The following is a 72,089-nucleotide window of genomic DNA, read 5'->3' on the forward strand; positions in this document are numbered from 1 at the left end:
GAAGACCGGTGGCGGCGGCGATGAGAGAAGAAGAAGAAGAAGAAGAAGAAGAAGAAGAAGAAGAAGAAGAAGAAGAAGAAGAAGAAAAAGCAGGGGCGGCGCGGGTTGGACGCAGGGGCGGCGGCAGTGGAGTGAGGGGGTGAGGGAGTGAAGGAGTAAGGGAGTGGGATCTGATGAAGAGAGTGAGGGAGTGAGGGAGGTTTGGGGTGAGGGGGTAAGGGAGTGAGGGAGAGACGAAGAGATATAGGTGTGGGTGTGGGTGGGGTTTTTTTTTTAATATTATTTTTATTAATAGTTAAGGGTAATTTGGTCCAAAAAAATAGAAAAGGACGATTTTATAACGTTTTATAACATTGAGGATGATTTTAATAACAAAAAAAGGTCGGAGACGATTTTGATTTTCATCCCAGACTTTAAGGACGATTTCAGTACTTAACCAAAAAAAAATCCAAAAATTCAAGTTGATAAAATTTAGTTTAATAGATGAAATAGTTCTCTTTGTTAAAGAAAACAAATTCTTTAGATTATGGAAATTATATAAAAAAAAAGAGTTGAGTAAAATGGCACCAACACTTGTTTACAAATTATTTGGAGAAATAATTTTTAGATTACAGTGAATCTGACCGATACAATCCTACTTGTTTATAAATATAATGACATATCAAAAATTAATTATTAAATTAATTATTATATATTTATGTATAAATATATATTATTTAAATTATTTTTAATATATATTTTATACCAATAATTTATTAAGCGGTTAAGTCGCTATTCATCACATAATTTTTGTGCTCCATATATACAAATGTGTGTATTCACTCCATCTTATATACCTCATCTTTTGAGTGCTGTTTGAAAATTGTTATTCTGCCTCTCAATTATCTAAAATAATATATAATGGAGTTAGGAAACATAGTGCACTTCCTTGAAGATAAGACCATCTTAGTCACTGGTGCTACTGGCTTCCTTGCAAAGAGTATATAGTTTCTTGTTCATATATATATACACGCCTAGAGTCTAATAACATTGATTTCATTTGATTTGGATGTGTTTAATATAATTAACTATTTGGTTTTACAGTCTTTGGGGAGAAAATAGTTGGAGTCCAACCAGATGTGAGAAAGCTTTATCTTCTTTTGAGAGCAACGGATAAATCAGCCAATTATCGCTTGCAGGATGAGATAAATAAATCAATTAAGAATGTCTTGTATGCACCACAAAATTAAGTATTATTTCTGTGACTAGTAACACAAAAATATTATTGTACACTAAAATCAATTACAAAATTTAATTATTATATATTATCGTTCTTTGTATGTCATATTCATATTTTTAAATGTTTAACTCTATTCATATCATAGAACTTTCCATTAGACAAACCTTAAAATTGGCTATGCAATAAAACAATTTGGATGGAGGACACTGCAAAATTAAAATTTGTAAGTATAATACCCACAACTTACTTAGCCCTAGAATTACTCACTCATATAAATGACGCTATCATATTTTTTTATCTCTCAAACTCACCAATACTCATATGAAATAATAGAACAAAAAAGGACTTCACATAATCATATCTTTTTTCATTACATGGAACATACAAAATACATAAGGCATATGTACCTTTATATAGGCAAAGTTTTATACTAAAAGTTCATGATTCTACTAGCTTCTTAATACACATACTTATCCAACTTTGCTTCTTACTTTGATTATTCAAATAAGTAACTTCTTGTAATTTCTAGCACATCTTGAAAATTCTTTATTAAGCTTAGTCATCAATCTTGAAGCTTCCAATGAACTTCATGATTCTTCTAGTATGGAGGTGATAAGTGCAACTTCCATTCAATTCCAATTCAATTTGATTTTGAACTTCTTCAATGTTCTAGTATATTGTAGTTGTACTACTTTCTTGAATATTCTTGATTTAATTTTCTAACATTGCCTCCCTTAAATCAAGTTTGTAGAGTTTATCATTCCAAGCATCTTCTTCAACTTGTAAAATAACTCAGTCTTCAATGGCTTTGTAAATATATCTGCAACTTGTTCTTCAGTTGGACAATACTCGATCACAACTTCTTTCTCATTTACCAACTCTCTGATTTTGTGAAATCGAATATTAATATGCTTCGATCTTCCATGGAATACTGGATTTTTGCAAAGTGCAATAGCTGACTTGTTATCACAAAATATTGTTGTTGGAATACTTTGTTTCTCGTTCAATTCCTCAAGAATTCTTCTTAGCTAAACTGCTTGTGTTGCACAACTTGCTGCTACTATATATTCTACTTCTGCTGTAGAGAGAGCAACTACTGGTTGTTTCTTTGATGACCATGAAATTACACCAGAACCAAGATGAAATACAAATCCTGAAGTACTTTTTCTTGTTTCTATATCTCCAACCCAATCACTATCAGTGTAACCGACAAGATTCACTTCAATAGTATTTTCATAATAAATACCATCATTTAAAGTACCTTTGATATATCGAAGAATTATTTTTGCCGCTTGTAAATGGTTGGAACAAGGTTCCTCCATGAATCTGCTAAGCAAACAAACTCCAAACATAATATCTGGTCTAGTCGCAGTCAAGTATCTTAGACTTCCAATCAAGCTTTTGTAATATGTAGGATTCACTGTTCTTCCTTTATCTTCTCTCGGCAACTTGAACTTCTCTTCGACTGGAGTAGGAATTGGTTTTGAATGTTCCATTGAAATTTCTTCAAAATATCATTTGCATATTTCTTCTGAGAAATAAAAATATCATCATCTCTTTGAACCACTTCAATACTAAGAAAGTAAGACATCAAGCCCATATCTGTCATTTCAAAGAGCTTTATCATTACCTCTCTAAATTCTGTAATTATCTTCAAATTATTGCCAATAAAGATTAAATCATCAACACAAAGACACACGATCAAGATATCTCCAGGTTCAACGAACTTGATATAAAGCGTATGTTCAAACGGACATCTTTTGAAACCATTCTGAGTAAAATAAGAATCAATCTTCTTGTACCATGCTCTTGGTGCTTGTTTTAACCCGTACAAGGCTTTCTTCAACTTATAAACTTTATCTTTTTTTCCAAGAATTTCATATCCTGCAGGTTGTTCAACATACACTTCTTCTTCTAAAGTGCCATTTAGAAATGCAGACTTAACATCCATTTGATGTATCTTCCACTTATTTTGAGCCGAGAGTGAAATAATCATACGAATAGTGTCTAATCTAGCAACAGGAGCAAATACTTCAAAGTAGTCGATACCTGGTTTTTGTTTGTATCCCTTTGCAACTAATCTTGCTTTGAAACGATCAACTTCACCACTAGGTTTGTACTTAGTCTTGTAAACCCACTTTACTCCAATCGTCTTCTTATCTGCTGGTAATCTGTCATCTCCCATGTGTCATTCTTCTCAATGGCATGAATCTCCTCATCCATTGCTTTCTTCCAATTGTTGCCTTTAGAGGCTTCTTCAAAGTTCAACGGCTCACAATCTGAAAATAGAGCAAAATTTATGATTTCTTCATTGGATGGATCGTTGTCATTGCCAACTTCACAATCTGCTAATCTAGCAGGCAGTCTCCGCTCTCTTTGCGATCTTCTAGATGATTCTGGTTGTTCAGTTGTGTCAGGTTGCTTTTCTTCTACTTTATCACATGTATTTGGAATGATAGTTAGCTGCTTTTCTATCTTTTTTGTTATAGTCCCACATGTCTTTCTCGTCGAATGTCACATCTCTGCTGATGATTACTTTCTTTGTTTCTGGATTGTACAACTTGTATGCTTTTGAGTCTGTGCTATAGCCAATAAAGATACACTTCTCGCCTTTGTCATATAACTTCTTCCCTAATTGATCTGGTACGTGGGTATAAGCAATATACCCAAAGACTCTGAAATGATGAATGGAATGCCGCTTTCCACTTCAAGCTTTCTCTGGAGTTTTATCATGAACACTTTTTTGTTGGACACTTGTTTAAAATATGAACTGCTGTTGCGACTGCTTCTGCCCAAAACTCTTTAGGCATTTGTTTTGACTTGAGCATGCATCTGACCATATATGATGGTTTTATTCTTTCTTTCAGCAACTCTATTTTGTTGAGGAGTATATCTAGTTGTTAGTTGGTGTTAAATTCCATGTTGCTTAAAGTATTCTGAACACGCAAGGTATTCTGTTTCTCTGTCTGTTATGAGAATTTTGATTTTATAGCCACTTTGTTTTTCAACAAACGCTTTGAATGTCTTAAAGACATCACATGCTTCTGATTTCTGCTTCAGAAAGTATACCCATGGATATCTACTAAAGTCGTCAATAAAAGTGATGAAGTACCTGCTACCACCATTACTTGAACTTCAACAGAACAGGGATCTGAATACACAATTTCAAGTAATCTTCTAGCTCTCCATGACTTTCCTATAGGGAATGGATCTCTGTGCTTCTTTCCCAGTTGACAAATCTCACAAACACAATTGGGAATATGAATCCGTGGTAGACCAGAAACAAGTCCTTTTCTTGACAAGTAATTTAGGCCAGAAAAATGGAAATGCCCAAACCGCAAATACCACAACCAATTATCAGCAAGTATCACAGAACTCATGCAAGAGGGATTAACATGTTGAATTTTTAATGGAAACATTCTATTTGAAGTCATCTTTGATTTATCTATGAACCTTCCGTTGTTGTCAAACACAGTGCAATATCCATGATAAGTTATCATCTTATATCCCTTCTCAGATAATTGCCCCATACTCAGTAAATTGTAATCAAGTTCAGGAGCATAGAAAACATCAGAAATATAACTCAGAGAACCATCCTTCAATCTAATTGGTATGTGCCCTTTTCCTTCAATAGGGATCTTTGTACTATTACCAAACTTCAATAATAGTTTAACTGAATCATCTAATGAAGAAAATAACTCCTTTCTACCAGACATATGATTACTGCAAGCATTATCCAAGTACCATATATTTTCATCTTCAGCACATGAATTACTTGTAAAAAATAAAGTTTGAGTACCCGGATTATCATCAGTATTTTGATGCTGATTTTCTGTAACGTATTCTTGATTGTTATTCACCATTTTGAATCTGCAATCTGCTGCTTTGTGTCCATACTTTTCACAATGAAAGTAGTTGAAATTGGTTCTTTCTTGATAAAAATTGCCTCGACCTCTTCCTCGGTTGACAGGCCTAAAATTCGTTCCACCTCTTCCTTGGTTAGGTGGTATAAACTTATTATAACTTCCTTGGTTGTAATTGTCACGACCTCTACCTCTGAAACTTCCTCTATCTCTACTTTGAAAATCAAAACCACGACCTCGTCCTTCTTGTGTATAACTTGATGCTGCAATATTGTTTAAATTCACTCGACTTTTTATGGCTTCCTCGGTTAACTTTCTCTATCTCTACTTTGAAAATCAAAACCACGACCTCGTCCTTCTTGTGTATAACTTGATGCTGCAACATTGTTTAAATTCACTCGGCTTTTTAGGGCTTCCTCGGTTGATTTTTCTGATTTCTCCAGTATTCTACTGATGTGGCTTTCCATGGTTCCTTGCAACTCTGCAATCGTCATGGTATCCATATCGTGGGACTCTAGTATCGTAGTCACCACATGGTCATACTTCATCGGCATGGTGCGAAGAATTTTCTCCACCACTTTGCTATCGGGTATATCTTCTCCATAGACTCTCATCTTATTGACAAGATCTGTAACACGAGTAAAATATTGCTCAACAGTTTCTGAGCTAGACATCTCGTACCTTTCGTATTCTCTTCTTAAAGACTGTAGCTTTGCTTTTTGAGCTTTATCTACGCCTTTATATGACAGCTTCAACGTGTTCCATGCTTCTTTTACACTTTGGCATTTGCTATTTTGCCAAATACCGTATAATCTACTCCTTGATGAATTTGAGATAACGCCAATTGATCTCTCCTCTGTTGGGCAGCATCTGTTTCTTCTTACAAACCTGGTTCAATGAAATTCCACAGGTTCTGGGCCTTCAAATGGGTAGACATCAAAGTCTTCCAATAACTATAATCAAGTTTCCCATCTAACTTGGGACCGGACCACACAATATTAAAAGTGTTTGCCATACCAACTCTATGAATCAACAACTATGTGAGAACTCTCCCACACCTCACAAACTCTCAAACACCAGGCGCTAGATTAACCAGCTCTGATACCAAATGTAAGTATAATACCCACAACTTACTTGGCCCTAGGATCACTCACTCATATAAATGACATTATCATATATTTTTTTACCTCTCAAACTCACCAATACTCATATAAAATAATAGAACAAAGAAGGACTTCACATAATCATATCTTTTTTCATTACATGGAATATACAAAATATATAAAGCATATGTGCCTTTATATAGGCAAAGTTTCATACTAAAAATTCATGATTCTAGCTACTAGCTTCTTAATACACATACTTATCCAACTTTGCTTCTTACTTTGACTATTCAAATAAGTAACTTCTTGTAATTTCTAGCACATTTTAAAAATTCTTTATTAAGCTTAGTCATCAATCTTAAAGCTTCCAATGTATTTCATGATTCTTCTAATATGGAGGTGATGAGTGCAACTTCCATTCAATTCCAATTCAATTTGATTTTGAACTTTTTTAATATTTTAGTATATTGTAATTATACTACTTTCTTAAATATTCTTGATTTAATTTTCTAACAAAATTATTTTCACACTTCTACATATTAATAAAATCCTAAAAAGTCTGCGTGGTTACAAATTTTTCATTTACAGCAACGCGTTAATAATCTCATTCTCCACTAACCAAAACAATAATAGAACACATGTCATCTTTTCATTTCCTAGTCAATTTTTAACCACCATAGCCATCTTAAAACCTAGCTATAGAGACACAATTTCTATACATATAAAATAAAGTGAATGTTATGGTGCTTAAAAGGTAGTATTTATTTATTAAAAAAATTAAAAAATAATATTTAATTTAAAAGATATAATAATAAATAATTTTTAAAAAATTAAAATTTATTATAAAAAATAAGTTAAACAAAATTTAGATACTAACTCATAAACATCATAAAATTAGCTATGAAATAAATTGTATAAGTTGATGTTACATGAATAGCTTCTCATACGCATTTATAGAGAAGTCACATACCTACTGTATGGCTAGCTAATTTGGTCTTGGTTAAGAAATATGACAACAAATAGATGATGTGCATTGATTATATCGACTTTTAACAAAGTATGTCCCCAAAATCCATACTCGTTATTAAATATAGACGGACTAGTGGATCTTACATTCGGGTTTAATTGATGTTCATCATAAACGCGGACTTGTGAAACAATAGTAAAATTAAGATTGTGCTGGGTCAATTTAGTTATCGAAAAACCAGATATTTTTAAATTAATCTATAAAAGATATAAAAGAAGAAAGCAAGAAAATTATACTTGCAGTAACTCTTCGAATTTTTTTAATATGATAAGTAAAGTGATTTAATTCAGATATATTATAATTTGAATGTACAATACCGAGTTATGAGATGTTATTATGGATATAATGAAATCGTAAGTAACGTTTTAAATCAAATCATTAGAAAAAATATAGGAAGATAATGAGAATATTAAATAATGTAAACAATGGATATGTTAAATGTTCAATTTAATAGGTATGCAGATTATTATATTAATTATTTTTAATTGGAATATTGGATGGTTATTTTTTTTATTTGATTTACTCATGCATAATTAATAATGACTGAATGTTCAATTTATTAGGTGTGCAGATGATTATTCTAATATTAAAGTTTAAAAAATAATTTGAGATGAAGTATTTTTTATTTTATTAGATCAATTTTAGAAATTATTATCTATATTTATTATCTATCTAACAAAACTATAGTAGTAATAAAAATAAGGGGATAAGTACTTTTTTCGACCCAAGGTCTGGGGTCAAAATCAAAATCGTTCCTGATCTTTTTTTCTTATTAAAATCATCATCAACGTTACAAAACGTTATAAAATCGTCCTTTTCTACTTCTATTTTTTTTTACCAAATTACCTTTTATTATTAAAAAATTATAAAATAAAATAATTATAAAATAAATAAATAAAAAAGAAGAAAAGGGGGTGGGGACTGAAGGGAGAAAGAAAGAGGGGGGAGGGAGTCTGCGAGAAAAAGGGAGGGGGGAGGAGGGGGAGAGAAGAAAATTGGAGGGGAAGGGGCCACGCTCCACGCCGTCCGGTCGCACCGCCGTCGCGCCGTGCTCAGCCCGATACGTGCCCCGCCGCGCCTCGCCGCCAGATCCGCGCCTCACGCCGTCACCCATGGAACCACGAGCTGCACCGGTCGCCGCCGCACCGCACCGCACCACCCCACCACCGCTTCTTCTTCTTTTTCTTCTTCTTCTTCTGTGAATTGAATTTGTTGTAGAGTATTGTTGTAAAATTTGTTGTGCATGTTGTTTGAATTTTCTAAATTTTCTATTGATGATGATGATGACCATGAAGAGAGGGGCATGAGGAAGTGGGGTGAGGGGCAGTGAGGGGTGGGGGGTTACGGTGAGGGGGTGAGGGGGTGGGTGAGGGGGAGGCAGTGAGGAGTGGGGGGTGAGGTGAGGGGGTAAGGGGTGGGTGAGGGGGAAGGGGAGGCAGTGAGAGGTGAGGGGTGGGAGGCAGTGAGGGGTGGGGGGTGAGGTGAGGGGTTTACGGGGAGGCAGTGAGGGAGTGGGTGAGGGGGAGGCGGTGAGGGGTGGGGGTGGGGGTTACCGGAGTGGGGTGAGAGAGTGGTGTTTGTGTTTGTGTTTGTGTGTGTGTCTGTGGTTGTGGTGGTGGTGGTGGTGGTGGTGGTGGTGGGGTGAGGAAGGTGAAGAGGAGAATGATGATGATGAGGGTATTTTGGTTCAAAAATTCAAGAAAAGATAATTTTAAAACGTTTTTGAACGTTGGGGATGATTTTAATAAAAAAAAAAAGTTGGGGACAATTTTGATTTCGACCCCAGACTTTGGGGACGAAAAAAGTACTTATCCCTAAAAATAATAATGAAAAGAGAGAATGTTTTACGGAAAGCGGGTCTCCTCTTCACAACTCAGCAGTAACGATTTGTACCATGTCTCCCGCCGGTTGATCTTAAATCCAAGAGTGATGGAACAATTTCTTACAACAATGAAATTGTTAATAATGATTTCAACTGTGCTAGGGAAATAACGAGAAATTTAAACAATATAAATAATAGATTACATATCTAGTTTAATATATATAAAAAATAAAAAAAATTTATAAATTATTTAAATAAAAAATTTATTTAATTATTTAAAAAAATAACTATTTTAAATTTTAATTTATTAAAATATTCCACTTCAATATCCTCTTATTTTTCAATTGGCTGTCATTCTATTTTCATCGATAATTATCCTATTTAACTGTCGCTGCTTGGCTTGTCACACGTCGCTACCGGCATTGCTCATCCCTAGTAAAAATAACTATTCACTTAAAGATAAAAATAATTATTCGCATACATAATGAATTGAACATCTAATATATTTTAATTATATACAACTAAACTCAATTCAATCAAAATAATCATTCATATAAGAATTAAAATAACCATCTGCAGGTTTAAGAAGTAAACAGAGAAGAAAAAGTTTGAAGAAGAGGCGAAGAGAGTAAGAACTCAGAACCCTACTGATTGTCAACAATTTGTAAGGGGTAAATGATGGGAATAATGGTCAACTTATCCATCCTTAGCGTTTTTTGTAACGTTTACTGTCAAGAGGGACCTAATTAAAAAAAAATTGTGTAAAACTCAATTAAAAGAAAAAAAAGTATAGGAACCTAATTACAAATTTTGTGAAACTATCAAGACCAACAGAGTAAGGTGGAAATTCAGGTGCAGTCAACTTCACGTGAAGTTGATAACTACTGATAGCCGTTAGATGATTTGACTAATTTGACTAAATTTTCATCTAACAACTTTTAACTATCAACTTTATGGAAAGTCGACTGCACCCTATGATGCACGGACACTGACACAGACACGGGACACGACACGATACGGGACACACCGACACGGAAATTTTAAAATTTTACATGATACGAGGACACGCATACATATAAAATATAAAGTATTTTTTAGATAAATCGTAATGGTAATTTGATTTTTTATTGATATTAAAATATAAATTAAAATTTTTAATTATTTTAAATATCTTATTTTAATTATATCAAGTATTTAAAATATTTTTTTATTAAATAATAATATATACTATATCCAAATTTATTTTAAGAATATATGTTAAGAATAAAACTGAATACGTTGACACGTGATGGTATTTAGGTGTGTTCAGGCGTGTCCGAAGAAAAAATTTATCTTTTTTATTAAGACACAGTTGGACACAACAGACACGCGTGTCGGACGAGTGTCGGTGAGTGTCGTATCCGACATATGTCCGACACACGAATACGACAACTCAGTAAAATGTCCGTACTTCATAGACTACACCTGATTTAAACTTAAAATTTATCTTTTATTCAATCAAATGACTATTAAAATCAGCTTAAATAAATGCAATAAACACATCATTAAATTTAACGTCTCATACTTTCTACCTGTTATATATCTAAAGCACAAAACTAATCTTCCTAAAAATTAAAATTTAAAGTAAAATACAGTCTGAATAAAAATAATAAATTTTAAATTTTAAACACTATAATAAATTCTAAATTTTAAATTTATATCATATGTGTAACTTGTACAACACACTCAAAATTCTGGTATATAACCTTTAATAACTTGTATTTTGATGGCATTTGATTTCAAAAATAAAATGAGATGAGATATTAAAAAGTAAAAAAAAAATACAAAATATAAAATATAAAAATATAAAAATTAATATTTTTATATTTTATTTAATAATAAATTAAATATAAAAAAATTTAATTTATTCTCTTTTGTTATATAACAAATTTAAAAAATATAATAATAAAAGAAATTAAAAAAATTAATAAAAATAATAAAAATAAAAAATAAAAAAATTATTTTTTATTAATATTTATGTATTTTTTTAACAAATAATAAAAAATATAAAATATATTAATTTAATATTTTTTAATATAATATTTTATTTAGGATAAAATTTTGTTTTGGCCTCCAACGACATTTGGGGTAAATCCTATTTTTTTGGTCTCTAATATAATACTCTAACTTTTAGCACATTATGATTGTACCAAAAGTAGGAGTTACTAACCTGTTTTCTTTTATTCTCTACTTAATATTGAGTTTTTATGTCGATATCGCGTTTCAGTTTTTGAGAAAATTCCAAAAAATCTTTTTTTTAATAATCAAAATCATTCATCAAAGAACACCAAGTAATAATAATCACATAATTATTAATAGTAATAAATATTACACAAAAGAATTCAAATGAAACTCAAATACAATTCTTATCCCTCTGGATAAAATAAAAACTAAAGTAACAAGGGCAAGGGAACTCTATAAAAGCGACAGGATTCATAAGTAAATCTATTAATCATCCGCAACTTCATACTGAGTGTTCGAACCTGTGTCACTGAAAGGGTGAAAAATTTTGGGGTGAGAACATACCATGCGCTCTTAGTAGAGAATGAAAATACCGTAATTAAAAGTAATGATTAAGATGTAAATAATTAACTTTACTTAATAAAACTATTTTTTATCAAACCTTTCAAAATACTTTTTAATTCTACTTTAGATAATTAATTACTTTTCTTTATATTTCTAAACTCAAAACAGATTTCAGTTACAAAACTTGTCATACCAACTATCTCTTAGCCACCTGATTATTTCTTAGTCACAACAACAGTTAGTAATCATTTTAATACATCCACAAACCAATAGAACAAGCAAGGGATTCGATTCAACACACAACAAGTCGCAATAAGACAAACAGCATAATCACAAAGAAACAAGATAAACAAACAGCCCCAAATGCAAATGTGCAAACAAAAATGATGCATGTCTAGTCCTATCGCAGGTAATGAGCTCATTTTTCGGTTTTGACCCGCACCCGACGCAATCCGACTCGCAAGTCAAATAAGGCATTCCAGCGGCACAACCTCTGCAAGTTTCTACTTCTTGCAAGCACTGATTCTCCAGTGAAGTATGCCGAACATGACCTTTGCAAGTACTTGTAGGCGCTGATTCTCCAGCTGAAAAATGTGCCACTTTCTCTTGGAAGCCATTCCATACACACGGGCATCCCCGCATAATCATTCACACATAAAGCCCACGGCTTAACATTCTCACGTCAGCACCTCAACTATTTACTTTCCGTCACCCTCTCGTGACCTTTTAGTCATTCCTTAATCACACGTACCGCATTCTCTTATCCCTTTTCTTTCTTATTCTTAACAAACCAAATTCATTTCATAACCTAAAACAAAATCTTTCCTCAAAAGATTGGATTTAAAACATTATACTTTTCTTAATAAATCGAATTCGAAATAGAATAAATATTTTTCCAACTAAATAAGTCTCAAATAATTTAACTTTCCAAAACAAATTTTTTAAAATAGCATTTCAAATAAAGTCCCAAATTTTATAAAAATTTTGGCAGTCCTTCGACTAAAACTTGGGTTTAGCCACCCTTACGGGTTTTCTCTTTCTCAATAAATCACCAGCCCTTTTTTCAATAATTATCAAATCGGCAGAATTCTTAATAATCAACATATTTTATAGCCATATACTTTTAATAATTCCAAAATTATTTATAAATCCTCAAAATTATTGTTTCACTTAAGAAATTAATTTTTAAGAAATCAGTTTTAAAATCCAATCCCAATCTATTTTTTGTTCATAAAATCAATTCACATTAAATAATGTGCTGATTTTAAATAAATAGACAGACGTGATACGTCTATTAATCAATTAGTTAAAATTACATAAAATTACATATTTTGAAACTGCTTATTTTTTTATTATTTAAAATCGTCAATATTTTTTATTATTTGAAACATTCTATTTTTAAAAGTTTGGTCTAATTTAAATTATTAATATTTTTATTATTTTTAAAATTTATATATTTATACATATCTCATTTATATTTTAAATGAGATAAAATGAGATATATTCATAATTATCTCGTTTATAATATAAATAAGATAAATCAATGTGATGTAAATTAATAAATACACTATAAATTATATATTTTAGTAATTAAAATAATTAAATAATTTATTTAAAAAAAAATCTCCCATTCCACCTAACGTAAGAAAGATCACATAATTTATTTGTCTATTGTGCCTAACTGCATTTTAATTTGGTGCAGTCTCTAATGGCACTACTGATTTCCGATGGCTAAGTGCGTTAGACCAATCCAGTTGTGACATTTGTTAAGTTTGAATGTAAGGGTGAAGTATTTGTCCAACCTAAACACCATAAGTCCATAAGTAATAAGTCAATTAATGATGAGCGGAAAGGGAGATGGTAAAGTGTTTAACCAGCCCTTTGCTAGTATCAGAACCGATAATTTTTGGGCTGTCAATCGGACTAATTCGGTCTATTTAAATTTGATTCGTTAAATTTATGGGTCATAATTTTTTAGTCCGAATCATGATCAGTTCGATGGATTAAATAGGTCAGTCTGTTTATTTTTTTATTTTATTTTTTAAAAAATATTTTGACAAAAAATACTACTTTAGGTAAAAAATTTTTAAAAAATAATATTTTTTTAGTTGATGGGTCGAATTTTCAGGTCGTATCGAAAAAAATATAGACTAAAAATACAATTTTTTTAGGAAATGTAAAAAAAATAATAGGCCACTCGTTTAGTCTACGGGCTAGCCCGTTTAACCCGTCATTTTTTTCGGGTTAATCGGGCTCAGCCCGTTTAGCCCGAAATATAAACGGATTTAATTTTAGAAGCAAAATCCATCTATTTAAATGGGTAAACAGACTGATCCAATACATTTTAACGGCCCTAGATAATTCACCCATCTTCTTTTACATATAAACGACGCGTGGTCTTGTTGCCCCCTTTTAAAGATGTTGATCGATTAAATCTGCTGATCTGCGATGTCTATTCAAATTTAATCTGAAAATTAAGAATATGATCTGATTCACAGAATTATTGAATTGAATTTGATTTAATTACAAAAAATAAAAAATTAAATATTATATATTTAAATTAAATACACATAATTTATCAGATTTATAAATATAATTAGTATTCGAATTGACGAAAACTTTTTTTTGGTGACTCGACCAAAACTGAAATAGAATATAATAGATGTAATATATTGCAAATAATTGTATAAAAGACAATCAATTTCCTGGCAAGAACAAAAAAAATTGAATAAATATACTCGTTATATAATTAATTAAAAATAAGGTTGAATTCATAAAAGAATGATAAAATTATAATTTATATCTTAAAAGAATTAATTTTAATAAAAAAATACATTATTATTATGAAATAATTAAGGAAGAAAAAAATAAAAAACAAAAATAAAATACTTTGGCTCATCAATAATACTAACTCAATAAATATTTTATTAGATTAGTCATAGTATATTAATAGATTTAATTATCTTTTAATAAAATAAATTTATTGTCTATTTATTAAACTCTTACATCCATATAATTAAAATTTAGATCATTAAATACAACTTGATATAATATTTAATGGATGTGGTAATTATAAATAGTTGCAACAAAAAACAATCACGTTTTAAAGTTAGATGAAAAACCTAAATTTTAGTAAGAATAATCGTTAAATTATCAAAAGAATAAAAAAATAACTACATCAATAAGATTATAAAAAAAATGTAACTTATATCTTACTTTGTATAATCAATATGTAACTTTTATATATATATATATATATATATATATATGAGAATGTTAAATCAATATATATATGTATGTTATTAATACATACGTGCATAACAAAGTTATAAATATAAATATTATATAAATGTAAATTATGTATGATTGACAATTATATTAAAATAATTGACAACTAAAATAATTAATAATTAGTAAAATTTAATTAAAATGATTTATAGTTAAAATTATTAATAATTAGTATAATTATTCATTAAATATTAATTTTATATAGTTATAAAAAAATCTATTTTTAAATAAACTGAAAAGAAAGAAGCGTGCATATTAATATTAAAATATACCACATTAATATTCTTAATGGCAAAATATAATCTGTTGTAGAATAATATAATGATTACCTAAATAGACAACTATATTTACATTACATTTCTTTCTTACATGATAGTTTTTAGAGCAAATGTCCTGTATAAATCAAAGGAAGTCTAAAATTACCTAAATCCCCCAAACTTAAAAATGTTACCTGTATGTTTCTATCTACATTTTTATATAAATCGAATTCAATAAATTCAAATTAGGGATTTTAGTAGTAAGTCGAATTTATAAAATTCGAATTACTTAAAATGGTGATTCGAAAGTAAATCAAATTCAATAATATCGAATTACATTATCCCATACTAAATCGAATCTATAAAGTTTGATTTACCTGATCTATGCTAAATCGAATTAATAAGGTTCGATTGACACACGCATACTAAATCAATTCCATTAAATTCGATTTACAATGATTAGTGATTTAGGGTAAATCGAAGCCATTAGATTCGATTTACTGTGTATTAACTACATGCATAATTCAACATCATTTAATTCGATTTATAAAGTCCTAACGTATATAAATACGAGCTCAATGTGAATTTTTCACCATAGTGAGATTCACAATGGGTAATGATGAGAGTTTTTTAGTTCTGGTACACTATAGAGAGTCCATAAAAAAGAAAACGTGATCAGGAATTAAATTTATTGATAAGGACCCGCTGAGTATTTTCCTCAAACCTTCGACGAGTTTCACTGAGTTTCAGAATCCTATACTACAGAGACTAGGTCTGCATGGCGTGAAATAGGTGGAGAAGTTATTCTATAGAATTACGATCTCCGTGTTACGCGATGATGTGAAGTACTATTCATTTGTCATAAGCAGTGACAAAGATATGCAAGTTCTGTTTCATTGTCGTCGTCAGTTTCCCAAGGTGAGGACCCCCGAGCTGTTGGCGAAACTTGTGGATGTGGTATCTAGTTCTGGAGGTTCGACTAGCCTGCTCTAGTTCTATACCTGTTGGTGCCTCGTCAGCTGTGCCAGTGATTATACCTGAGGCAGTTTTAGTTGCATCTCCGTCCTTTGCATTTAATTTGAACCGTAGTGGTGACGCGAGAATGGGTGAGACTAGACCATTTGGGGAGGTTGCGACCGCGACACCCGGTGCTCCTATTATGGTTCCGGTGTTCAGAGAGGGTGGAGTACCGGATGGGGTTGAGGATGTAGTGCATGATGATGATGATGATGATGATGATGATGTGGAGCCCGCCATGATAGATGATGAAAGTGACGATAACATAGCAAAGACCACTCCAGCTGTTGGTGGCGGAGCATCTAGTTCAGGAACTCATTAGTACCCCCCCGCACTTCTCAGCTTTGGACTTGGATGCCATTGCACCTCAGGGGGATCCGAGAGTACTTGCTAGTTTTGGGACCAGAAATACACAAAATACAGGAGCAGTATCTGAAATTTAAGTTAGTCAGCAGTTTCAGGATAAAGAGGAGGTCGTGTTAAGTGTGAAGACTTATAGCATCCGCTGTGGGGTTGAGTACAAGGTGTTAGAGTCCGATCATCGCAAGTATTATGGCAAGTGCAAGGAGTTCGGCAATGGATATACATGGCTCATTCGGGTCAACCTCCACCAATGCATAGGTATTTGGGAGGTAAAACAGTACAATGGTCCTCACACTTGCCTAGCCACATCGATAACTAGTGATCACAGGATGCTTGATTATCATGTCATATCGACCTTAATATTGCCCATGATTAGAGCTGATGCTGCCGTCTCGATCAAGGTGTTACAGAATGCCATAGAGGAACACTTCGGGTTTAGACCGACTTACAAGAGAGTTTGGATGGCTAAACAGAAGGTCCTAGTGTAGATTTATGGAGATTGGGAAGAGTCATATAATGACTTGCCACGATGGGTACTGGGTGTGCAAATTGCGATGCCAGGTAGTGTTGCGGTTTTGAGGACGAGTCCTGTGTGGGTTGGTGGGCAAGTAGATGACTCTTTAGCTTATTTCCATCGGCTTTTTTGGAGATACCTACCGTGTATCGCAGCATTCCGTGATTGCGAGCCGTTAGTCAGTGTCGACGGGATCCACCTGTATGGCAAATACGGTGGTACACTGCTTGTCGCGATTGCTCAGGACAACAACTCCAATATCATTCCTATTGCATTTGCACTTGTAGAGGGTGAGAATACTGAGCCATGGTCATTCTTCTTATCTCACCTTCAGCAACTCCAACATCATTCCTATTGCATTCACACTTGTAGAGGATGAGAATGCTGAGTCGTGGTCATTCTTCTTATCTCACCTTTGGCAGCTCCTAACCGTCTCATCGTCTGCCCCCTACGGAAGCTCACTAAATGTGTCCTGCATCCAAGTGCACTTCATTGTGAACTTGTCGATGCAGTTCCCAGGAGGTAAAACACCCAAAAGCTCCTCAAACCACACATACGCTGGGCAGCCACTCTCGATATTTTGCTCAAAGTCCGTGAGGCATCCGCTGACATACTGACTGTCGTCGATCGGGAGTCTTAGCTGGTACGCTACATCCTGCAGCGTGATCGTGGACTCTCCGAATGGTACGTGAAAAGTATGAGGCTTCGGGCCCCATCTCCCCACAAATCCGCTCACCAATGGCTCGTCCAATCGAAACCAAGTCTCGTTCAGTCTTGCAAGATGGTATAAACCGGCCATTTGCAAGTACGGAACAATCCTATCATCATCCAATGGCATACCGCGTTGCTGTCTCATGCTAGTGATACATCGATGAGGCTGGAAAAGGATAGAAAATTCCTTATCAAAATCGTAACAAAGCAGTGTTCAATGCATAAAATTATGAAAATGTTTAACATTGCATGCTCTAATTTTTAAAATATCGTTGCCAATAACGCCCAACAAATTCTTCATACGACCCAATACAAAACACTAAATAATTCATGACCCAATTCTAAAAAAAAAAAACAAATTTACCAAAGCATGTAGTCTCACACGTTGACATAAAATAGAAAATGCTAAAACTAAACTAGCTTAAGTGTGTCACAATTCTACAAAAAAAGTTATTTTTAATGTATCAAAAATATCAAAAAATTTATATTTAACCCTAACCCTATACTAAGTCTCGCTGAATATAAAACTAAACTAATAACTTCAAAAATCTAACATAGCCTGCAATCCTAACTAACTTTTTTAGGTACCATTTCAAGTTCTCAAAATCTAACCACCTAATAGCTTACTTCTTCTAACAAGCACCTAGCTTAAAAAAAAATAATTTTCTAATTCCTAATTAACGGCACTAAACAACTACTACACGAACTATATTAATATTACTACAATGATTAATTTATGTTAAAAACAAAAAAAATTTCACTAACCTCTTTATAGACGACACCAGCAATATGCGCAACTCCATCTAGTCGATATAAATGATTTGGATCGTTCTTCATGTGTTCAGATTCGGTTTTTTTGAGATTGCTTTATGAGATTTGGTTGCTGGGTGGTGGGACTCGTGGTGGGTGGCGTTTGTTTTGTAATTCGAATGAACTAATTTCGAATTATATATATAGCCACCTTAACACTAAATTGACCACATTGTATTCGATTTAGTAAGGGACGTTCTTGAATGTAAATCGAATCTATAGGCTTCGATTTATCAATACCATTAAATCGATACTATTAGATTCGGTTTACTGTAGGTGTTTTACTATGAAGCTAAATTGAATCTATTGTTATCGATTTACTTTGAACGAGCTAAATCGAATCTTATTCGTTCACTTTGTAGCGGAGATAGCATGTGTGTTATTTGAATTTTATAAATTTAATTTATTATTTGTTACCTTAATTCAAATTTATTAAATTCAATTTATATAGATTTATGAATTGAGAGATCACATGACCTTTTTTATTTTGGGAGATACACAAATTTCATTTCCAAATGGTTTATAAGGATACTTTACTCTAATTTTTAAATATAGCATATATGAGTCGCTTTAAAAGTATTTTCAAACTTCAGTTGTTCAAATTTGTACTTCACGCAATTATTTTAGATAAGAAAAAGCAAAGAGAAATAAAAGAAAGAAACTCATTATAAGAGTTAAATAGATCTCTCTAATTAAAAATGATTTCTCTTTATCTTTACTTTTTTAGTTATTGTTTTTAAATTTTCCCTCTTTATTTTTAGGATAAATTACATAAATAAAATGATTGATTCTCAATATTACATAAATATTTTAAACAGAATTGTGTTACATATATGTTTCGTTTATAATTTTATGTAAATAAAAAATAAGTTCGATTTAAGCTTTTTTAATTTAAATTAAATCAAATGAATTCGATTTAGTAAGAACAATATTAAATTGAAACAACTAGATTCGATTTATTAGCATAACTAGTAGCTACTGACATATGCAATCCCTAATAAATCGAAACAAACTATTTCGATTTAAAGCATAAGAAATCCAATCGTAAATCAATACAAATTGCTTTGATTTACTGGAGATATAGTTCAAAGATAAATTGAATCTAATTGATCGATTTAAATTATTAACTAAGAAGTACAACATAATTCGAATTTACTTATTTCAATTTACTTACGAATTCGTTCTATAAATACAATAAATTCTAATTCTTAGTGGCACTCACAATAGCTATATCCCCAGAAAATAAGTCTTCCAACGCTGAATAACTCTACCACAGGTCATTTGTGTATTTCTTGATCAAAGAATAACCACTTTTATGTCACGACTTTGGACACATTCCAACGCTACTGTATCAGTGCTCGAACTTACTCAACCTCTTTAGTTAAGACTAAGTCAGTCTAACCCTCAATACTTAGCAAGAAAGCTAAGAACACAAAAAAATACAAGAGAAAGGAAATTTTTGTGGAAATAACACTTCATTACTCAAGTATTTGTTACAACTGACTCACACACTCGAACTCTAACTCTCACCCCCTATATTTATAGCCATCCACCTCCTTAATGGATGGTTAGGATTAGGGTTAAGTATGATTTTGGTCCCTAAAGTATAGGCCAAATTTTTTTTCGTTTCCAACCTTTTTTTGCATATAAAATCGTCCCTAAAGTTTAATTTAGTTTTAAAATCGTCTTTTTTACTAAATTTTAATTTTTATTACCAAATTACCTTAACCAAAAAAATTATAAATAAACAAAAAGAAAAAAAGAAAAGAAAGAGAACGGGGAGGGAAAAGGGAATCGGGAGGGGTAGGGAAGAAGAAGGTGGAGGGGAAGGGAAGAAGTAGGAAATAAAAGACGAGGGGGAAAGGAGGGACAGCGTCGGCGAGAGTTGGAGCCGCCGTCGATGTCGGGAATCAGAACCAGAAGGAGAGAGAGCTCACGAGGGAGAGAGGAGACGCGAGCCTTGCCGCCACGCCTTGCCGCCGATAAAGAGCTTGTAAAGAGAGAGAGAAAATGCATAGCCAAGGAGAGGAAGAGGAGTGCCTCATCACCGTCGTGCTAGCTCCGCCACTGCCGTCGGTGTTTCTGGTCCTCGCCGTCGCTTTTGGTCTTTTCCGTCGCTTCGTGTCCTCGCCACTACTCCTCATCACTGGTCTTCCTTAGGATTCCAATTCTGTTTCTGATTCGTTCTTTTTCTGATTTGATCTTCTGCTTCTGATTCTGATTCTGATTCTGATTTTATTGTTCTTGTGCTTCTGATTCTGTTTTTTTGATTTCATTGTTGTCGCATTTCTGATTTTATTGTTCTTTTGATTTTATTATTCTTCTATTTTTTTGATTTCTTTGTGTTTTGTTCTTCTAATTGTTTGTGTTCTGATTTCTTTGATCTTCTGGTACTTTATCAAAAGAGATAACAAGCTGCAATGTATAATCAGCAATTCAACATGGTGAGATTTCATTCTTTGAAGGGTGTTAAGATCTGAAATAGTGTTTCAGATACTACAACAAGCTCAATAAGCATCAACAGCAACAAGATAGAAACTGCTTATGCAGATACTACAAAACCAGATTAACAAAGCAGAGTATGATAAACTTAAAATTTACACAGAAAAATGAAACTCTAAGCAACAGAGTATACCTGAAATTCACAAAGAGAATAGACGCGACGAGAGTGGCGGCAGAGAAAGTTCTATGACGATGACAATGAAGGGAGCAGACACGACGAGAATAGTGGAGAGAGTTCTGCCACGATGATGACAAAGAGAGCAGACGTGACGAGAGTGGCGACAAAGGGAGTTGTGTGATGCAAGAAGTGACGGTGAGATCTCGTGTGACACGAGCAGCGGCGGAAAAAAATTGTGCAACGAAGAGAGTGAATGGAAGTTTATTTGTATGAAGGGCCAAATTGCTCGCGTGATCATGGAGCTTGAGATTGTATTTAAGTTTGAGAAATTTAAATTTGTGATAAATTTATTAATTGGTTACAGACTTTTTTTATTAATAATAAATTTAAAATTTAAAATTTTAATTTTATTATCAGATAAATTACCGACAAATCTTTTAATTTGTGATATCTGATTAAGGAAAAATGGTTAAAGGTAGTGTATGTTTATAATATAGGTTTGTAATATCACTTATATAATGATAGAAATTTAACTATTATATGTTCATTCTTAACGTTAGTTTAATTAATACAATAGTATCTCTAAATTTAGAGATCCAAGCAAGACCGAATTATCTTTATATAAAATTAATAGTTAAAAATTATTAGATTATAATTTAGTTAAATTTATTAAATTATTTAATAATTTTTAATTATTAATTTTACATTAAATGATTTTTTACCTCGAATTAATCATTTTAAGATTTAAAAAATCCTTATTATTAACGAAGTTGGTTTGGGTTATATTTTTGGCCGGAAAAAGGTTTTGTGATATATAGATAGTATTGCGATTGTTTCATTAGCATCATGAAATATGAGAAAAATTCAAGTGCAAACCTAATTTATTATTTTTAATTATTATTTTTAATCATAAACTTAATTTTATTAATTTAATAATTAAATAATATATTTTTAGATTATATTTTAAAAAATATTAATAATTAATTATTACTAAAAAAAATAAATTTTGTCAACCTTAAACATTCCTCGTAAAATGTAATTAAGTTTTGCCCTTATGGTATATGGTAATACGGTATAGCGGATATATAATGGTATGCGGGGGAAGATAAGGAGAAAAAAAAAGGCACTATCTTTTAATTTATATATTTATTTATATTTTATATATGATTCTAAATTTGGCGATTTCCAGAAGAATGATGCAGTATACTAAATTACTAATATCGTAAGTCCATAATTAGCTCCGACAAATCATATAATAAAGACAAATTGTATTTTTCTAAAGGACAAAATATATATATATTTTAAAATTTGACAAAAAATTTTAAAATATTTTTAAATTTTATTTTGTTTTAATTTTGTTAAACTTTTTTATTTGTATTAAATATATTTTTAACGACTAATATTTTAAAAATTTTAAAATTAATTTAATAACAAGTTCATAAGAACAACTTTTAACACAAATAAATCAAACATAATTATTATGTATTATTATTAGATTGGTCTTTAAATTGTTTAAAATTTAATTATCATAGATATATTTAATACAAATAAAAAATTTTAAAATAAAATTAAAACAAAATAAAACTTAAAAATATTTTAAAAATTTTTACTAAATTTTGACGACAACTCTTTATCCTTTTAAAATAAAAAAAGGACAATTTATCCTGGCTAATTAATTTAAAAAAAATAAAAAAATTGAATAAAATTTAATTAAATTAAACATTAAAAAATTCAGTATATTTAAAACAAAAAATATATTTTATACTTTATTATATATATACATGTTCTTTATTATTTATACAAGTAAACATCTTGTATAATTTATTGTATATATAAGTAAAAAATTTGAATTCGTAATACAATTCATTCCGTTAAAATTTACTATCATTTTACTTGATTTGGTAATTCTTCTAAGAGTAACGTATCATTTTTGTCTCCAATATTTTCGTTCTATTTAAGTCTCTAACATTTCAAAATCGTCTCGATTTTGTCCTATCGTCAATTTTATTAATAGATCACTAAGAGCAGAATAACATTAATACAATTTTAAAACATTATAGACTTGAATAAAACAAATTAAATGTAATACCCTAACTTTTAACACGTCATGATCGTACCAAAAGTAAGGCGTTACGGATCTGATTTCCTTTATTATAAATTTACTATTGAGCCTTTACGTCGATATTGCGTTTCCGTTTTTAAGAAAATTTCAGAAAATAGATTTTAGTAATTAATCTCACATAACAAAAAAATTTTCAAATAATAATAATCACATAATTATTAATAATAATAGATGCTATACAATTAAATTCAATGTAAAACTCAAATACAATACCTATCCCTCTGGATAAAATAAAAACCCTGAAGCAACAAGGGCGAGAGAACTCTATAAAAACAACAAGAATCACAAGTAAATCTACTAATCGTCTGCAACTTCTTATTGAATCTCCGAACCTGTGTCACTGAAAGGGTGAAAGATTTGGGGTGAGAACAAACCACACGTTCTCAGTAGGGAATGGGAATGCCGTAAAAGTAATGAAATAAAGTACAAATAATTAACTTTACTCAATAAAAATATATTTTTATCAAACCCTTTGAAAATACTCTTGGTTCTACTTTAGATAATTAATTACCTCCTTTTAAAATCTCTTAACTCAAAACAAAACTTAAATATAAAATTAGTCACACTTTCTGTCTCACAGCACATATTAATCCTCAGTCAAATGTCAACTCGTAATCACTTTAATACACTCACAAACAAGTAGTGCAAGCAAGAGATTCAATTCAATGTACAAGCAAGTCACAACAAGACAAACAATACAATCACAAAGTAATAAAACAGGCAAGCGCAATCAAATACAAATGCGCAATCAATATGATGCATGTCTATCTCTAACGCAGGCCATGAGCTCATGTGTCGGTTGCCTACCCGCTCCCAACATTACCTGGGCACAAGTCCCAGATATAGTTTTCCAGATGCATCAGTGTGACTTTCCAAATCAATAAGCGTACATCTGGAAAACAGTTCTCAGTGTGTGGGCGTCCCCACTTTACATTTGACACTAAGGTCCAAACAATGTCACATATGCTCTCCTGTGGCAGACACTTCATTAATTAATATATTCTTTAAATCCTTGTTCTCTGCTCTCCTATGGCAGAGATTCCTTTTCTTAATAAAACGAGCTCAAATCTTTACTTAAAACAAAATCTCTCCTTAAAAGATTGAGTTTAAAACATTATATTTTTCTTAATAAATCAAATTTTAAAATAGAATAAATCTTTTCTTAACTAAATATATTTTAAATAATTTAATTTTTTAAAACCAAATCTTTTAAAATAACTTTTCAAATAAAACCTCATATTTTATAAAATTTTGGCAGCACTTCCCCTAAAACTCGGGCTTAGCCACAATTTTCGAGTCCCAACTGAACCATTTTCAACCTCTTTTCAATCAAGAAATCAAATACATATTCATCAAATTCAGTCATTCCAAACAATCTTAAATTATTTACAAATACCCACTAGACTTCCATGGCATTCATAGTTTAAAACAGTTAATTTCAAAATAAAATCCCCTACCTATGAAATCAAAATCAACGATAGCTCCAAAGAAGCTTTTTGACCGAGTTGCTGAAGAAGAAAACGTCAGAAATCACATGTACCTCCTAAAACTCCAATAATCCAATTGGCCGAACTCAAAGAGAAGGAGAACTACATCACCGTCAGCTTCCACCGAACAAAAGATATGCCAACGTGTAGAGGAGGAAGATACGAACACTTTTATCAAATTGGATTATTTTATTAAAATTATGGATCACAAGAAATTGAAGTTAGAGACATGGAAGTTCCACGGTTTCTCTTCTTCATTCTCGGTCACTCTTGCTTTCTTTTCTTTCACGTTTGGTTCGGTTTCCAGAGAGGAAAATGAAGATTAGGTGGTGATGATAAGTATAATAAAAAATTGTTAGGTGTCATGGTTATAGATAAAAGAAACATGTGTCATATATGTATACAAGCCACCTTAGCTTGCTTTCTTTCTTGCTTTAATATGTATATACATACTGAATATATGTGTAATGGCATATATGTAGGATAATGGCCTTCGGCCACTTTCTTTTCTTTTTTTTTTTAACGATAATAATAATAATAATAATAATAATAATTACTAAATTAAATTTTATTTTATTAAATTAATTTTTGAAAACTTGGGGTCTTACATCCTACTCCACCTATAAAAATTTTCGTCCTCGAAAATTGATATAAGATAGAAAAGGTTTGCACCAACTTTATTTTCAAAACGTCAAAAAAAGAAAGAAAAAGGTTTGGCATGTCCAGTTTATGTGAAGGAAATCATATCTTATAAATGACAAGATATGGTCGGGAGTTATTCAAAATATATCTCAAGAAAGAAGTTCGAAACAAAATTTCTCTGCAAGCAAGCAAGGAAGAGATGACTTCAAACTACTTTAGCACGAATAAGGAGTATACGTTTTCCTAAAACTTTACTTCTAACGTTCTCAAACCCCATGATTCACGTTACCTATTACTTCTATCTCGTCTATGATAATCCATTAGTGTTTCTATATACATGAATCATTAGTATTAAGTTGGCCAGACCTAATACCATGAGAGATGCAACAGTTGACTAACAGAATTAATCAATAGACAATCATGCATTTGAAACTCAAACTCTTGTCAGTGGGACAAGTCCTACTGCATGACAGACACTCAGAGTATGCAGTAAAGCATAGTCAGTCCATTCCCAAGGCTCTAACGGGAACGAACTGCTCTGATACCATAATGTAACACCCTAACTTTTAACACGTCATGATCGTACCAAAAGTAAGGCGTTACGGACCTGATTTTCTTTATTATAAATTTACTATTGAGCCTTTACGTCGATATTGCGTTTCTGTTTTTAAGAAAATTTCAGAAAATAGATTTTAGTAATTAATCTCACATAACAAAAAAATCTTCAAATAATAATAATCACATAATTATTAATAATAATAGATGCTATACAATTAAATTCAATGTAAAACTCAAATACAATACCTATCCCTCTGGATAAAATAAAAACCCTGAAGCAACAAGGGCGATGGAACTCTATAAAAACAACAAGAATCACAAGTAAATCTACTAATCGTCTGCAACTTCTTACTGAATCTCCGAACCTGTGTCACTAAAAGGGTGGAAGATTTGGGGTGAGAACAAACCACACGTTCTCAACAGGGAATGGGAATGCCGTAAAAGTAATGAAATAAAGTGCAAATAATTAACTTTACTCAATAAAAATATATTTTTATCAAACCCTTTGAAAATACTCTTGGTTCTACTTTAGATAATTAATTACCTCCTTTTAAAATCTCTTAACTCAAAACAAAACTTAAATATAAAATTAGTCACACTTTCTGTCTCACAGCCACGTATTAATCCTCAGTCAAATGTCAACTGGTAATCAATTTAATACACTCACAAACAAGTAGTACAAGCAAGAGATTCAATTCAATGTACAAACAAGTCACAACAAGACAAACAATACAATCACAAAGTAATAAAACAGGCAAGCGCAATCAATATGATGCATGTCTATCCCTAACGCAGGCCATGAGCTCATGTGTCGGTTGCCTACCCGCTCTCGACATTACCTGGGCACAAGTCCCAGATATGGTTTTCCAGATGCATCAGTGTGCTTATAAGTCGTACGGCCAGGCCGCATCAGTGTGACTTTAAGTCGTACGGCTAGGCCGCATCAGTGTGACTTTCCAAATCAATAAGCGTACATCTGGAAAACAGTTCTCAGTGTGTGGGCGTCCCCACTTTACATTTGGCACTAAGGCCCAAACAATGTCACATCTGCTCTCCTATGGCAGACACTTCATTAATTAATATATTCTTTAAATCCTTGTTCTCTGCTCTCCTATGGCAGAGATTCCTTTTCTTAATAAACCGAGCTCAAATCTTTACTTAAAACAAAATCTCTCCTTAAAAGATTGGGTTTAAAACATTATATTTTTCTTAATAAATCAAACTTTAAAATAGAATAAATCTTTTCTTAACTAAATATATTTTAAATAATTTAATTTTTCAAAATCAAATCTTTTAAAATAATTTTTCAAATAAAACCTCAAATTTTATAAAATTTTGGCAACACTTCCCCTAAAACTCGGGCTTAGCCACCCTTTTCGAGTCTCAGCTGAACCATTTTCAATCAAGAAATCAAATACATATTCATCAAATTCAGTCATTCCAAACAATCTTAAATTATTTACAAATACCCACTAGACTTCCATGGCATTCATAGTTTAAAACAGTTAATTCAAAATAAAATCCCCTACCTCTGTATGAAATCAAAATCAACGATAGTTCCAGAGAAGTTTTTTGACCGAATTGCTGAAGAAGAAAACGTCAGAAATCACCTGTACCTCCTAAAATTCCAATTGGCCGAACTCAAAGAGAAGGGGAGCTACATCACCGTCAGCTTCCACCAAACAAAAGATATGCCAACGTGTAGAGAAGGAAGATACGAACACTTTTATCGAATTGGATTATTTTATTAAAATTATGGATCACAAGAAATTGAAATTAGAGACATGGAGGTTCCACGGTTTCTCTCCTTCACTCTCGGTCACTCTTGCTTTCTTTTCTTTCACGTTTGGTTCGGTTTCCAGAGAAGAAAATGAAGATTAGGTGGTGATGATAAGTATAATAAAAAATTGTTAGGTGTCATGGTTATAGATAAAAGAAACATGTGTCATATATGTATACAAGCCACCTTAGCTTGCTTTCTTTCTTGCTTTAATATGTATATACATACTGAATATATGTGTAATGGCATATATGTAGGATAATGGCCTTCGGCCACTTTCTTTTCTTTTTTTTTTTAACGATAATAATAATAATAATAATAATAATAATAATAATGATAATAATAATAATAATAATAATAACTAAATTAAATTTTATTTTATTAAATTAATTTTTGAAAACTTGAGTCTTATATTAAACGTTAAAAACAACTTTAAAATTTACCCCTAAACATTAAGAACAAAAACAATATTTTACTCTTCTAAAAATTTTTCTTAATAACCTCTACTCTAGGTTAAATAAGCATTTACATAGACTTGTCAAATTACCATATCTGCATTCAAATACATGGCTAGGGCTATGACAATAATGAGTAGGATAAGGTAGGGTAGGGCTTGGACTTTATTCAAATTCTATCTGCGAGTTAAAATTTTTTTTTAAAATTCTACCATATTTTACGCGGGTTAAAAATCTTTCAACCCTAATCCTGTCTGCATTCTAAGGTTCTAAACTCTACCTTACCCGCAAAAAATCAAAATTTTTCAAGCGAATATAAAATTCAATTATTTAAAATTTCATATATATTAATAAAAAATTGAGTGAACCTAATTTAAAAAATAGTGTTAAAAGTTTTGAATTCATTTGGTGTAATATGTGATATCTCAATCTGAATTTTATTTTTATTTTAGACTAACTTTATAAAAATAATAAATGTACTAAATTAGTAAATTTATTTAACAATGATTAGCTTAATGGTTATTATAAATTTTTATAAGGGAGAAATTGTGGATTCAACACCCACTTTCTTTTCTATATATATAATTTTTACAGACATATATATTTCTATTTTAGGGATTAAAATTGTGCTTAATCCTAATATTAATGATTATATCTCTACTAATACTCTTCTTCAAATAAAAATCTCTTTTAAATTTGTTTAGTTTTTTTTGTATAATTTTTTTTTCTTTTATTTATCTTATGTTATTTTTTTTTTACTTTTAAAATTTACTAAAAATCAACTTTAGACATTGTAGCGTAATTTTTCCGATCGCTAATATTTCAAACCACAAACTCACAAGTGAGATTGTTGATTGGATGCCACCAAGTAAAAGGTTATAGTTGTTGAAGTTTCTCCTATGTGCATATGCTAATAGACGGATTCTCATTAGCTACTAGCTTAGTTAGTCCTTTAATTTGGAGTGCTATATGACTCGGATAGCTGTAGTCAGGGGCCAACTATCGAGCTGCCATGTCTGCAATAGTAGGATACATACATGGTGATATTTGTGTGCAATCGTAACTACACTTTGTATATAACGCGTTATCCCAACGTACTACGTACCTAACCTAATAATAGTAACTTATTACCACATTGTCTCCTTAATAACGGAAATAAAAAAAATTGAAAAAAAATACAGAATTTTTTAAAAAAATATAAAAAATGAATAAAAAGCACAAAAATTCTATCAAATAATAGAATATAAAAAAAGAGAAGGAAAAAAAACATATTGAGAGAGAAAAATATACCATATTTTTGTAGAAAGAATTATATTGTTGTATATCATATCTCAACTTCACAGATAATATGAATAAAATTAAAAACGTATACTCTCTATTTTAATTTTACAGTTACTGTCATAATATCAATGAAATTGATCAGAAAATTAAAAAATAATGATATGAACAAATAAGCTACACAATACAGTTTGTATTATTTTTAACAATTTATTGATATTAACAAAAATACTAATAAAAAATATTTTTATTCGAGTTCAAATAAAATACAAAAAATAATAAGATTAGAAATTTTTTTTTTGTTTTTAGTTTAAATTTTACAAAATATATATTTTTATAAATTTATAAATTTAAAATAGAGTGGTTAACGATTTTTTAAAATTAATTAAAAATCATCTTTTAATTCATTATTGATATTTAAGAAATCATTATTAGAACTTTTAATATTTAAAAAAATTAATATAAACTATAACTTACATGGTATAGACTGTCAAACTAGAATTTTTTAGAATAACGTAGTCAAAACGTTTGTCATATACTTCATTTCACTAATTGAATGATGATTCCATTGATGTAATGTTTTAATTATTGTTTAAACTATTTATTGTATAGATTTAGTTGGTCTCTTTATATATACTTTGTTAGAATTATCTATTATTCTAACTTTAAAAACTTTCATGTTTTAACTCTTATGTTATCTCTGAAAACTATATTTTATATTTGGTAATGTATAATTTTTATATGCTAATTATAAAAAATTAAGTGGGCCTAACTTATTTTAAAATCTAGCTCAAAAAATAAAAATTATCTCACACTTTTAAGAAATATCAAATTTTTTATTTTAGCTAATATCATTACAAGAGATACGTCGAATAGCGACGATTTTTTTAGGAATTAGTAGGGGTTTTTAACCACCGCAAAACAGAATTCTAGCGGTTTCACAAACGTCACCTAGTAGGGAGTGGAGATTCACAACCGCAACTAGTTTGATCAATAGATTTTAAAAAAAATTGTGGCGGTTTTAAAACCGCCGCAAATTTATGTAGGTTTTTTTTTTTAAAATGTGACAATTTTGAATCGCTACAATTTCATACAAGAACTTAAAAAAAAAACTAATTAACTACTCAAATGGTTTATACCATTTTTCTTTACAATAACCTATTTTCTTTATATCATATTTATTAAATTTGAAATATTAATATATAAAATTTAATACAAACGAATCAAATAATGATTTTTAATAAATTTTGAAATAATTGTTACTTATTCTATTTTAAATTCATAATTACGTTTGTTAAAATACAAATTTTTCATAATTTAAATTAAACTAAAACCCAGAATTTAAATTAAAAAAACCCCGAAAATCACACTCCATGAAAAGCCAATTATGAATTAGCAGAAGAATTGTAATGAATGACGTTTGTTAGTTGTTACGGATGCATAGTTAGGACCAATGGGTGCTTTGAATGCATTTTATTTCTGCGTCACCACATCTCATCACATACGTTTCTCTCTCTCTCTCTCTATATATATATTCGCTCGATCTCGTTTCTCTTATCGCATCTCACACCTCATTATTTCTGCCTCTTATAAGTTATCTAAAAATAATATATAATGGAGTTAGGAAGCATAGTGCAGTTCCTTGAGGACAAGTCCATCTTACTCACGGGTGCTACTGGCTTCCTTGCAAAAAGTATATTGTTTCTTGCTTATATATAATTTTATAGTAGTTCATTATAGTGTATGTAGTGGATAGGAAATTAAAAAATATAGTAGTTCATTTTATAGTACATTATTTCATGTATGTGTATGTGTTTGATTTTTTTTTTCGCAGTCTTTGTGGAGAAGATACTTAGAGTCCAACCAAATGTGAAAAAATTATATCTTCTTTTGAGAACCACGGATACTAAATCTACCGAGCATCGTTTGCATCATGAGGTAAATAAATTGAGGACGCTGTGTGCATCTTAATTATATATAATTAAGTCCCATAAGTTATTATTAACAAAATACATTCTCATCACTATTCACGCACTTTCTTGCATTTTTTTTTATAATAATCAAACTGAATTTATAATTATAAAAAGTTATTCATATTTATAATGGGTGATATATAATAGCTAATATTCATAAGTCCATTTGTTGCTTATATTTTAGTGCAATAATATATATATATACACACACGCAAGAAGGAATAACCTAATTAGTCTCCTATACAAAGTTGTGACACTAAGGGAATTAAACGCAAGAAAATTTATTTGAACAATCGAACTCCAAATTTTATTTCCACATTAATATTGATGTTATTAACCATAAACTTTATCCTCAATTAAATATTATAGTTGAATTCTTTTGAAGAAATATTAACACATACATGTTATGAAAATGATTAAGGGAAAATCAAAGAAAATTTTGATGAAAAATAAATAAATGAAATTTAATAATTATATATTTAAAATAAAGTACTATTTTTAAACTTTGGTGTCGGATCCTGCGAGGGAGATAATGGACTATTTGTATAATGTGTACAATGGGCTATTGAGTTACAAAATGAACATCTCCTATACTATCTAGAATAACCATCAGAGTACTATAGATAATAACCATCCCCTATACTATGGATCTAGCGCTCTAATACCATGTCATGATACCAGCCATCTCAAAAGCTTCAACTGATGAGAAAAGATAACACTAATGGTTATATCTCTAATACTCCATAAACCTCCATTGTACACATTGTACAAATACTCCATTGGCTCCTCGTACTTTTCCTTACAATAATAAAAAGTGTAACCATAAACACCATAATTGTTAAACTTGTATTCATAAGCATAAGCATCATACGCCTCCAAATAAATATACATAAAGAAAAAGTATTGATTAAACTTCATCAAGACAAAAGAAAACAAATTGTTAAATTTGTATTCATATACAGAAGCATATTCGTCACATAGTATTTCGAACACCATGGTTTCCAAACTCCATAAAAGTCTCACCTAATAATATGTATATATTTTCACTAATAAACTTTTAGATTCTATGGTTAATTATATAAGTATATTTTTTATTCTTTGAAGTCTATGAAAAATTTTAAAAATATTTCTAAGTTTTATTTTATTTCAATTTTATTTCAAAAATTTTCGATTTGTATCAAATATATTTCTGGCGGTTAAATTTTCAAAAAATTTAAAATCAATAATTCAGCAACAATTTCGTAAGAAGAACTTTTAACATAAATAAATCAGACATAGTTATCATATATTGTTGCTGAATTGGTCTTAAATTTTTTAAAAATTTAACTGTCAAAAATATATTTGATACAAATTAAAAATTTTAAAAATAAAATTAAAGTAAAATAAAATTTTTAAAAAAAATTTAAGAATAAAAAATATATTTTATCCTTTAAAATATGTAGATAATAGGAAAGGACTTGTTCAAGGTTCTGAAGAAAACCCTCGGAGCAAACTTCGATTCCTTTGTATCAGAAAAGTTGAGTGTGGTGGCTGGTGACATTTCTCAAGAGAACTTGGATTTGAAAGACTCCATTTTAAGGGATGAGATTTACAGTCAAACTGATGTTATTGTTAATATAGCTGCAACAACTAAATTTGATGAAAGGTACACGTACAATAAATAGTAATGTTAAAGAGACAAAAAAAAAATAGAATTTATTTTATTTAATATTTATTAATTATTATAAAAATTAATAAATACTAAATAAAATAAGTTTTGTCTGATTTTGATTAGTTATTTTTTGTTATCAAATATATATATATATTTTTTTGAAAAAAATTGACTCTCTCACAGGATTTTTTATATAGTTAGTAAGTTTTTTTCATTGTGTTAATAAATACAGATATGATGTGGCAATGGGTATAAATACATTAGGAGTTCAGAATATCTTGAGCTTCGCCCATCAATGTAATAAACTCAAGATGCTTGTCCACATCTCAACAGGTTAGAATGTACATATGCATGTTATAATGATGATATTTTAGAATGTACAAAAGATATTATGCTTGTCCACGTCTCAACAGGTTAGAATGTACAAAAGATAAATTAAATATTGCCATATGCCCATATATACTACTATATATTATGCGAGAATTAGAGGTGATAAAAACAAGTTAGGCTAGTATTCATTTTTATTTTTTAATAAACCAAGTTTTTAATGTAACTAATTGATCTAAATCTACCAAAACTGCAATTTATTGTGATTTTTTTTATCTTTATAGAGAAATACGTAGAAATATACCTATGTTTAAATTTAAAAAAAAAAATTTATGACATAATATTAGAATTTTTATGATTTAAAACTCTAAATTTCAATTTTTATTTAAACTCAATAGAAAAAGAACAAATTTCAACATATGACAAAATAAAACGAAGAAAAAGAAAGTATATACAAAAAATTTAAACAAATTAAAAAGAAATTTCTATTCAAAGAACTCTATTGAAATATAAACATTTATATACCTCTTTCTATCCATTTAAACTTTTAGAAAATATAATTTCGTGACAATTTTAGATAATGTTTTAAAGATTTGTTTATGTTAGAATTTTTTTTTTTTTTTGCTCTTTCCTTTCTCATTCAGACATATAAAGTTTTGTGTACTCATTTTTTTATTAATATTAATGAAATATATACTTTTCTAACACAAAAAATAAATAAATTATTTTATATTAATTGAATAATAATATCAAAATAAACGGAAAAATTAAAAATAGTATATGATTAAGTACGTAGTATTAGTGCAATAAAGTAATAGAGAGTAAATAAAAAAGAGAAAGAGAAAGAGGAGTAACATAAAATTACAATTTTCAACAAAAGCTATAATTTGATATAAAAAAAGGAGTATAGTTTTTATAGCCAAATAAAAATATGAACATTGCTATTTATGAACTTGTATAACTTAGGGAATCTCAATAAAATATTATGAGTCACAATTATTATTATTATTATTATTATTATTATTATTATTATTATTATTATTATTATTATTATTGCTTGTTTGTTAGCTTATGTATGTGGTGAGAAAGAAGGAGTGATATTAGAAGATCCACAGCACATGGGTGTGTCACTGAATGGAGTGCCTGGATTGGACATTGAAATGGAAATGAAATTGGTGCAACAACAATTGAATCACCTTCAGCAGAAAGGAGCCACCCAACATGAAATTAAACTTGCCATGAAGGACTTGGGCATCAAAAGGTGTGTGCACATATTCATAATATTCATTTAAAGCATCTTTTTGTTACATAAAATTTAAACTCTAGCCATTAAAAGTATGCGATAAAAAATAGTCTTAACTTCGTTTCTTATTGTTATTAGTAGCTCTATTCTTTTCACTGAGAATTATATTTAATTAATTACAGAGCAACTTTGTATGGATGGCCAAATACATACGTCTTTACAAAAGCAATGGGCGAAATGCTTTTAGAAACTTCAAAAAGAAACATGCCTATTATTATTATACGTCCTACGATAATCACCAGCACTTATAGAGAACCTTTTTCTGGTTGGATAGAAGGTGTAAGGTACAACATATCACATTGCACAAACTTAAGAATTTTATTACGTGAATAAAGTATAATTATTGTCTTTAAAATTTATCAAAAATTTTTAAAATATTTTTAAAATTTATTTTATTTTAATTTTATTTTAAAAAAATTTAATGTATCAAATATATTACTGTCATCTTAGAATTAATTTAATAATAATTTATGATAACTATGTCTAGTTTATTTGTGTTAAAGTTGAAAATTATTCTTATGAAATTATTGTTAAATTGATCCTAAATTTTTTGAAGAATTAATTGACAAAAGTGTAATTGATATAAATAAAAAAATTTTTAGATAAAATTAAAATAAAATAAAATTTAAGAATATTTTAAAATTTTTTAGCAAAATCTAAAAACAAAAAATTTAATTTACCCTTATTATATTTTGCATTAGAATTAAGTGGAATTTATTATGAAACGAAATATCTTTTTCGATGAAAGGTATCAGGAACTTGTGGTGTGTGATAGAAAGATTCATATCTGAGAGGGAGAGTGAGTAGTGAAGCAGAGTTTTAAGAATAGAGAGAGGAAGAAGAACGTGACCTGAATCCATTTCAAATGTGTAATTGGTAAAGTGAGTGTACAATGAGTGAGTGAGTGAGTCATTTTATACTTACAAAGGGAAGTCCTTCTAGAAGGGTATGGAAGTGTTAACTTGTAACTAACTACTGAACTGAATTACTAGCTACTAATTGAATTGCTAACTTCTAACTAACTTCTCTTAAACAGAAAAATTTTCTAATCACTTTTAGCTGACTCAGCAGTAATGCGATAACAACAATAGGCTTAAGACACTCCTATCATAATCTCCACTTTCTTTTTTTTCAAAATTCTTCTACAAGAACAATACACATGAGAGTAAACATTTGCACTCCCTTTAGGTGTTGCTGCTAATTCTGGTTTCTTGACTAGCTTGTTGATCACCACTCTCCATTTTAACAATATTCAGCCTGGACCTGAACTGCAAGAATTTTTTTGAAGGTACTATTTTTTTCAGAACATCAGCTACCTGAATGATTCCTGGAATATGGCTGATTCTGACATTTTTGTTGTTTACATAACCTCTTACAAAGTGAAGGTTTATTTCAAAGTATTTGGACTTTGAGTGAAGGATTGGATTGGCTGTTAATAGTACTGCACTCAGATTGTCACAGTACATTAGTGGTGCTTCTCTTAAGGGACACTGTAATTCAACTATAAAATTCTTTATCCATAGTAACTCTGCCACCAGGTCAGCCAATCTTCTATATTCTGCTTATGTACTGGACCTCGCAACTGCAGTTTGTTTCTTTGATGCCCACGAAATCAAATTTCTACCAAGGAACACGCAGTACCCGCTTGTAGACTTCCTGTCATCTGGATCTCCAGCCCAATCTGAATCACTATATGTAGTGATTTGCATAGAGTTTTCTCGCTTCAGGTGCAGTCCATAGTGTCTTGTGCCACTGAGATATCTCAGGATCCTCTTTACCATTCTCCAGTGAACATCCAAAGGAGCTTGAACAAATTGTGCCATTTTGTTGACACTGTAAGAGATTTCTGGCCTAGTTTGTAAGGTCCCATATCGGTTGGAGAGGGGAACGAAGCATGCCTTATAAGGGTGTGGATACCTCTCCCTAGCATGACGCGTTTTGACGAGTGAGTGTGGGGGGTTTCGGCTATCATCCCTATCGTCAAAGGCAAAACCGTGAGGCCTTGTGTGCAAAAGCGGACAATATCGTGCTAGCGGGTGGTCTGGGCTTTTACAAATGGTATCAGAGCCAGAGTCCGGATCGATGTGCCAGCGAGGGCGCTGGGCTCTCTTAGGGGGGGGTGGATTGTAAGGTCCCATATCAGTTGGAGAGGGGAACGAAGCATGCCTTATAAAGGTGTGGATACCTCTCCCTAGCATGACGCGTTTTGACGAGTGAGTGTGGGGGGTTTCGGCTATCATCCCTATCGTCAAAGGCAAAACCGTGAGGCCTTGTGTGCAAAAGCAGACAATATTGTGCTAGCGGGTGGTCTGGACTTTTACATAGTTACTGAAGGCTTCCAATTACGGACCTATATAGCTGAGGATTTGCAAATTGTGGCCCACCAAAAGCTAAAAATATTACAGTTGAAGGCAATGGGGTGTGGTAGCTTGTGCAACCACTCATGCCAGCTTTCTTTAGAATTTCACCAATGTACTTCTACTGTGATAAGAGCAAACCACCAGCTTTAGATCTTTCAACCTAAATGTTAAGGAAGTAATGAAGACTCCCCATGTCTTTGCGAGCAAATTTTGTATTCAGTTGCTCAATTGTTTCTTTTACCAGCTTCTCTGATTCACCTGTGATGATTATATCATCCACGTACACTAGTATATAGGTCTTTATGCCATCAACATTTCTCAAGAAAATTGAGATATCAGACTTTGTTGCTTGAAAGCCAATTTCACCTAGTCCAGTTGCCAGGTTGTGATATCACTCTCTTAGGGCTTGTTTTAACCCATAGAGAGCCTTGTTCAGTTTGCATACTAAGGATGAATCACTAGTTTCATACCCTTTGGGCTGTTTCATATATACTTCATCTACCAATTCTCTATGCAGAAATGCGTTGTTCACATCTAGCTGCCTTATCACCCAAGACTTTGCCAAGGCCATTGACAGAAGTAGCCTGATAGAGGTTGGTTTTACCACTGGACTGTATGTCTCAGTGAAGTCAAAACCAGGCTTTTGTGCAAACCCTTGTGCTACTAGCCTGGCTTTTTGTAGGGACACATCTGCATTGTACTTGATCCTAAATACCCACCTGCTTCCAATTGCTTCTCTATTGGGGTGGAGAGTGACCAATTCCCAGGTTTTGTTCTTCATTAGCGCTTCATATTCTGTGTCCATTGCTGCTTTCCATTCGGGTATGCTGAGAGCTTGTTGTACACTCTTTGGTTCTACACTTGCTTGAAAGGCCTTTGATTTGAACACTCCTGCTTTGCTTCTGGTGACCATCGGATGTGAGTTCCTTGACACTGTTTGATTAGGTTCCAGGTCTGAAATTGGCAACATAATTTCTATGTCATTTATTGGAATTGGGATGGGAGTTGCTGATGTTGCTGCCGGCCCTGTTGAGGTGTAGTTGCTCTAAGGTTAGGTTGTTGTTGTGCTATTTGGACTGAGCTTCCAGTTACTGAAATTTGTTGGATTGCATTTCTAGGAGAGTTTGTTGTTGCTACTTCTGAAATCTGTTGAGCTGAATCTGAACTATCTTGAATTGAAGCTGTCCTGGTGACTTCACTGAGCTTTGAAATTTTTGGAAAACTTGGAGTTGGAGTTGAGGTCTCTGAGTCTTGTCTGTTGCTGGCTACTTCTTTTGCTTCTTGAAAAGGGAATCTTTCTTCAAAAAAATACTACATTCGGAGTTGTGATGATTTTTCCTTGTTGAGTGAGGCATTTGTAGCCTTTCCGGACTGAATCATATCCAATGAAGGTGCACAGAGAGAATCTGAAATTGAGCTTGTGCTTGTTGTAAGGCCTTTGATGGGAAAAGCATAGGCACCCAAATACCCTGAGATTCTCATAGGTTGGTTTCTTTCCAAGAAAATTTTCTATTGGTGACTGCCCTTCCAACACAGGTGTAGGTAGTAAGTTGATTAGTTTTGCTGCTGTAGCAAAGGCTTCACCCCAGAATTTTGTAGGCATTGAGGCTGCTGCTAGTAAGGTTAGCCCCATTTCAACCACATGTTTGTGTTTCCTTTTAGCTGAGCCGTTTTGTTCGTGCACATGAGGGCATGAGAACCTGTGTATGATTCCCCTTTCCTGTAAGATTTTAGACAAACTCATATACTCAGCAGCATTATCACTTTGTATCACCTTTAGTTTTGTGTTTAATTGCAATTCAACCATTCGTTAAAAGTGATTAAAAACTGATTTTAGTTGAGCTCTAGACTTAATGAGATAAAGCCAAGTGGACTTTGAGAATGCATCAATGAAATTCACAAAGTACCAATTTCCATTATTGTCAGACATAGGGGCTGGACCCCCGATATCTGTATATACAAGTTGTAAGGGTTGTGTACACATTGTTTGTGAGGTTGAAAAGGGCAACTGATGGGACTTCCCAATGCAACAAGCTAGACAATCTATTTTATTACTGGCTGAAAAAAAAATTACAACAGTTGCTCAGAGCTTTTGACAAAACAATTCGGCTAGGGTGTCCTAATCTGGCATGCCATATTAGGAGACTGTTCTTGTTATTTAGAATGGTCACATGAGCTTCTGGTGGTGTGTGTGCAGCAAAATTGACAAATTTATAGAGGCCTTTATCGACCTTCCCTTGAAGCACAATTTCTTTGGTTTCCTGTGATTTAACACAACATTTATTAGCATGAAATTCAAAGAATTGGTGGACACTCATTAAGTTTTTCGTAATTTCAGGCACAAACAGAATTTTCCTCAACTTAAATAGCTTAGAGCTCAAATCAGATTTAAAACACGAATTACCAACTGAATTGATTTGCAAACCTGATCCATCTCCAATGACAATTTGTTCATCTCCTACATATTCTTCTTTCTCAACCAAATTTTGTTCATCATGTGTCACGCGATGCGTGGCGCCTAAGTCCGGATACCAATTTGGATCCTGGATGGTGGCAGGTGCAGCTAGTACTTTACTGAAATTAGCTGCAGGTTGGCTGATCTGGTTGCTGTAATCCTCTTCATACTGATCCTCACTATACCTGTATCAACATGTCTTTGTTGTGTGTCCTATTTCATCACACACTTGACATTGTGGCTTTTCATACTGTGGTCTTGTATTGATGAAATTCCTTGCACCACCACCATTTGCTTTACCTCTTTCGTGCTGTCCTCTTCTATATTCATTTCTTTCATTGTACTATTCTTGCATACCTCTTCCACCACTGTATAATTCTTGCATCATTCTTCCATCAGTGTATGAATTTCTGCCTCCTCTGAACCTACTGCCTCTGCCTCGGAAGCCACCCCTGAAGCCTCCTCTCATTTGCTGACTTTGTCCATATTGATAGTGCTGAGCTAAATTAGCTTGCACAAGTGTTTCTGACCTTCTAAACCTTGCTAACATGCTTTCATGTGAAAGAAGTAATGCTTCTAATTCGCCTACAGGTATACTTTGAGATCTTGATGTTGTTAACACTGAGATTATCAGTGATGAGTATTCTTCAGTTAGTCCATTTAGTATTGCATTTACATGGTCACTCTCCTTCACAGATTCACCTACAGAAGCTAGTGCATCTATTGTTCCTTTTATTACCAAGACATATTCAGTGATATAGACACCAATTTGAATAGTATTCAGCTTATTCTTTAACTGCATTACCTTGGCTTTGATTTGAGAAGAGAAGTGATCTTCGAGCCTCTACCAAACCTGCCATGTGTATACACATCCAACCAACCTTGTTGTAAACGGTTTGCTCATTGAAGCTAATAGCCATGACTTGAGGAGTGCATCTTGCCTTTTTCACTTCTGAAACTCAGGATTTGCTGTGCCAGTTCCACCATTCTCAGACACTAGAAACTGCTGAGGTATTCCTTCTTCTGTGATGTGATTCAGCATGTCATTACCTTCAATCGTTGACTCTGCCTGATCTTTCTACTGTAGGAAGTTGTCCTCATCCAATTTCATCGAGATCGGAGTTGCTGTGAACCCTTGCGCCATGGTGATTGAATCTTGCTGCTGAGCAGGCTTGATTTTCATGAATTTTATGGAAGCTGTAGTACCAAAAGCTCTGATACCATGAAAGGTATCAGGAACTTGTGGTGTGTGATAGAAAGATTCAGATCTGAGAGGGAGAGTGAGTAGTGAAGCTGAGTTTGAAGAACAGAGAGAGAGAAAAAAGAACGTAACCTAAATCTATTTCAAATGTGTAATTGGTAAAGTGAGTGTACAGTGAGTGAGTGAGTCGTTTTATACTTACAAAGGGAAGTCCTTCTAGAAGGGTATGGAAGTGTTAACTTGTAACTAACTACTGAACTGAATTACTAGCTGCTAACTGAATTGCTAACTTCTAACTAACTTCTCTTAAACAGAAAAACTAACTTCCTAATCTCTTTTAGCTGACTCAGCAATAATGCAATAACAGCAACAGGCTTAAAACACTCCTATCATTCGAAATAAAGTTTAAATTATGACTAGATCCTCGAGGTGGCTCATTATATTCATAACTTTTACTATTTTAGTTTCTAAAATTCAAAATTATTTATACTAGTTCTCGAGATTAAGTTCTCGACACCATATTGGTTCATGGACTCTTTCTAGTACTAATTAGTGAATTAAGTGCTGAATTAACTTTGACTTGCCACGCTGGATATATGGTTAAATAGTGTCGTTTCATTTTGGCATTTAAACAAGACAAAAAAAAGAAAAAGAATAAGAGTTTATATGAGATGCAAATCATTATATCTCACTTCATTTTCCAAAATGATATTGTTTTTGCCTTATTTAAGAACTAAAACGAAAAGACGCTAGATAATCATATGTTTAGAGTAGCCAAGTTAGAGCTAGCTCAACAATCCGTTCATTGATTCAATGTTGAAAAGAATCTAGGGACGAATATAGTGTCTGAAACTGAATCTTAGGAATCAGTATAGTGAATTTTGAATTTGAGACGATGAAAATAGTAAAAGTCATGAATCTCAAAAACTACTACAAAAAAAATGTAGTCTTAAATTATATAATAAGTTTCTTCTTTCACTTTCCGGTAACTCAAAATTTATATTACCTTAAATCTTATGTCTATTTTATGCATTATTCATTATCTTGGCTCTTGAGACATTTTTATTACATGCAGAACCATAGACAGTGTTGCTGTTGCGTATGGTAAAGGAACATTAACATGCTTTCCTGGAGATATTCATGGAGTATCCGATGTGGTGAGTCACTAAACAAAGCCTTTCTTCTTAATTAGAAAATGAAGTCTAGAGCATTAGAGTAGCTAATAAATGTCTAAATTTGAATTAATCCTATTCTCCAAGACTCAAAATTAAGTAGATAAAAAAATTTTATATTATAATTTATAACTCTTTAGACTTTTCTAACATTGATGTATTTAATTTGAACGTAAAACGTTTTATACCTTCAACGATATAAAGTTATCTCGTAAATAAAATAGTTTGACTAAGAATTAGAGTCAATTTTTTTTACTAATATCAATTTTTTATTATTTTTTATTTTAATTTAAAATTTTAAACCTTAAAGTTGTAAATTCCAATCCGTCTGAAAAATGAGAGTATACAACTAATAATTTTTTACAAATTAAAAAAAAGGGTTAATAATCTAATTAAAAATTATTTCTTTCCTATACTTATTTGTAATTATTTTCTTTTATATAATTTTTAAGGTTCTGAAAATCGAACCGGTCATCGAACTGTTCTAGTGATTAGTTTACTGGTTTATTGGTCCAACCAGTTCAACCGTGATTCAACCGAAATAACCGTTTTATAATAAAATAATAAATAAAATATAAATAAACACACCAAGATTAACAAAAATCAACTATATTTAACTAAGATTAACAAAATTTTCGAACATAATTTTAACAAGGTAAATTAACAGAATTTTCAAACTAATTTTAACAAGTTCAACACAATGATTAATAGCAAAAAAAAAGCTAGCATTGTCAACTCTCCAATTGCTCAATAACCTCCTTTCCTTCCCAACACCTTCAGAGTAATCTCTAGCTCATCCCACACTAAGTTATATCCATTAGAAATTATCAAACTACATTCATTTTGTATGCCAAAAAGTTTTAACATGGAAAGCTTTATTGCAAGAATGTAAGTCGGTGTGCAGGTCCTCAAACAGCTAATCAATACAAACATTCAAGTAAAAAGAAAGACAACACAGCAACAACACAACAAAAAATCAAAGGAACATTTAAAACACAGCAACAACACAACATCTATAGGAATATTTAAAACAAAGCAACAAAGAAAGAAATATCTAAGAATCAGCATTGTTGAGAACAATAACTTGAACGTGTATGCTTAAAGAATCAAAGGCTAAGTTTCAATGGGAAACTGAAGAACAGCCAAACGAAGGAAACTTCAATAACAGCTTAAACCAAAATTCACAATCCCTTTAAATTGAAGCAGCAAGTAACTTGAGAACTAAAGCAAGGTTAACAAGGTTAAGCAATGAACTAAATTAACGTAATTTTAACAAAGATTAACTGAAATAAATCAACTAATTATTCAATGATTCAATCCAAAATAAGAAAACAGTATAATACACCACAGGAGCAGAGCTAATTAAGATTTAAATTTCAATCTGAGTAGCACTAACCGAATCCAAAAAAAAAAAATAAATATTCCAGCAGAATCTCAAAAAATCATTTAATAATACTTCAAATGGGTGTTGACCCGTATACGAATGGTGTTGCTGAATGAAATGATGTAGAACCAACAATTAATCATACTTCAAGAAATAACAGCAAGGTTTAGAAGTTAGAACTAACAATTAATCATACTTCAACAATTATTATTACAACAAATTAGGTTTATACAAATTAGTGGAAGACAAAGAAGAATGCAGAGCTGGCGGTGACAGGAACAGTGGCTGGGGTGGAAGGGTCGAACAGAGTTGGCGCCGGCAGGAAAACACTCGCGACGGCAATTGGCGCTGACGGTGGCTGCGATTTTGACGGCTGAAAGGAAAGCTTGTTGTGCGAACAGAAAGCTGGCACCACGGGTCTGTGCAGGTGAGTGACTTCCACAGACCTTGCAAATGGCGGTGGCTGGACGGAGGTTGCGTCGGAAGCTCGCGGGGGAGACTGAACGTGGTGAGACCGTGAGAGCGAGAGGTGAGAATGGAGGGAGGGGAGGCTCGAGAGTGGGTGTGTGCAGTGTGGGTGTCTGGGTGAAAGAGTCTTAGGGTTCCATTTGGGGGCCAAGCAAAACGCGTTTTTCACTTTTTTGGCAAAATTAAAAAACCGGTCAGGTCACGGTTCGGTTCGATCGACCGGTTCTCAGCCGGTTTGACGGTCTAACTTCGGTTTTTAAATTGGACGGTTTTGTTTATTGTCCAAACTGTGTTTACTAACGATTCCCGGTTCGACCAGCCGATTCGTATCGGTTTTCAGAACATTGATAATTCCATATCTCTTTTAATGATATCCTTTAATTAACTTATATTAACCATTATTTCACAATTTGTTAAAAGAAATTTTCTATTCAAAATAATATAACTTATTTAGAGTTATATATGTAATTTTAAAAGCACATCTAAGATAGTATTTGTGAAAAAAAAATATATTATTTTTTAACATAAAATATTTAACTTGAATATTAATGATTTTAATTTTAAAATATATAAACTAATTTGAAAAAATAATAAAAATCTGAAGTGATTACTTTAAAAGAAGTAAAAGAAGAAATAGAGAGAAAGAAAATGAAAAAGACTAGAAACCGAGCTAATTGAATAACTAGGATTTGCAAGTTGGCAATGGTAGGTGTTACGGACTATTACAAGTCCAGCCCAACTAGTCGCCGGGTCGGGGCACCACCCCTGACCCAAGCTCAAATTATCCCTCACAAAGAAAATCCAATGGGTCGGTTCCTAACACCTGACCCGGTTGGCACCCGACTTTACCACCTGCACGACCCAGCGCACCACGCCTAGAAAATCGGTCGGTTCGGTCTCCTCGAGGCAACACCCGAGGCTCCAACCCGAAGTCCGAAATGACCTGCTCCTCCCACGTGGACAGGGACAGCTCACAAGCATCTTGGCCAGTGGGCTAGGTCATTCATCGGCCCACCCAGCACAGTATATAAGGGGAGAGGTCAGCACTCCTCCCGAGGTACACATTACCTTACCTAATTTGGCTATCATTTCGTATGGACACTGACTTGATCGTCGGAATGTCTTTGCAGGTGGCCACCCTCTCTCGTCCATTCTACCATCGGTTTCGCTAGCCTCTAGCTCTAGACCAGAAACCCGCTCCAAGCCACTTCAAGGTCTCACTCTCTCATCCCTTTATTATTATCCGACCCGTCGAACACCCGAGATCATCTAGTGATGAACAGTAGATTTAGTTAGTGCCTCAACAATTTGATCAGTGTCAGGGATGTGAATTACATGCAGACTTGCAGAGTCTTCTTCTAGATTTTGTCTCAAATCAATTGAATATCTAACTAAAAATATTTGGTTCGATTATGTCGTATAGAGTTTGCAATTAGAAAAACTGTACTCATATTATTATAGAATATTGTAGGTGTTGTCTAGCCTTAATACAAAATTATTCAAAATACATAGTTTGTTGATTAATTTTATCGAGCTATCTCCCTCGCTCTTTATGATTGGTATCAAGTTAACTTAAATATTTTATAGTTGAATTATTAGCATCCAAAATATTCATGGTTACTTGATATCTCATGATAATTTATTAAAAGAGAAACAATAATATTAACATTGAGTTTGATGTAAACACAAAAACAAAAAAAAGCTATTCATACATTAAAATTAGAATTAGTCACCAATATATTTATGTATAAACATATGTATAATTTAATTTATTTTTAATATGTATTTATATTTTAATATATATTTATTGGTGATGCTAGATAGCCAAAGAATAATTACAATATAAAAATATTATATAAAATTCCTATTTTCTTGATAAACAAATGACATACACTTTTTTATCATTCACCCTCTTTATCACCCACCTATTTGGAGTCATTAATGTTCTTTCTAAAATTAATTTTAATTTCTCCTAAATCAAATCCCTAACATCTCTCAATCACATTATTATCCATTAAAATGTAATTTTTTTGCAAAAATTATGAAGATTAAATTAAAAAATTTTAACAACTTCTAATATACAATTCATATTTTACATATAGACTATTAAAAAATAAAAAATAAAATATAAACAACGCGCCCTTTTTCTTATGCTATAGGTAAGGAATGAAAGGCAACGAGCTAAACCCAGTAGTTTGTAGGAAGTAACCTCTCCCCTCCCAAAATTAAAAAATAAATTTTTAAAAATAATTATTAATTCGTCATATTAAAATTAATAAATAAAAATATTAAAATAATTAAAATTATGATTTATTAGTTCATATATAAGATCATTTAAAAAATACAATAAGATACATAGTTTAAAATTTAGTAATATTAATTGAAAAAAATCTCATGTTCTAAACTGTTCAAACTGTGATGTTGATGATTTGATGAACCAGAAGAAATTAAGAGAGGAGAGGGAGAAAAATAAGTTCTTCTCATTGTTGAAGAGAATGAAAAAATTTTCTTAGAAAATATTTGTTGAGTTATTACACCTTATATACTATGTACTCTTTATGTACTCTTATTAAAAAAAATAATTACAATGGTAAGCCTATTATTGATTAAAAAAATAATCTAGGTACCCTCCTGCAAGTTAGAATTGTGTAAATCTAACAACCCTAGCTTAAAAACATTAGCAAGAAAGGGACCTGGTGGCAGAGCTTTGGTAAGAAAATTAGCAAGTTGATCTTTGAAACGAACTGGCATAAGATGAATGAGACCAGACAAATACTTTTCACGAACAATGTGGCAGTCCACTTCAATGTGTTTGGTTCTTTCATGAAAGATGGGATTATTGGCAATGTGAATGGCTGACTGGTTGTCACAGAATAGAGTGATAGACTTTTGAAGTGGCAAACCAATAAAATCCATTAAGAAAGATAACCAACTAGCTTCACAGATGGCAACAACAAGAGACCTATATTCAACTTCTGCAGAGGACTTGGCAACTGTGTTTGCTTCTTACTCTTCCAGCTAATGAGAGAGTTCCAAGCATGAAGCAATAACCGGAAACGGAGCGACGAGTATCGGCACAGGTAGCCCAGTCAGCGTCGGCAAATCCAGTAAGATGTAGATTTGAAGTAGAAGAGAAGAAGAGACCAGTTGCAGGTCGGCCTTTTAAATATCGGAGTACGCGAAAAGCAGCCTGTATGTGAGAAGTGGTTGCACAGTCCAAAAATTGGCTCAAACGTCCCACAGCATAAGAGATATTGGGTCTAGTGTTTGTGAGGTAAAGGAGTCGGCCGATGAGCTGTCTGTAAACGGTGTTGTCTAGTAAAATGGTACCTGATTCCTTTGAGAGTTTCTGACTATAATCAAATGGGGGTAGAGAGGGGCTTGCAATCTAGATAACCAAAATCCTTGAGAAGGTCCATGGTGTACTTCCGCTGATAAATGTGAATTCTAGAGTTAGAGCATGCTACTTCCATTCCTAAGAAGTATTTAAGATCACCAAGATCCTTTATTTTGAATTTGTCATCCAAATTTTGCTTGATGGAATTGATTTCACCAATGTCATTCCCGGTTAAAACCAAGTCATCAACATATACTAGAATGGCAGTAAAGTTTTCAGATTATTTCTTGATGAAGAGTGAATGATCATAAAAAAACTACTTATAACCAGCATCCACAAGAGTCTGAGTGAGCTTAATGTTCCATTGCCTGCTTTCTTGCTTAAGCCCATATAGAGACTTTTACAATTTACAAACCAAATCTGGTTGTGACAAACCCAAACCGGCTGGTATCTTCATATAAACTTCCTTGTCTAAATCTCCATGAAGGAAGGCAGTGTTGACGTCTAGCTGTTTCAAATGCCATTTCTTTGCCGCTGCTAATGCTAACATTACTCGTAGGGTAGTCATGTTGACAACTGGACTAAAAGTATCACCATAATCTACTCCTTGCACTTGACTGAATCCTTTTGCAACTAGCCTCGCTTTGTGCCTCTCTATAGTGCCATCGGGATTGAATTTTACCCGAAAAACCCATTTGCAACCTACAGCCTTCTTGTTTTTTGGGAGTTCAGTCTTCTGTTATGATCTAGAGCTGTCAATTCATTTTGTATTGCCTTTCTCCAACATTTATGTGCAGCTGCTTCCTCATAAGTGTTAGGTTCTGGATTTGAGGTGATGGCTAGAGAAAATGACTTATATTTTGGGGTTAGTTTATCATATGACAAGTGTTGTGAGATAAGATATAAAGAGTTAGAGTTGGCAAAGTTGCTAGAAAGAGCTGTGTGGGTTATCATACAATGATAGTCCTTCAAATAAGCAGGCGGTTTCTTAACTCTTTCAGATTTTCTAGTAATGCAGTCATGTGTGATGTCAGAGTGTTGTGATGCAGGTGCATTATTAGTGTGTGGTGTGGTAATGGGTGCAATGGTGTGTGAGAAAATTGGTGAGTGCATTGAGCTTAAAAAATGTTCATTTGAATTTGTGAGTGTGGTATGTGTGGGTGATTGCAAATGATGTGTGGATGGTGTATCATATTGAAAAAGATCAATGCATTGTGGAGTACGGGTGGGTACCATAGAAATGTCAGTGCTAGTGGAATTTAAAAATAGAAAATGAGTTTCATAAAAAGTTACATTTCTGAATATGAAAATTTTCTTTGATTTTAAATCAATAAGTCGAAAACCTTTGTTCCTAATTTAAAACCAAGAAAAGCTGTTTTTCTGGCTCTTGGGTCTAATTTTGTTCTTGAATTTGTTGATGTGGAGGCATATGCAAGAGAATCAACTACTCTTAAATATAAAAGGTCAAGTAAGTTACCATACAAAAGCTTGTAAGGACTAGCATTATCCAGGTTTGTGCTGGGCAGCCTATTAATTAGGTGAATGGCGTGAGCAACTGCGTATTGCCAAAAACAATGTGAAATTTCTAATTGAAATAGCCGTACTCTAGCAATACCTAAAATGTGCTGGTGTTTTCTCTTTATAATCCCGTTTTGCTCTAGTGTTTCTACACAAGAAGTGTGGTGTAAAATTTCAGTTGATGCAAAAAAGGATTTTAGAGTGAACTCTGTCCCATTGTCAGTCCTTATACACTTAACTTGTTTTTCAAATTGTACTCTGACAAAATTAATAACCAATTGTGATGCTTCAGATTTGGTTTTCATAAAAAAAATTCAAGTGAATCTGCTCTTGCCATCCACCACAGTCAAAAAAAATACCTATGTCCTTCATTAGAAGGGACAGAAATAGGACCCCAAATATCCATATGAACTAAGTCAAAACAATCTTTTATTTCAGTTGTACTAAGATTAAAAGAAAATTTTCTTTTGTTTTGCAAAATGACATGAATCACAAGGAAATTTTGAAGCAATACAATCTATAAAAGGATAATACTTCTTCAAAAAAATCAATTTATGCATGGGTATGTGTCCTAATCTAAGATGCCAAATGTTGTTGTGCTCACTGTGTGAAGGTGTCGTGGGATGAGTAGTAGTCGTAGTTGCCGCCAATGAAGCTTGCTTTATTGGAAGAGGGGGAAAGTGAGAGAATTCTGATTCTCTACTCATTGTATATAACCCTTCTATACACTCAACAATGCCAATCATCTTTGATGTGGATCGATCTTATATCTCACAACACTTATCATTGATTAACAGTTGACAATATAAGTTTGAGGTTAACTTTGACACAGAGATCAGTTTAAAATCAAAAGAAGGAATGTATAAAACATTTTTGAGAAAAAATTTTTAGAGGATGTGATTGTGCCAATGATGGTGCTAACAGTTTTGGTCCCATTTGGCAATATCACATTGATTGGAGCAATATTTTGAAAGCTTGCAAAATCTTTTAAGTCAAAAGTCACATGATCTGTTGCACCGGAGTCAATGACCTATAATGCAGACTTTTGAGTGAGAATACTCATAATTTTTGCATTAAAATGTAATGCAATGGTTTTACTTGGAGTGGAAGTTCTGAATGGAATTAGTCAAAATTTGGTTTGCATTATGAGGTTGTTGCTGCACACTTTTATCTTTGATCAACCCTAATAAGACAAATCTTTGCTCTGGAGTGAACCCAGATCTTGATATTCTAGTGTTCTCTTTGAGACAATTGAGCTGAAATTATTTGTCACTGAGTATATCATCATTCCCCTCAGTGATCATGTGATTGATGGTGATGTTATGTTGCTGCCGTTGATAAAAATGGGAGGAGTATCCATGCTTCTTATAGCATACATATTCTGTGTGGCCTTGCTTGTTACAATGAGCGCATGCCAATGTAGCTCCACGACCTCTACAATGGGAGGATCTGTTTACCATGTTCGCCATTTTGAGAAATCAATGAATCACAGAGTAATAAGGATTCAGATCTTCTTCCTTCCAACTCGTTGATCAGAACAGCTATGTTTACCAAGAAAAAATCTTGCGAAATAGCCTCTTATCAAACTCTATTGGATGAGTTTGAAGGAAGAGGTAAGAATGGGGGAAAGAAAATGTCGAAAAAAAAATTAGGGATAGAAAGAAAATGGTAAAATTGGATTGGATCTTAATTCACAATTTTTTTTTATTCACAGCTTGGTTGTTCTCCACGCTCACCGCACCATGAAGAAAATCTCATGTTCTAAGCTATTCAAGTTGTGATGTTGATGATTTGATGAACCAGAAGGGATTAAAAGAGGGAGAAAAATAAGTTCTTCTTATTGTTGAAGAGAATGAAAAAATTCCCTTAGAAAATATTTGTTGAGTTATTACACCTTATATACTATGTACTATTTATGTACTTACTAAAAAAAATAATTACAATGGTAAGCCTATTATTGATAAAAAAATAATCTAGGTAATATTAACGGATAAGTATTTTTTTCGTCCCCAAGGTCTGGGGTCGAAATCAAAATCGTCCCCGACCTTTTTTTTTATTAAAATCATCCTCAACGTTCAAAAACGCTTTAAAATCATCCTTTTCCGAATTTTTGGACCAAAATACCCTCATCATCATCATTCTCCTCTTCACCTTCCTCACCACCACCACCACCACCACCACCAAACAGCAACAACCCCTTCACCCCACTCCCTCACCGTAACACCCCCCTCCCACCCCCCACTCCCCACTCCCTCACCGTAACCACCCCCCACCCCCTCACCCACCGTAACCCTCCCCACCCCTCACCCCTCACCCCCACCCACCATAACCCCCCCCCACCCCTTACCCCCTCACCCACCGTAACCCTCCCCACCCCTTACCCCCTCATCGTAACCCCCCACCCCCTCACCCCACTCCCTCACCATAACCTCCAACCCCCTTCCTCATGCCCCTCCTCTCTTCATGGTCATCATCATCATCATCAACAGATTTCATCAACAACAACAAATTTCATCAAAAATCCAGAAATTCAAATTTTAGCAACAACAAATTTCATCAAAAATCCAGTTCACAGAAGAAGAAGAAAAAGAAGAAGCAGAAAGCAGAAAGCAAAAGCAGAAAAGCAGAGGCGGCGGCGGGTTGGACACAGGGCGGCGGCGGGCTGGACGCGGGGCGGCGGCAGTCTTGACGCGGCGGCGGCGGGGGGCTGGACGCGGGGCGGCGGGGGGCTGGACACGCGGCGGCAGGGGTGAGGGGGTGATGGAGTGATGGTTTGGGGGTGGGTGTAGGAGGAAGGGAAATTGGGGGGGGGGGAGAGGGCAGAGACGAAGAAATGGTGATGGAAGTGGGTGGGGTGGGGTTTTATTTTTTTTAATATTATTTTTAATTTTTATTAATAGTTAAGGGTAATTTGGTCCAAAAAAATAGAAAAGGACGATTTTATAACGTTTTATAACGTTGAGGATGATTTTAATAAAAAAAAAAGGTCGATGACGATTTTGATTTTGACCCCAGACCTTGAGGATGAAAAAAGTACTTATCCCTAATATTAATTATAAAAATTTATTAATTATAAACATCATATATATAAAATTATATATGAATATTATGAGTACAAAATTATAGATATATTAATATGAAATTATAGATGTTATGTGTATAAATTTATAGATGTTATAAGTAAATTTATCAATTGAATAAATTAATTTAAAAATTTGATATTTTTTTAAATTCAATTATGATAAAATTTAAAAACATTCTGTGTTAACTTGATAGTTATTTATGCAATAACTAAAAAATGATATTTGTATGGATGTAATATCTAATAAATATGAATTTAATTTTTAAATATTAGTTGGATGTAATTATGGATGTTATGCGCTTATGAATGTTATGTATATGAACTTAATTAGTATAGTATAATTATAAATACACATAAAAATACAAAATAAATAAATCAGTTTATTACCATACCTCATCAAAGTTAGTGTGATTTTTCATATTCTCGAAAATCGGTTGATTGGCAACAATTTCATCGGGTGAGTCCGTCTATTGTTCAAATTATTCTTCAATTCTTTCCAATATAGATATCATATTAAGATCGAATTCAAATGTCATATTATTTGCAATGATAAAGACGACTTTTTGTAAATTTTCTTAGTCTATCCCAATTGCGCTTATAATTGAACTAGAATCGTGATTTTTGGCCTCTGGAAAAACTATACGACCTTCATGATTCTTTTAACATTGATAAACAAAAACTATTAAACAAGACCTTTACATTTGCTAATTCCTGAAATGACGATAATAAATAAAATAAAAGAATTAAAAATCAATTACAATTAAAGTCATTTAATGAATATTATTATTACAGTTCTTTATTATTAGTAGTATTTATTGTATTCTTAAATAAAAAATTTAAATTATAAAAAATATTAAATAGTAATTATAAGAATGTTTAATAATTAGAAATATAATATTATAATTAATATCATTAATAGGTGTGGCTAATAAAAGTATGATAAGTGGATTGATAGGAAAGTGAGATAAAAAATCAAAATATTATTAAGTTATATAAATGAGGTAAATTTTGGAAAGTTTTGGTTAATTATGGCGAAAAATTTGTGGCTACCAAATTTTTTTTATATTTTATACTGATGGTTAATTTTAGTGTATACGTAGCATAATCAGATAATTTATTTAAAAAAAATAATATTAACATTGAGTTTGATGTAGACATCAAAATAAATAACAAAAATACTATTCGTACACCAAAATTAATCACTAAAATCAGCTATCAATGTATTTGTGTATAAATACATATGCAATTTAATTGATTTTCAATGTGTATTTATAGTCTAACATATATTTTAGACTAATAACTAATTTTAATAACTGATTTTGGTGTACACTTAGAATAGTCAAAAAAATAACAATGGATTTGATGCAGATACCAGGCGACATGGTGGTAAATGCAATGCTGGCGGCGATGGTGGCGCATGCAAATCAGCCCAGTGATAATATCACCATATATCATGTGGGTTCCTCTGTTAGCAATCCTATGAGATACCACAATCTCTGCAACTACATGTTCAGATATTTCACTGCAAAACCTTGGATAAATAGAAATGGAAAGCCTGTCAAAGTTAGAAAACTTATAATGTTGAATAACATGGCAACCTTTCGCACATACATGTTTATTCGTTACTTGCTGCCTCTGCAGGTTAGTTACTTCAAATCCATGTTAAAATTTCGTGATATATTTTTTTTTTTAATTTAACTAACATAAAAAATACTTTACAAGATTATTATTAATAAAAATTATTAATTTTTCTTATAAATACAAAATAGATGTATTAAAAATTTAAATATTTTATATTTTTAATACAAATATTTTTAATTTATAATTTTAATATATTTTTGGTGACTTTATAATCTTAATATATATTTTTAGAGTACAAATTAGATAAGCTCTTCTTTATTATAATGGTTACTACTCCTGACAATAAAGTTTTAATTAAATTGCGGTTCTAATTACCATTGTATTGACATCGATATTGCAAAAGTTCCAAAAATTTTATTACAATTGCAATTTAAGATATTACTTCTAAATAAACTGATTTTGGTGGTTTTAGATGACAAGATGTTTACAATAGAGTTTAAATTTATGTTAGGTACTTAATCTGGTGAATAAAGCTTTCTACAAGAATTCCCAAGAAGTATATACCGACTATTTCAGAAAGATCCATGCTGTTATACGAATGGCTGATCTTTACAAGTCTTATGTATTTTTCAATGGCATGTAAGTTAACTCTAAAGTAGTAGTTCCCAAATTAAGATTTTACGTATAGTATAGGTTGCATTTGTTTATAAATATATGAGGCACTAAACAGTAAACATATATATTATATGTTAGATATTGAATTAATATGTTTTTATTTTATATTTTTTTAATAAAAAATATAAATATTTTAACAAAAAATATCATTTATTTTTTATATTTTTTTATTATTGATAGTTTTTTTATATTAAATTTACTATAAAATAAAATACAAAAATTAATACTAATTCTTGTATCTTTGTTTTTTTGTGTCTTTTTTCTGTACTTAAAACCAAATTAAGCGCAGTCTTATGGCATAAGACTTTAACTTGGTTTACAAATTTTTTTTGGAGTGGTTATTTTAATCTCTAATCTTTGTTTAATAATTAGTTAGTTACAAATAAATTGTTCCTAAACTTACAAAGAGAGATATTATATGTAGCTTTCACTCCAATTAAAATTTCCGAAACATACAGAAATGAATTGATTTGTCTCACAGTTTGTAAAATTAGATGAGTTATTACTAACAAAGAAAGATCAAGAATTAAAATGGCCACTCAAAAAATTTGGAAAACTAATTTAAGAGTTTATTTAGTATATTATAGAAAAGTTAATTATTTAATATATTTATGTGTATATATTAATTATTCATCAACTCACAATAGCTTAGTTTATTTTCCAAACAGATTTGATAATATGAACACAGTAAAACTGTTAGCAGCGGCAAGACAAGGTATGGACTCGGAAGAAATGAATTTGTTTAACTTTGACCCAAAAGTTATTGATTGGGATGACTACTTCATCAACATCCATTTTCCTGGTGTCGTCAAGTATGCCTTCAAGTCATAATTAAACATGTTCTTTGCATTATAAAAGTTGTATGTGGCACTTTATTATATATTTTCTTATGATAGTTGAAAAATATTACTACTTACAATAAAGGATGCTTTGAGTTTTATAGACATGTAATGTGAAGATTGTGTTGTGACTATCGCAAAAAGATTTTCCAGCCTACTTTTATTTGTAACTAGTGTATGTTTTCGTACTCTGCACGGTACGGGATAATACATGAAATCAGTGACGGACATATACCAAGGGGCGAGTGGAGGTTTCGAACTCTCCCAATTTCTTTTAAAAAAAGTTAATAGTAATAAGTTATTAAGTATAATTTAATTTTTTAAAATATTATTTAATATTTAATCTAGTATAAATAAAAGTCTAGTTCAACCTAAATATTAATGATTTCTAATATCTAAAAAGTAAGTAATAATATTAAAAAAATTTGAAAAGATATACTAATACTTTTTACTTAAATAAAAATTTTCAAATCTCATAAAGTGGATCCTTTTTCTTCTTGTGACTGTCTTTTTTGATTCATTTGCTATTAATTCTCTTTGTTTCAACTGCTACAACTGAGAGATTTTTTCAGTTATGAATATTATGAAGAATAACTCAGAAATAAAATAAAAGATGAATTTCTTGCTAATTGTCTTTTAATTATATTAAAAAAATTGTTGAAAAATTTGACATAGATTCTATTATCGATGAATTTTATGATATAAAGAATCGACCACTTTGTTAGTAAAAAGTTATATATGTTATTGATCCCATGATAATATTTCTGGATTCGTCCCTGCATAAAATTATATAAAAAAATTTATTAAAAAATTAAATAAAATATATACAGTAATTATTATTATAAATATTTTACAAAGTTATAATTAAAATCAAACGCTCAGGATTTTTAATATTAAAATATTAAAAATAATTAGTATTTGTTTTAATCAATTTGAGTTTGTTGAGTGATCATCTCACTCGTCCGCTTAAACAATTAGGAGTAAGAATCTCGTCTTGTGTGTGTAGCAATCCATTGGCTAGCCTTAAACCCTTAATAAATAGAGTATCAATACGTAGATAGACTTGGCAAGAGTACCCGAATATGCGGGTACCCGACCCGTCCATACCCGGTTGGGGAGGGTAATAACTTACCCCGAGTCTCGGCAGATTTTACTCAAGACAGGGCATGGTCGGGTTTAGGGTGTACTCGCCCCGAATATATACATATAAACTTTTTTAGGAATTAGGATTTGCCTCACATCACAAATTCAATGATTCACAACTTCACTCCATACTATATAGTCATGCAAGAGAAACCCAGTCATCCTCACCTAGAATCTTCTTCTTCTCTGCTTCTTCACAAAAAACCTCATAGCTCCCGTCATCGTCGTTGCTGAGCCCATCGCCGCCTACCCCTTCACAGCTCCCATCTTTCTTCACAGCTCATGTCGTCATCGCTGCTTATCCCGTTACCGTCGCTGTTGAGCCCGTCGCCACCTTTCTCTTGCCGAGTCCCTTTTCTCTAGGTAAATTCCCCCCTCTCTCCCTCCCTCCCTCCCTCCCTCATTCCCTCATTGTGAGTCTATTAAGTTCTTCTCTTCTTCCACAGACTCAGCTTAGTCGCCGTCGCTATGAGCCCGGGCATCGCTGTTCCAATTTCATCTGAGTCTGTCACCGGATAAAATAGAATTTTTATTCAAGTTGGACCAGTTGAAAATAGGCATGCATGAGATTATTTTTACATGTAATTTCTGAATTTTCTCATCCAAATTTGATCTATGTGATTGAGTATTTTAGTATGGCGATCATCGTGATTTCGTTGTGACACTAATGTGATAAAAATTGTGATAATTTCATAACTAATATATGAGACAAACCATATTATTAAAGTAATTAGGAAAATAATATTCAGATGTGCGCATAAAATTTATAAGGTGTGATTATCTCAGGAAAATATATATGTTTAGCCAAAGTGAAAGATTGTTAGGGAATTATAATTTCTTAATATATTTATGGGTAATACATATATTAATTATAATTGCAAATTAAGTAATTTCACATTAAATGGCTTATTTAATGGTGATCTCATTTATTGTCATAAATGTTGAATTAAATAAGTCATTATTACTTTTGATTTGGATAAATGAGATTAAAACTATAGCTACTATTTTATTTGAGTTTTAGGGTTTAATGAGTGTCATACTCAAATATAAATAATGACTTCAAAATTTTGGTCTCCAACATATCAAATTCGTCTCCGTAGCTCTTTTCCCATAGTGGAATTGTGATTCATCCCTATTAGAGATACAGAAGGTTTTGGTTGATGAAGATTAAAGAACCACAAAAGCCAAGCTCTCTGATCTCAATCATGCTCTCGAATAAAGACACGCTTCCGTGCTCTTAGTTATATTTCTTAATGATTTAACATGGATGATCTTGAGCTTGAGAAATCCTAAAATTTTCAGATAAAATAAAATTTTTATTCAATCAAATGATGATAAATAATGCTAGAAAAATAAATAAATAATATTTTAAGAGTATAGAAAAATAAATAAATAATAATTGTGTTTCAAATTTGATTTTATATAATGGATTATGTTTCGTTTATTCAGTACTATACAATTATTTCACCATGAGTCGGTTCATTATGTCGAAAGCTGTTTGAATTTGATTTTATATAATGGATTATGTTTCGTTCATTCAATACTATACAATTGTTTCACCATGAGTACGTGTTCGGTTGATTATACAGAAAGCTGTTTGAATTTGATTTTATATAATGGATTATGTTTCGTTCATTCAGTACTATACAATTGTTTCACCATGAGTACGTGTTTCGGTTTATTATGCAGAAAGCTGTCTGAATTTGATTTTATATAATGGATTATGTTTCGTTCATTCAGTACTATACAATGGTTTCACCATGAATACTTGTTTCGGTTCATTATGCAGAAAGCTGTTTGAATTTGATTTTATATAATAGATTATGTTTCGTTCATTCAGTACTATACAATTGTTTCACCATGAGTACGTGTTTCGGTTCATTATGCAGAAAGCTGTTCGAATTTGAATTTATATAATAGATAATGTTTCATTCATTTAGTACTATACAATTGTTTCACCGTAATAACATGTTCGGTTCATTTTTGTTCTGCACAATTAAGAATATGGTTGACAAAACTCCTCGAGACACGGGGATCCTTGCAGGGACCGCCCCAAACCGGGATCCGACTGTGAAGAATTTTCTCTGTGGGGATGGGGACGGGGGACAAAATTCCCCCGAGGCAAGCGCGGGGATCCCCGCCCCATCCCCGTTAATCCTCAAAATTCATAAATTTATTGAATTGCCCTTAATAGTTAAATTATCCTAATCTTCATTTGCATAACCCTTCTTCAATTCAGAGATCCCTAACGCTGTTCCATACTCCATCCAACCTCTCTGCAGTCACCCCCTCGCCACTCTCTCTTCTCGCTACATTGTCACACCCCACCGTGCCATCACTCTCACTGCGTCGTGCTCTCTATTTGTGGTGTTCCTTTTCGTAAATCTGCCGTCGTGTCCATTCTCCTCTCTGTTCTCGCGTCTCCCACCTTATCCACTTCCCTGTCCTTTGGCTCGCCATTGCGTTCCCCCACTACGTCATTTTGAAAGAAGTCATCATCTTGTTGTTTAGACTTTTTATATAAAATCTTGCTGTTTTGTATAGGATGGATACTTGCAGCTCTATTCATATAAAAATTAATAATAATTAGTTAGAACTACCAGATAGATGGGAAATGGAGTCCTCGTAGAAAATAGGGCTCTGTGGAGAATAGGGATGGAGAGCAATATTCTCCCACGGCGAAGAATGAGAACAAAGATAGGGAGCAAATCTGGGAGCAGGGATGGGGAGCAGGGAGGCATCCCCCGCCCCCGCCATGCCCCATTGACACCCCTACTTAAAAATTTCTCAAAATAGACGACTCTCTTGATAAACCAGAAAACTAATATAAACAGCACCAATAATAATAACGAACAGAATTAATTCTACCATTATTTTAATAACTAATAAGGTAATTATTATCAAAGCCACTTGTTATTTATGAAATATGGACACTGGCAGAGACACAAAATACATCACAATACAAGATATGTATGGACATACAAATTTTAAATTTTTATAAGACACGATAATATATATATAATATTTTTAAATAAATTATAATAATATTTTAATATTTTATTTATATTAAAATATAAAAGATATATTTTAATTATTTTTAAAGTTTTTTTAATTATATAAAATATTTAAAATAATTTTTTACACTAATAAATGATAGTATATATTATTTTAAATTTATTTTAAAAATATAAATTAAAAATAAAGTTAAACATAACTAACTCTTAATCATATTTAAATATATTTTAAAATTATTTTATATTTTTTATTCAAATATAATTAAATATAAAAAAATATGTATATCAAATAAATATTATATCCAAAATATATCTAAAATGCCAACATAACAATTCAAGAGAGTACCCATAACTCCATATTTCATAGCTTATTATGGGTCTGCACCTCCCTGCCTCTGCTCCCCATAATGCAACACTGCACATTATCACGGAAGGCACTATGGGAATCTTGAATTGAGTGTGTATAGAAACTTTGTACGTAACACTACATGATATGTGCCTTTCACAATAATTATGTGAACATAGTTCATAAATCATGTGGGCGTAATTTCATCTCATCATATATTTTTAATTTCATCATATATTTTTAGATATTAATAAAATTTTAGTGTAACACTTAAGTTAATAAATTTTATAGCATTTTTTAAAATTTTGAGAGTGAAATACATTCCTATATATTGACAATATATCTCTTGTATATTGTATATTTAATGCCGGCCGTATTGTCTTACCCAAAATTAAAAAAATACTATAAAATCTAATAACTAAATATTATATTTAAATTTTATTAATATAAAAAAAATTAGCCTAATTTCATAGCTAATTTAATTACCTAGTCTTTTAATTAGGAAATCAAGATCTTGAATTTTAGTTTTCGAAAATATCTAATAACAAAAAATATTAGTAAAAAACTGTTAAAATTTATTATTTTTATTTTATTTAATATATTCTGTAATAAATAAATACTAAATAAAATAAATTTAAATTATTTTTGTTCGATAATACTAGAAAGATAAAAAAAAGTTAAAATTTATCTTATTTAATATTCATTATACTAAATAAGTAGATAAATTTTAATTTTTTTACTAATTATTTTTTATTATCAAAATTTTTATTTTTGTTTGTCTTCCTAATATTAAGATCAGTTTTGGATATAAAAAGCATGTCGTTATGTTTCATAAGTTGCCAATTTTTTGGACAAATTCATGTTCCGTTTTTTGGACATTGTCTATGAAAAAAGTCTTAAATAATATTTTATTCAAATTTAAATGACATTGTTTTTTCATAATCTAATTTTATTTTTAAAAAAAAGAAATTGAATTAAGTTTGTCTAGTTTAATATATTTTTCTTACCAAAAGAAAAATCGATCTCAACCCTTAGCCTTTGTTTGTTTGGGGTGAAATATAAGAAAAATAGAAAAGAGAGAAGAGAAATTACTTTTTGGAAAAGTTTAGGCCAACAATTTTATTAAATTCTGGCCAGTGTGTAACCAATAAAAAAAAGTGAGCCATTGGATAAAATCTCACACTAATTTCACACCATTAAAATCATCATTGATGACTATTTGATGGCTACAAATCACAAAAATTGTTGTCCCCTTAATACTTCTCTTACTTTTTTTTTTATAAACTACACATCAAATTTGACATTTTTCTTTTTTCTTCACTATTTTTTTATTTAACTCCAAATAAACAAAACTTGAAAGATTTCGATAAAGAATCTTTTGATGATAATTGACTCATGAGATTCTTTCAACAGTGACCTAATACCGTAATTTAATTCACAAAAATATTTTAAAAAAAATACAAAATTAGTAAAAAATTATTTTATTTTATATTTTTAGTTATGGTTAGAATAATTGAGTAATTTTATATTGATAAATATATAATTATAGATATTAAATTACGTACATTAAATAAATAATTTTAAAAATTTTAAGATTAATATTTTTTTTAAAGACACGTTAGAACTAACTCCTTCTCCTTTTATATTCATGGGGTATGTTGCTTTAATTGCATTTACAAACAAAAATCAGTGAGGTAGGTTATATGGAAATGTGAACAGAGGACATGATCCAAAAGCTATGGGAGCATTAATGAAACTATAATTATTGATTAATAAAACTACTCTACTATATAATTAATTTGTCAGAATTGAAGAAAAAAACAAATGGTACTGTGTTTCAGTGAAATCCTAATCGTTAAGGATCCAATGCGCACGTCGGTACGTGTTTCCCTATAACACGAGAGGGTTTGGTCAACTACACAGGTCTTGTGCCAAATCTCCATTATGAAATTCATCAATCCACATTAGCCAACACCAATTGTGATTATTTTACTGTAAAAATTTAAGTGCACTAAATTTTACGTAAAGTTAATAGTTAGAAATTGTTAAATAAAAATTTAGTCAAATTAATTAAATTATTTAACGACTTTTAATTATTAATTTCACATGAAATTGATTACATTTGAGTTTTCACCTTATTTTATGTAACAATTAGATTATTACAAGCAAATTCACATAATAATAATAATAATAATAATAATATGGAGTTAGTTTAAAACAAAATTTTTATTGACAAATGTCTTAAAAATATTAAAAGTATTTGAACAAATTATTGATATGAAAAACTTTAAGGGTTTTAATATACATTAAAAGCTTAAATTAACTAATAATTTTATTAGGTTTGCAACAATAATTTTTTTTGTATTAGTAATTTTAGTACCTGTTTGGTTTCATTTTAAAAATAATTTGAAAGAATTTTTTTTCTCATAAAATCCTAAAAAAATAGAAAATATAATTAAAAACAAAAATGTAAATCAAACACACCATTATAATCTTAACTATAAAACAAGAGTTAAATCCTAAAAAGAATAATAAAAAAGATAAATTATACTATGATGAGTAATACTATAGTCTATAAAGTGAAATAAAATTGCCAATCTATATATCACAGAAAACTAAAGTTGTTTAATATTGAATAAATAAGTAAAATTAAAGGTATAATTTGACAAATAAATACAGACAATAATCTTAATTCTCTGGGACATTTTCTTTATTAGCACTTCTTATAAAACTCATGGGTACTTGTTCAATATTCCTAACTAAAGAAAAATCTACATACAATACTAAGTTCTACAAACATAGAAAGAAAGTAATAATTAAGAATTGAAAAAAAAAAAAAAAAAAGTTAACAAACTTCAAGCTAGGGAGAGAGGACTAAGAAGTTGGAACAAACAATTTCAGAATTTCTATCAAAACCGAAAATCAAACCCTTTTTTTTTTATTTTTTTTTTAATCTCTCACCACTAAACATCAACACTGCAACCCTGCAAGAGCTGAAACTTCGCCGGAGCCACAATCTGGATCCCGCTGCCGCTCCGATCACCGGCGCCGGTGAACCTTATATACGCCGGGCAATTCACAAACAAATGGTACCTTCCAGAGACCCAAGTCCCCACCTTCCACTTGACCCTTCCGTAGATCTTGACGTTGACCACGACGGCACCCGCACCCCGGTCCTGCTGCAACGAACTCAACGTAAACGGCGACACCGGCGCTGCGGCGCCGAAAAGAAACGGTGACCAAACGGTGAAATCTTTGTGTCCCTGGTACGTTGGGGGAAGCTCGGTCGCAAGTGTTACCTGAGAATGAAAGAAAGCAAGAAAAGCTAACAAACCGTAACAGAATCTAACTAATCTAACAAAAACTTATAACGGTTTTCTGTTATAACTAACTAGCAAGTCGTTTAACCATTATTTCTGGCATAACTAACTAGACGTTGTTACTGGTTGGTTGATAGATATTTTTTTAACCAACAATTTATTTTTTTGAAAATGTGAAGTAAATGACCTGTTGGTTATGGTAGGAGGCGTAAGCGTGGAGGTTGGAATAGTAGATTCCGATGCGGCGGTTGGGGTTGTGGGAAGAGAGGGTGACTTGCATGGTGATGGTGAGGGTGTTGGTGGCGGGGGAGGAGAGGTTGAAGGCGTATAGTGTGGCGTCTTGGATTGTGAATTTGGGCTTGGTGGGCCTGAGGACGGCCCATATGATGAATATTGTGAGGAGGACTACGAAGAAGAAGCCGCCGACGCCGAATAGGATGAGGCGGATGAGCTTGCGGCTCTCGTCTTCGTGGTGGCCGCAGTCCTTGGAGGACATGGTGGCAGTGGTGGTGGTTACTGTTGTGATGAGGAGTACTTTGCGCTATGGTTGCAAGCTAAGTATGTGTGTGTTATCTGTTATGTGAACGATGCAGCTGCTAGAACGGTTCATTTTTGCTTCTTATTTGGTATATATGCAATGTGTGCAAATGCTATTGAAAATTGTCTTTTTTAATTATCTTGTCGCTCCTATTTCCAGAATATTTTGTCTTTTATTTAGCATAATATAACGTGTTATATATAAAGTAGGTGGCTTATAACATTAAATAAAATGTGAGTATATATATATATATATTAAATTAATTTTGTTATTATGATTAATGTTATATGTATAACTTTTTTTGTCAATGAAATTTAATCAAATTAGTTTAATATTAATAAAAATTATTTTCACCATTCTCACTCATCTACTCATTCAAACTTTATTAATTAATTTAATTAGACTTAATTAAAAAAAATTACACGTAAATATTTTTCTATATATATATATAAATTATTAAAAAATTATTAAAATGTATTATTTTTTATTATTAATTAGTCATTAATATTTAAAAATATAAATTAAATATATTATTAAATTATTAAATTAAAAATTAAATTAATAATTAAAAATAATAATTTTTAATAATCCTTTAACATTTTTTTGTACATAATTTGTTTTATAAATTCTTACAAATATGGCTGAAATTTATATTTGATCGTCTAACATGATTTAATAATGGAATATTTCATATTTTATCTTTATATAATCTTGTTGAGGCCTTGAAAACAGTAATTTTAGAATCCACAAATTGTTAATAGTGCCAAGTTCTTAAAGTAACTAAGAAATTTGTGAAAAATGGAGAATGAGTTTGGACGGTGGAAAGTAGGATGAGTATTCCAAGCTTATCTTAGAGGTGAATGTGAATGTGAATGGTGAAGACAGTGGAGGGACCCCCAGATAATAGCTCGAAAGTATTGTGTAGGAGATTCCAATTATGAGATGTACTTCTTTAGATACTTAAAAGAAAAAAAAAAAAGATTTTTTCTCCCTCTCGTCTTTAGTTTTTTGTTTTTTGTTTCGATCCTGGATCTAGATTTCAAATAATATTTTTGTAGTTATTTTTTTATGGTGTATTAATCTCTTTTATGAATATTTTATATGTATTATTACAAATTTAAAATAATGATACAAAGAAGAGAATTTTTTATCCATAGAAATATTTTAAATTTAAAAAGTTTTAAATTTATTTCAAAAAAAGTATTTTTTGTGTAAAATTAAAAATAAAAAAAATTAATTTATTTTTATTTTTGTCTTATAAAATTTTTTTAATCTAATATTGTAACTTTTTTCAGTTTATAATTCAACATAAAATTATTAATTTTTTTTAACTTTAGATCTAATATATTTTCTGTTATTTATAAATATCGTTTGATTATTTTTTAAACAAAAGTTTTTCTTTTTTTCAAAAGAAATTATGAGATGTACTAATGCATGTCACAACCAACCATATATATATATATATAACTAACTAACTTTAAATAATCACTACATATATAAAATAGAACCATTACCAAATAGTACAAATTTGCACTTGCTACCAGAAAATTAATTTAATATCATAAAAATATTTTAAGTGTTTCGTAAAATTAAAAATAATTTTAATCGCTAATTTCAATCGTTCTTAATCAGATTCAAATGTATCCAATTTTATATATTTTCAGTTTTTAAGAACTGGATCAGATCTGATCTTGGGTGTGGAGACCATCCCATACATTCATCATCCCATAAATTCATATCATATAGTCATATACTATTAGTTCACATAAGTTAACTTATTTTTTATATTTTTTATTCATAATTCTATACGTGGCGGTGGCGCAATATCAATATGTCTGTTTACATGCTATTTACGGTTGGTGCAAGTAACTAAATATGTCAGATTTAAACCAACTTAATTAACGTTTTCCCCCAAAATTATTCTATTTCTTTAATCAATTTTCGGTATTCTTATGGATATTTTACATCTTAAAATTAAAAAGGGCTTAATATCATATTTAGTTTTGAAATGTTATTTAATTGCATGCATGTTTATTTGTTACGTCTACAAGATGTATAACTAAATTAGAATAATGCTAGAAAGATAATAACACTGAGTTACTTTATTTAATTTGATATTTATAATTTTATATATATAATAATATTTATAAATACATATTTATTATATCTAAAATTATTTATTTTAAAAATAATTAAGAAATACAAAATAAAAAAATTAATATATTAAAAAAATAAATTATGACTCTTCATAGTTTTCAAATTACTATGACTCCCAAACATTATACTTGAATTATGTCTTGAAGATGAGTTAAAAATACTTGCCAACGTCATTTATAGTATGAACATTTTATTTGTGTTAATTGTTGTCAGTCCTTGTCTGCCGTATATGATTTATTTAGTGATTAATAGTGATGAGTACTAATTAATTAATTAGTTTGCTTATGATCTTGACGATCGAATAACGGTGCTTATTGACTTTGTAAAGACTGATCTTGATTGGTGGGCATTTATAACTCTCAATCTTCTATACAAATAAACAAAAATATTATTCGTACACCAAAATCAATTATTAAAATTAGTTACTAATATATGGTGAATTCTATCTTATCCCCTCTAAAATAACAATAACATGTAAGTTACCCTTCATGATGTATCACACTTTAATTGGTTATTATCTTAACTATAGTTGGGTTATTTTACAATTTGTTATTTGAGATGGGTAATTGTATAATTTCTTAAAATATTAAAATTCTACCCGCCTTTCACGCAATCTCTTTCTACAGTGCATCATTCATTAACGAGTCGTTGAATTCCCATGGCTTGTAACTTCTTCGTTCTTCCCCAGTATAGTCAGCACCGACTTCATTGCTATCTCATGTCCTCTCACTCAATCTCTTTTTTTTTTTTTTTTTTTTTTGCCATGGATCACTGCTTACCAATATAATTAATGGTTAGTTTGCTTATTAAATTTTTTTCATTAAAAATAATATATGGAATATATATTCATATGTAAAATATAATATAATATAATATAATAAATTTATTCAGAGTACTTAAAAGTATAATTAAAATCAGAAATATACAAATATAATAATAAAATTTGTACTCTAAACAAGTAAACATATCTTTTATCATACATAAATTATTTAAAAAAATATAAATTGTTAAAATTAATAACACAAATTTAAAATGATAAAATTCAACTTTCTTACAAGTAATTTTTATAGTATTTTTATTCTTTTAATTTTTAATTTATTAATATTTTATTATTTAATTAATGATTAAACAAATTATTTTCATGAGAAATATTTTTTGTATAATCTTAAAGAAGAGACCAATATACCAATTTAAAAATTAATGTAAAAATGATATTTAAAAAAAAAAGTAGTTAATATTAAAATTTTTAAATACAAAAACAAATTATATAGATAGTCAGAATATAAATATGAAATACATGTTTAAAATAAATAAAGGAGACAAAAATAATTATTTATTTTTCATGAGTACTCCCATTTTATCTGTTTTATTTATTTTAAGCATATATTTTATATTTATCTTTTAAATATTTATACAAATTATTTTTGTATTTAAAAATTTTAATATTAAATATTTTTTATTTAAAATTTTATTTTTACTTTATTTTTTAAACTACTATATTAGTCTCTTCTATAAGATAATACAAAAAATAATTTTTTATAAAAATAATTTGTTTAATCATTAATTAAATAATAAAGTACTAATAAATTGTAAATTAAAAGAATAAAAATATTATAAAAAATACGGTAAAAAAAGTTGGATTTTATTATTTTAAATTTGTATTATTAATTTTAATAATATATTTATTTTTTAAATAATTTATATATGATAAAAAATATGTTTACTTGTTTAGAGTACAAATTTTATTATTATATTTATATATTCATGATTTTTTTTGGTGACTATATATTCATGATTTTAATTATACTTTTAAATATTTTAAATAGATTTATTTTATTATATTATATTTTAAACATGAATATATATTCCATCTTGTAATTAAATAAAGATATATTTTTTTAATGAAAAAATTTAATAACTGAACTAACCATTAATAATGTTGATGTTGGTAAGGAGTGATTCATGGCAAAAAAAAAAAAAAAAAGAGATTGAGTGAGAGGACAAGAGATAGCAATGAAGTCGGCGCTGGCTATACTGGGAAGAACAGGGAAGTTACGAGCCATGGTAATTCAACGACCCGTTAAGAAATGATGCAATGAAGAAAGAGATTGCGTGAGAACGTGCTTCAATTAACGAGGAAGAATTTTAATATTTTAAGAAATTATACAATTACCCATCTCAAATAATAAATTACAAAATAACCCAACTATAGTTAAGTAATGACCAATTAAAATGTGACACATCATAAATGGTAACTTACATGTTATTTTAGAGGGGGTTGGGTAGAATTCACCCTAATATATATATATATAATTTAATTTATTTTTAATATATATTTATATTTTAATATGTATATTTTATACTAAAATTAATTTTAGTGATTGATTTTGATATACACGTAACATAGTCGATAAATAAAATGTATATCATCTTTTATGTATATTTATACATCATAATTTTATGATATGAAATACATTTTTTTTTCTGTTTTGTATCGATTACTTTTAATAAAATAAATAAATAAATAATATATAAAAAAAATTAATACAATGCATATAACATTTTTCATAAGCATAAGATAAGAATGTGAGTACTAGGACTACTTAAGGATTATCGAGGCATATATATGCGTATTGAGGTAAAATAAAAACATATTATGTTATATGTATGCTTATAAATTTGTATATTATAATGTTAAGAAAAAATATGATGTTAAAAGTAACAAATAGAAAGTCAATGAGTAATAGCTCAAATAGCATAGTCTCTCTATGTTCAATTAAGAGATTGCGGATTCGAGTCTCGTATATTTGATAAAAAAAAAAAGTAACAAATAGAAAACTAATAATTATCATACGTATACTTAAGTTCCGAATTCACAAATTAAACTTACTCCAATTCGTGTAAAGAGTTCGACATTAGTAAAAATAGACAAAAAGAAATTATAATAATAGTTTCAAGCCACATATCTAAACGTACACTTTCACATATGGCTATGATTGATTATAATCATGTTATTTTAATCACTTTATAGCATGACTCAGTAGTATCGAAATAACATAAGCATCTCTACATGTGTTATTTATTTGACATATATATACTGCATCCACATATACATTATGTTATTATTAAATTAGAAAAAGATTCTAATGAACTTGCATAATATATATTGTGTCTATATATATAGAATATCTATTTGAAGACAACAAGGTTTGACTTATTAAAACAACACGCGAAAGGCAATTAGAAATTAAACGTTGTGCATGAGATGAAGTAACATGCTAGATTAGCATTGGATCTAGCTAGGGCATAGATCAGATATGGTCAAATAAAGCATGCATCAACATGGTCACAAAGATTCTAACATGTGAACCTTCATGATACAAATCATAACTTCAATTGTGTAATAACATATACCAACGTTTGTACAAGGTCCTTCAATCTATAGTTCAAGACCTAATTTATTTTTTTGTTAAAGTATGATTAGTATCCTCTCATAAGATATAGACACCTTTTTCTTCGTTATTATTTGAGATTGTATATGATGATATAATTCACTTTTCATTAAGATTCAATTTAATATTATTAATATGACGTCTAAAGCTGGATCTCGAGATTTATTATACTGAATTTTAGATTTGAGAAATTAAAAGATAAAAATCGTAAATCTTATCATAATAGACCACTATAGAGATTTAGTTGATTCATAAGTCATCACTATCTAAATTATTTATAAAATTATTTAATTTAGTTGAGTCTCTTGATATATATACCAATTTTGCCTTGTCATTCAAGGTGGAAGAAATGCATTATACATTTATATATATTTTCTAATCTATCCAAAAAGGAAAAAAGAATATCATATAGATATAGATGCGGAAACCCAAAGCTTCATATGATAAGTCCGAGAATTTTCATCAACTTACTATGTTGTGAAAGTAGTTAGTAATAGTATCTTGAAAATTAAAAGTTTTGATGAGGTCTTTTTGCTCCACACAAGGTAAGGATATGCCTCTAGAGCGAGTGGGCCTTAAAAATTTCTTATGAGATTTTGCATCTTCATCAATTCTTCTTCAGTTACATTATTGAATCTTTAGAATGATGTGCAAAAAGCTGGTAGAATTTTCTTGGAACCTACACTTTGTATATCCTTTGGCACCAAAATAAAAGAGGAAAAAAAGAAGATTCAAAATTGGGAAAGCGGACAAATTATAAAAGAGATATACGAATAAAGCAATAGCTACTTAGCTAGGCAGACACATGATGTCACAGCACTCGTGTCAGATTCCAGTTACCAAAACAATAATGATCCATAAATATCTTAGCAGAGTTCTTTTTTTTTTTCATTTTTTTTCTTCCCAAAAAATCAAATTTGAGCCACTTGTGATAGAAGAATACGAGGAGATTTGCACCTGAGTTTTCACCATGTATGCTTTCAGCATGGTTGTAAAAACCGAGTTAAATTCATCGATTCAACTAGATTAATCAAATACTGATTATTTGGTTGGTTTTGTTTAGTAAAAAATCGATTGACAATGAACTGGTTAAAGAATTGAACAAATCAATTAAAAATTAGTTAATCGATCGATCTAGTGCAATTTTTTAATAATTAATTGATTTAAAATAATAAAATATAAAAAAATCATTTAAAAAATATATTTTATATATAACTATATTATTTTATATATCCTAATGGATTCCGAATTTTTAGAAATAGGAAAGTATAGGAAGCTAATGGAATATCTGTACAATGTGTACAATAGAGGTTTAGAGATGTTCGATTTAGTATTAAAGATATAACCATTAGTGTTACCTTTTTCTATCAGCTTGAGCTTTTAGGATGAGTGATTTCATGACATGGTATCAGAGCGAGTTCGATCCTTGGTGAACCCTAAAATCAGTTTAAGTTTTTGGGATGAGTGGTTTCATAACATGAGATATTTATTATTCATAGTATCCGGATGGTTATTCTGGACAGCATGGGTAATGTTCATTTTTTAATTCATAGCCCATTGTACACATTGTACAAATATTCCATTAGCATCGTCTGAGAAACACTTTTCAATTTTTTGAAGCATTTGAGGATGGTTTCGCTCGTTTGTTGCACAAACTCCCTAGTAATACCCAATAACAATGTTTTGGGGTTCAAATTGTACCCAGTACAAATCTAGTATCATAATGATCACAAATAAAATTCATCGTAACCTTGACCAAAAATAGAAGCCCAGCCCAATGTAAAGTTTTAAATAAAATTAACGAATTTGAACCGGTTACTCCCGGCCCCCAAAAAAAACATTGATGGAGTATGATTACTTACTCATATTGATATTACACGCACATAAGTCTGATCCATACTCTTCATTTTTAATTAACCAAACCGTGCAAAATCATGTAGATTCCACACGATATATTATCTAATTCTCCTAAGTATAAATGAATTTCAGCAAAAAATAGTTGTTAATTCACTTTATATACATTACTGAGCTTATCATATCTAAACTAATCGTTCATTATGTGATCTATCATACATGCATATGTTCCAGAGCATTGGTAGTTAAAAGTTAGTTACAAATGCTTATAATAATAAAAGATGATGATCAATTTCCACTTCTCTAAAACAACAATAATAGCACGTATAATACCCTTGAGATTTTGGAACAAAAACAAGAAATAATATGGAGAGAAAATATACATGCATTTTATTATCAAGAGCTGAAGCTCAACATACAAAGAAAAATTTTATTACAATCTGTTGACATTGAACAAAGAAAAATTGGGCTTCAAGAAGAATATGAAAGCAAAATTTACAGAGAAAAAAATTTATTGAAAGACGATCTCTGATGAGGTTTAAGAATCAGAATTAGGGCAAAAGAATTGCTCAACTAGAAAGGGAACCGCCACAGCAGTAAGAAGAAGAAGAATCAGAAGCACAGAGAGCAAAACCCTAATTTTATACACCAAATCACTCTTAACATCACAAGAAGCAAGAATCGGTTGCACTCTAACACCATCAGAAGAAGAACAAATCTGAAGCTTCAACTCACCGCAATTTCCCTCAAGCTTGTCCCCAATCGAAGGCAACAATGGCTGAAAATACCTAACTCTTGCGTTGAACCACATATCCAGATAAACAAACCCACAATTAGTTGATGATGATGACGATGATGGTGGTGATTCTCCGTTGCTGTTTTCCCATTCGTCAATCTTCAAAGAAACGTTGTGAAAGTTGGCCTCTATTGAAGAACCTTGCTGTTGAAGCATGAAAGTTGAGAGCTCTTGACGGTGATGAAAGAGTGAAAGAGTGAGAGAATCGTAGTAGATGGCGCTTCCAACGGGGTTTGAGTCGTCGATTTGAATCCCCAAAGTCAAGTTGGTGGTGATGAAATGAGGATGATTGTTGATGGAAGAAGAAGAGGTTATGGAATGAAGAGTGAAAGAAGGTGTGAGTGGGAAGAAGAAGAGTGCAATGGAACAAGTTAGGATCAAGAGGATCCATTCAGCAAAGAATGCGTAGGCACGCTTCAAAGTGATCATGGAGTAACCATCACCATCAAAGGGAGATTGGGCTGCTTCTTTTTCATTGTTCTTGAGGTGTTGGAATTCATGTTGATGATGATGATCCATGATTACGTTCATCTAGATTCTTGGTTTCTTTTCTTTCTCTCTCTTTGGCTCAAACTCATGAAAGATTAAAGGGTGAACGTGAAAATAAAGATTACGTGACGGAATTATATACATGCATTTTAG

The 72,089-nt window shown here is 30.9% G+C and overlaps 3 protein-coding genes and 1 long non-coding RNA gene across 7 annotated transcripts; 2 read left to right on the forward strand and 2 right to left on the reverse strand.

Annotated features, from left to right (window-relative positions):
* The first annotated feature begins 17,078 nt into the window (after window positions 1-17,078).
* LOC112732758 (uncharacterized) lies at window positions 17,079-17,417 on the forward strand. Its single transcript, XM_025781537.1, has one exon. It carries the CDS (start codon window positions 17,079-17,081, stop codon window positions 17,415-17,417), a length of 339 nt encoding a protein of 112 aa, XP_025637322.1.
* Window positions 17,418-23,431: 6,014 nt separating this feature from the next.
* On the reverse strand, window positions 23,432-28,046 carry LOC140177865 (uncharacterized). Its single transcript, XR_011869398.1, has 3 exons — window positions 27,518-28,046; window positions 24,759-26,361; window positions 23,432-23,641 (listed from the first exon to the last, which is right to left on the reverse strand). It is a non-coding gene; the product is annotated as an uncharacterized lncRNA (long non-coding RNA).
* A 3,011-nt stretch (window positions 28,047-31,057) lies between these two features.
* Window positions 31,058-54,984, forward strand: LOC112737451 (fatty acyl-CoA reductase 3). Of its 4 annotated transcripts, none has more exons than XM_025787359.3 (10): window positions 31,058-31,194; window positions 31,336-31,439; window positions 32,917-33,119; window positions 33,358-33,458; window positions 34,521-34,713; window positions 34,878-35,039; window positions 41,847-41,928; window positions 53,101-53,373; window positions 53,825-53,952; window positions 54,657-54,984. In XM_025787359.3, exons 1-10 carry the CDS (start codon window positions 31,116-31,118, stop codon window positions 54,817-54,819), a joined length of 1,488 nt encoding a protein of 495 aa, XP_025643144.1. In that variant the 5' UTR covers window positions 31,058-31,115; the 3' UTR covers window positions 54,820-54,984. The 4 variants fall into 4 exon arrangements, with proteins under 4 accessions (XP_025643144.1, XP_025643145.1, XP_072067399.1 ...); XM_025787360.3 differs by having other exon boundaries at window positions 31,065-31,194; window positions 32,941-33,119; XM_072211298.1 differs by lacking the exon at window positions 34,878-35,039 and having other exon boundaries at window positions 31,065-31,194.
* A 7,029-nt stretch (window positions 54,985-62,013) lies between these two features.
* On the reverse strand, window positions 62,014-63,321 carry LOC112737452 (NDR1/HIN1-like protein 1). Its single transcript, XM_025787363.3, has 2 exons — window positions 62,838-63,321; window positions 62,014-62,629 (listed from the first exon to the last, which is right to left on the reverse strand). The coding sequence occupies exons 1-2, from the start codon at window positions 63,144-63,146 to the stop codon at window positions 62,294-62,296; spliced, it is 645 nt and encodes a 214-aa protein (XP_025643148.1). The 5' UTR covers window positions 63,147-63,321; the 3' UTR covers window positions 62,014-62,293.
* Between the last annotated feature and the right edge of the window lie 8,768 nt (window positions 63,322-72,089).

This window comes from Arachis hypogaea, chromosome 13 (genome assembly GCF_003086295.3).
Source record: "Arachis hypogaea cultivar Tifrunner chromosome 13, arahy.Tifrunner.gnm2.J5K5, whole genome shotgun sequence".
Taxonomy (NCBI): domain Eukaryota; kingdom Viridiplantae; phylum Streptophyta; class Magnoliopsida; order Fabales; family Fabaceae; genus Arachis; species Arachis hypogaea.

Coding starts and splice junctions, on each gene's coding strand:
- LOC112732758 (XM_025781537.1), top strand. CDS start 17,079: ATGCCAGGTAGTGTTGCGGTTTTGAGGACGAGTCCTGTGTGGGTTGGT.
- LOC112737451 (XM_025787359.3), top strand. CDS start 31,116: ATGGAGTTAGGAAGCATAGTGCAGTTCCTTGAGGACAAGTCCATCTTA. Junction 53,374..53,824: donor GTTACTTGCTGCCTCTGCAG/GTTAGTTACTTC, acceptor AATTTATGTTAG/GTACTTAATCTGGTGAATAA. Junction 53,953..54,656: donor TATGTATTTTTCAATGGCAT/GTAAGTTAACTC, acceptor TTTTCCAAACAG/ATTTGATAATATGAACACAG.
- LOC112737452 (XM_025787363.3), bottom strand. CDS start 63,146: ATGTCCTCCAAGGACTGCGGCCACCACGAAGACGAGAGCCGCAAGCTC. Junction 62,630..62,837: donor CCTCCTACCATAACCAACAG/GTCATTTACTTC, acceptor TTTCATTCTCAG/GTAACACTTGCGACCGAGCT.